Source organism: Arachis ipaensis, chromosome B8 (genome assembly GCF_059453495.1).
Source record: "Arachis ipaensis isolate K30076 ecotype BB chromosome B8, ASM5945349v1, whole genome shotgun sequence".
Classification (NCBI taxonomy): Eukaryota; Viridiplantae; Streptophyta; class Magnoliopsida; order Fabales; family Fabaceae; genus Arachis; species Arachis ipaensis.
In genome coordinates this window covers 125,243,720-125,315,808 of record NC_142443.1, presented here as the reverse complement: position 1 = coordinate 125,315,808, position 72,089 = coordinate 125,243,720, and the positions used below count along the sequence as shown (strand labels likewise).

Genomic DNA, 72,089 nt, shown 5'->3' with positions numbered 1-72,089 from the left:
ATGGGTGTATCTGACTCATATATATGGGTGTATCTTATTGATATCTTTGCGTGTATCTGACTCATATATATGGGTGTTTCTTACTGATATCTTTGGGTGTATCTGACTGATATATATGCGTGTATCTTACTGTTATCAATGGGTGTATCTGACTCATATATATGGGTGTATCTTACTGATATCTTTGGGTGTATTTTTCATTTCAGAGAAAATAGCAGCGAGAAACCAACCTGGAAGAAATGTAAGAACAAATATATGTTTTACATGAAATCAGTTTTATATAATAGATATATATCTGACTATAATTTTATTTTTGTCTTATAGCAAACAAAAGACCTTAAGTGTGCCACACATCTCCTAAGTGATAAATTCAGAAACATGAGTGAGGAGAAGAAGGCGATTGTGAAGGATCTGGGATTCGGTGGCTTGATGCACATCCCACCACTAAGGGTGCATCACCAACTGTTAAGGGAGCTAGCTAACAACTTCAAATTGGGGGAGAACAGACTGAAAACCGGATACGGTTCTTTTAAAATTACCCCAAGAAAAATAGGTCATGCGCTTGGCATCAACGCAACAGGTAACTCGATAAAAATTATAGGTGTATATTAACTGATGGTTGGGGTGTCTTTAAATTGATGCTTGGGTGTATTTGAACCGATTTTGATACTTTGTTGTTTTTCTTTTTGTAGGAGATCTGTTTCCTCAGAAAGTGGATTATAAGAAACTTTCTGAGGATGACAAAGTAATTTTTAGAAGATTCCAGGGTAAGACCCTCAAAAGTCTTACAGATGAGATGATGGATATTGGCGTTGGTAACGAAGAGGATCGCCTAATGTTCAAGAGGATTTTCATCCTCTATATACAGATGGCGTTTCTTTTGCCAACGACAATAAACAAAATCTCGCCTGTACACCTGGCCCCAATTTTTGAGATGGACAGCATAACGGAGCGAAACTGGGAAGGGCATGTTTTGACCTTTATCGTCAAGGGTATAACCGACTACAAGGAGAAAAAGAAGAAGGCAATTGATGGCTGCCTCTTTACCCTGATGATAATATACTTTCATCTTTCTAAAAATAAAGGCAAGAAGAGGGCTGAAAGACCGCCAAAACTCTGGATTGCCAACTGGAGTAAGGAGCAGTTGGTCGAAAGAATGAATGCAGAAACAGAGGAAATTTTGGTAAGTTGAACATAATATGTTGGGTGTATATTTATTTATCTGAACGCTGCTAAATAAATTATCTGATGTTTCAGGGGATTGTAAAGATGGTGCAAACAAGAGAGAAAATGAAAAAACAGAGAAAACAGAGAAAAAACAACAAATCAAAAAAACAAAAAAAAGAAAGGCAAGTTCAACATCGTCTTCGGAGGAAGAAACAACTGATAGTGACAGTTCTACCTCTGAGTCTGAGACTCAAGAAGACTCGGAGGATTCAGCAAGAAAACAACCCAGCAAAAAGGGAAAAAAGTAAGTACCATACTTGGGTGTATTTTCTTTCTCCGGTTGGGTGTATTTTGTGGAACCATTTGGGTGTATTTTGTTTATCAAGTTGGTTGTATGTTGTTTATTAACTTGGGTGTATTTCGTTTGTTGTGTTGGGTGTATATTGTCCATTCAGTTGGTTGTATCTTGTGCATTCATCTGGGTGTATTTTATATCTTTAGTATGTTCTAAATAGTGATTGTTTGCCTTCCAGAATGGACTCCAAAAAAAGGAAGAAGAGTCAAGAGGATTCAGATTCTTATTCAGAATCCGAATCAACTGATGAGTAATGTTCTGAAATTATTACTCCTTTCTTTTGGCTTCATTATCAAGATTTTGTGTATTAACTGAAGTGTCTCTTATTAACTTATAGAAGCGAAGAATCATCACCGGTGGAGAAGCAAAGAAAAAAGAAAAAGACACAAAGAACACCAAAAAAGTAAGCACTTCTTTGGACAATATTCTATGATAAAATTAATTTTTTATTTTTGATTCATACTTGTTTTTTCCACCCAGAACACAATCCAAAAAGAAAAAGGTTGTTGCTGAGCATTCATCTCCTGAAGAAGATCAATCCAAAAAAGTAAGCACTTCTTTGGACAATATTCTATGATAAAATTAATTTTTTATTTTTGATTCATACTTGTTTTTTCCACCCAGAACACAATCCAAAAAGAAAAAGGTTGTTGCTGAGCATTCATCTCCTGAAGAAGATCAATCCTATGATGGGTACAGTAATACGTAAGCTATATTACCGTCATCATCATAATTATTTTAGTTAACATCTTCTTTTATGAATGTAGTGAGAGATATGAAATATCAAGTGAAGATCTAGATGAATTCTTAAGGGAAAACGTTGAAAATTCTGGTGGACAGAGGTATGTTTTGATGGGGTGTATATTTCAGATTTTAGTGTGTTTTCTTTGCTAATAATTGTTTCTTGTTTCACAGGGAGAAGGAACCTGACATGCGATCGACAGAAGGTCGCTATGTCTCTTCTGAAACATAAGATGCTTTATTTAATAAAATCTTTTTATCATGATTTACGTGTATCATATTTTGTTTGAAATAACATGAAATCTGTTTAGAATACCGGACGTGAACTTGGAAAGTGATGATCCTTCCTCTCAAAGACACACAGAACAAAGTAGTGTAAACAAGCCTGCAGAGAGCACGTAATTTCTCTTTCAAAGAACCGTTAATTTTCTTCTTTTATTACCTTCTGCTTCTAATTTTGTATATATTTTTTTTAGAAAAAAAGCCCTTTATTATTTTATTCAAGAAAAAAAAGGCAGGAAAAAAAAGCAACAACTGCAAGTATGTAAGTTCTCAAAAAACAAAGCCTGTCTTCCTTTTGAATTGTTCGGGTGTATTTTTTGACTTTCTTTGGGTGTATTTTAGGTTGAGTCTAGTTCAAGAGTCAGCGAGTGAGCCGGCTGATTCGAATATAATGGTTGTGAGGGAAGAAACACCGTCAGACGCGCTTGCAATGTGAGTTTTTCAAGAATATCTTGCACCTTATAACCTTATTATTTTGAAAGGCATTGTTAACCTTTCATTTTTCTACTTGTTTAGAGCTCCGATTCAAGTTTTTGTGCCAGTGTCCCAAACAACCACTGTGCCGGAATTTGAAGAAACACCTGAGATAGATTTTGAACCAACCCCTGTGCTACAAATTGAAGGAACTACAAAAACGTAAGAAATAGTATTGGGTGTATATTTGTTTTGAGTGTGGGTGTATATTGGGTTACAGTTCGTGTGTATATTGGGTTACAGTTTGGGTGTATATTATTCCTGAATAGTTTTTTTTCGTCATGATTAATTTGATGTGCCGTGCAGCACTCCTGAACCCCCCAACAACTTGAAGAAAGCACAGCCACACTTCCCCCAGCTTCATCTAAAAGGTAAGTTCATTAGAGTAAAATCAATGTATGGGTGTATATTGGGTTACAGTTTGGGTGTATATTGTTCCTGTATAGTTTTTTTTATGTCATGATTAATTTTTTGTGCCGTGCAGCACTCGTGAAGCCCCCCAAAAACTTGAAGAAAGCACACCCACGCTTCCCCCAGCTCCATCTAAAAGGTAAGTTCATCAGACTAAAATCAATCTTTACTTATAATCCGTATATTCTTACTCTTATAATACGTTATACATGATCACGCAGTTATCCAGCCCCAGAAGACGCTGCTACGCTGTTGATGATGGCACGGACAGCATCGTACGTTCCTAAAATAGATCCGATGCCATCATTCAGCCTTGGCTTCACTGATTCCAGCCAAGAAGAAACAACAACGCAGGAGGGAGCGTCAACGCAGGAGGCAGACAGGGAAAAAACTCCAGAAACTGCAATTTTACTGGAACAATTAGAGGATTTGGTACAAAAAATAGCAAGCAGTGCGGCGAAAGAAGAAAGTAAAAGTCCACAAATTCAAAAGGAGACTGGCGGAGAAAGTTCTGGGAAGTTTGAAACTTCTGCGGGAATATATCAGATTACGGATGATATGAAAGAGAAGTGCTACATCTGGGCGACGCGAGTGAAGACATACGCAGATGACAGTACTAACGAGTTTGACAACCTGTGCACTCTGATTGTCCAAGACAATTACATTTTGAATAGAATGTACCTTGCATCGCTCCAGGCAGAAAGTTATATAGAATCTGAGGTAATATTAGAATAACATTAATGTTTTAACAACAAAGTTAACTGCAATGTTTATTAATGTAAATTGATTTCGACATATATTTCTAGATTGTATCTGCCATGTGCCTCATCCTCAACCAGAAAGATGATAAAAGGTTTCAAGAACAAATATACTGTCTCCCCCTTGATATTGTGGTAAGTGTTATTTCTACGAATTTTGGCTGTATTTTCTGTATTCCTTAGGGTGTATATTCTCTGATCAACGGGTTTGTTTTTGTATTCATTTGGGTGTATTTTTTACGTTCAATTGGGTGTGTTTAAGGTATTCACTTGGGTGTATTTTCAGTATTTCATTTGTTGTTTCACAATTGTTGCAGAGCATGGCCGTTTCGAAGCACCCAAACGGAGAATTCATATCACCTAAAACCAATAAAGAATTCAGCGTGAAAGACTACCCAAGTTTTATTCCCTTCATAGACGCAAAAAAATTAACTTCGCATCGGTATGTAAGTTTTCATTTGCTAAATTTGTTAGTACCATTCTTTACTTATATGCCAAATAAAATAACACACTGTTGAAATGTGGCAATCCTTCAGATTTTTGCACCTGTTTGCTACTCGGGCCATTGGTGGTTATGGGTGATTGATACAAAAAAACGGAGATATTATATACTTGACCCGCTACACAAGAAAGCTCCAACCGAGGAGAGAAAGCAGGTTAATAAATTCACTGTAAGTTAGCTCTGTGTTCTTTACTTTAATAGATAGGTGTATTTCAATTCAATATAAGGTGTATGTATGTTTTGCTTTGGGTGTAAGTATGTTCTCCTTTGGGTGTATTTCATTCGGGTGTATTACTGATTTGTTTTGTTGTTTAAGGGATATGTAATTTCAAGAATGAGAGCATATGCCGGTGTGGAACCTCTGAAAAAAAAGGAGGAGTTGGAAATTAATCCAACATACGTTAAAATCTCAGGCCAAAAATCAAGGTATAAATTTCTGACTCTGAACATTAAACTTTTCTAAATGAGATTTGTAATTTATTTTCTTCGTTTTCAGCTATGACTGCGCTATCTACGTTATGAAGTGGCTTGAGTTAATTGAGCCGGAAAACATTAAAAGGGGGAAGTATGAATGGGATAATTGGCCACAGGTAACTGTCTTTAAAACTATATAACTCTGCATTACCTTACTGAATTAATATTGTTGTTTAAACAGAATATACTTTTTAATTGTAGGAGGAGGTGGACCACTACAGAGTAGAATATGCCTCGCGGATACTATTCAGTGAATTGAATAAAGAGAGAGATCAAGCAATTAGAGCGAGTAATGCAATAAGACTGTCGAAGCCATCGTCAATATTATTGAGTCCATTTTGTCAGATTAAGTCTACTGATGTAGAAACTGAGTAATCTAACTGCTAGCTAGGTTGTAAATTGAACAAATGCTGTAAAAATTTGCCATTTATAAATAACTTCTATTCAATGAAATTTTTTTCCATAGTTAAACTGTCTGTGCTGTATTCAAAAGCTCTGTATTACAGGTGATAAAATATGAAGGAAAACATCAAGGCGGATCTAAAACACAAATTATAAACTTTTACACCCAACCAAAGTTTAATATACACCCAAGATTGCTTAATATAAACTGTCTGTGCTGTTAAACTGTCTGTGCTTAATATAAATGTATGAATTACAGGTACTATAATATGAAGAAAAACATCAAATCAAATATACACCCATACCCTGGGATTTTTTAAACCCAAAAGAACAGTGCTTTTACACCCATATTCTGTAACTATACAGCAAAAGAGTTATCCCCTGCTGCTGGTACCCTGAACTGATAATTCATAACATGTCCTTGATATTGGCTGGAATTTGAATGCGCCACTGATGCGGCATCAAACAAGTTTATCTGAATATAAGAAACTCACATATTAGCTAAACTATTAACGAGAAAAATAAACTCAATCACCACAAATTTAAAGAACATTACTTTTACCTCGCTTAAAACTTTCGTTTTCTTCTTCTTTGTGGCATTTGCAATCTGTTTGTACAACTTTGAACCTAGCCTATTTTTTGGACGTCCTCTTGTTCGAATCCTTGGCGGGCTTTGAAGCTCGTTAACGGATTCCAAGTTGGCGTCTTCGTGGGATAAAGAAGATGTCCCCTTCCTTTTGGCTTTTAATGATTCCATCTCAGCCATGACGTTATTGTACGCACGGTGCAGAATTGCAGTCAGCTCCTCCGATTCGGATGCAAATTCGCAAATATTTTGCGAACGAAAAACCAATTGGTCAAACCTCTTGCTTCTTGGCTCCAAAAGTGGCTCGTCGTGGCTGCTCTTGATGTGTGTGTGTCGTCTCTTTACCTTCTTGCTCCATCGTTCCAGTATATATCTCGGTGACACTTGGCTTACTCGTTCAAAGCTTAACACGCTTAGTGCGTGACGGCACAGTATCCCTCTCGACTCAAATAATAAGCATTGGCATTTTACCTCGGCTGCGACTGAGTCGTAAGTAACCACAAACTTGTTGAATATTGAGCTCGAAACTTGTTTTCCGACTTCGTATACTGAATAGCCTAGAGCGGAATTCGTTAATATGGTGATGCAATTCGCCTTTCCTCTGAATTGCGCTTGGACTTCCCTAAACTTTTGATGAGTGTACAGAGCTTCAATGGAGGATTTGGTTGCACACGGTATGACCGTGTGAAAATCTGCAGCATCTGATTCTCTCTCTGCTTGCTCTCGGCTTCCGAGGCAATTATCATATTGTTTGACGAACTGAATAAGCGAGCTGTTCCGGGTGATAAACTTGTTAAAAAATGAATGCATGCTCTCACTCCTTTGTGTGCTTCTTATCCCTGCCCAAAAGTGGTGATCCAGATAGATAGGAACCCATATATGACGGTCTTCATACAGATCTGCAGAATACACCCAAACACAGACTATAAATACACCCGAAAAATCATGCAATTTACACCTCTGCTGCAGATTTTAAACAAACATTACCTGAAAGCCACTTGTTGTCCGCAAGACCAAAATTCAGCAGAAAATCATTCCAATTCCTATCGAATGAGTCTTTGCTATGAGAGTTCCAAACAACTTGGCTCATTTCTTGTTCAATATCTGCATGTCCCTTGTACCCATTTAATTTGCTTGGAATCTTCTTCATGATGTGCCAAATACACCAACGGTGAATTGTTGTTGGCATACAGGCCTCTAAAGCCCTTTTCATTGATGCGCATTGATCGGTGAGAAACCCTTTCGGAGCGTTTCCTCCCATGCAACGAAGCCAACATTGAAATAACCATTTGAATGATTCAATTTCTTCGTTTTTCATCAAAGAGCATCCGAGAAGTGTTGACTGACCGTGGTGATTCACCCCGACAAAAGAACCACAGACCAAATTATACCTGAAACAAATTACCATAGTGCAGAATGCAAAATCATTAGGTACACCCCAACAAATGCTTCGTATACACCCAAAAAAATAGTCAATATACACCTATACTGCGGATTCATAAAAATACATTAATTTAGCATCATAAACAGGGGCAGTTTGTTACCTATTTGTATTGTAGGTAGTGTCGAATGAAATAACGTCTCCGAAATACTCAAAGGCAGCTCTGCTTCTTACATCGGCCCAAAAAGCCAGCTTAATCGATTGATCCTCCTCGAGTTCGAGCTCAAAAAAGGAATTCTGATTCTTCTCTTTCATTCTTAACAAATATTTACCGAATTCCTTTGCATCTTCTTGTTCGGAAACATTCCGCACTTCCCTGGTAATGTAATTTCTCACGTCCTTTTCGATAAAATTTAACTCGCGGTGACCCCCGGCAGCCGCAACAAATGATTGGTAGGTTTTGCTTGGTCTGATACCGGCCTCCTCGTTATTCTCTATTGTACGACGAATGGACATGCTTAGTTCCCTGTGCTGTTTGAGCATCTCTGCTTTACTTAGACAGCAGGGGTGTGAATGATCCAGCACAACCTTTGAAATGATCCAAGCACCGACATCCTTCAATGTGTGTATATAAATTCTTGCAGGACAGTTTAAACCGGCTGTCGGATTGGTCTTCTCGGTCGGAGATATTTTAGATTTCCATTTTTCCTCTCTGCTACATGTAATCAATTGATTCTTAATCTCGTTTCCCTTTCTATTTGTGCTCTGAACTCTTGTAGAGAAACCTGCAGCCTTGGCGTAGTTCCTGTAAAATTTTCCAGCATCTTCAAGGGTGGTAAAGGTCATTCCAACCTTCGGAACAAGCTGGTCATCAACAACCGAGAGAGGCTGCAGAATACACCATGTCAAAAACTGTAAATACACCCATAGATATGATTCAAATACACCCATAGATATGATTCAAATACACCCAATCATGTGATACACCCGAACTACAACAACTCAACTAAAATGACAATAAAAGCCATAAACTGTAAATACATAGGCTGCAGAATACACCATGTCAAAAACTAAAAACACACACAATCATGTCTGATATAATACACCTGAACAACAACAACTCAATTAAAATAACAGAAAAAGCAGTAAAGTGTAAATACACCCACACTTCTAGCAAAAATACACCCAAAAAAGATCTAATCTACACCCGAGCGTCTGCTATAAATTCCAGATAATTAATCAAAACTAATACATTACATTCAATCCACAGATTTATCTTCATGCATTATTTTGACAGTCAACGTTCACGAATTATTCACCTACACATTGCTATACAAATTACTGCAACAAAATTCATAGTAATCATATGTAAATCAAACCTCAGAAACTTCGTTAGATTCAAATTTATAGTCCACTTCGCCTGGATTCAACTGACAATCTGAGGTTGAATCATCCATTATCTTCAAAATGAGTTCAAAATTTGATTTCAGAAAACGAAAAATCAAATAGAAAACGAAGCTGGAGTTGCACAGAGAGAGGAAGTAACGTAAATGACAAAGAACATACCAATGAGAAAGGAGAGGAAAAGAACGATCGAGAAGAAGGAGGGAAGACGCGCGAGAAGAAGAACGAGCAAATCTGAAAATAAGGAGAACGAAGAAGGAAACAAATCTTTTAAATTTGGTAGTTATATATACGCGGGATCTTATATAGCGCGTGTATTAGACGTATGTGTAGCAGCGCGTTTTTTGGGTTTATTCCTTAATGAACTTGTAAAGCATACAAGCCCTAATGGCTTGTATGCGGAGCTTTTCTGTTTTTAAATACACTTAGAAAAATATCTTTCACTCTTATTAACGATAAACATATCTTTAAAATATTTTAGAAGATAATAAAAATATCCAACATTAAATATATATTCTCAAAAAATATTTTAGAGATTAAAGTTTGATGTAATTTTTTACAAATATAGTTAAAAAAAATGAGACTTTTTTATTCTTATAATTTGGTGATTTTACACTTAATAAAATTTTTCTTGGAATTTATTTTTGTTAATGGCCAAAAGAAAATGAAAATGAATTCTAGAAGTCGAATATTATCTGGTTTTTTTTATATATATTCTAAATATTTTTTTAAAATAATTCTAAAATTGTAATATTATTCACTTTTAGTTACAGTTACTGTTACCGCTAAAATCTTAAGACTTTTTTAATTATACTCACTCTTTTAAAAATAACAACCTATCTTTTTTCTAAAATTTCAAATTATTTTTACTAACAATTATTATTATTGTACATAATATAAATATACTAAAATTAATTACTATAAAATAAAATATTTTATTAAATTCAAAATATTTATACACAATTTTTTTTTGAAAAATAATAAAATATAATACAAATTTAAACAACATAAATACTATAAGTCTATGTTACATCAATGATTAACACATAATTAATGATAAAAAAATATAAATATTTTATATCATTATTAGTACTAAAAATACAGATCTTATAAATACTACTATTATCCTTGCATTACAGAAAACAAACATATGCATAATGAGAAGCAGGTACAGGTATAGTATTATTAGACTCTTCTTTAGCTTTGTTAGCCATGGAGAGAGACAAATTCAGCAACCTGCTGCAACTCCATTTAAAAAATTCAATTCTTTAACATTGTGAAATTACTAATTCTTTATATGTAATAAATGTATAACTAAAAGCGAACCACAATATTATATAGTTATTATATATTATACTTTATTACGTAATATTATTATTGTTTTTGTATTATATGAGCATCTTTGATTCTTGTTACATAAAAAAATTGTAACCGTAATGTTTAAACTTTAAACTAATATACCCAATTACTTATCTTAAATATTTGGTTTTGTGAAAATTAATTTATTTTAGAATATTAAGATTATAATGATATATATTTTGTGTAGATATTGATCGGTTTAAAAGAAGATTTTAAATTTGGCCAAATACATATACATACTAATGGCAACCATATTTTTGGTAACCCTTAAGTTTTAAATTAATACCTATTATTCATATGGACAATTAATTCAAAAGAAGTTTATTACTTGACCAAATAATCATTATTAAACTTAATGTTTATTTTCTGTTTACTTATGCAATCACCAATCAATTTAAAAGAAGGTCCATGTTTAATCAAATGATAAAAAATATATACGACAATAAATAAATATAATTCTTAATTTTTTTTATGTAAATAATAAGTCAATACATGGATAAATTTATTAATTATCTAACAGGATTTATGGATAATATTTAGTAAACCGCATTGAGTCAATTCTCGCATAAGTACGTAGTTCATGCATTAGAATTTAGACTATGAAATCTTGCATTACAATTTAAAAAATATGTGATCGACTAATCAGTTATATATCTATGTTTTTTTAAATGGTACAATACAAATGCTCAAAACAAAGATTAAATTTAGCTAGAGAACAGAAAATAATGCGAAAGGAAATTCAACATCCCCATGGACAAAATAGGGTTTCTTGTAAGACAAGTGTTGGTGACCGAAAAAAAAAAAGAAAAATTTATTGTCGGAGACTATACTAACTTTGAAAAAGAGAAAAAAAAATTATATTAAGTGTACATCAAAATCAATCACTCAATTATTAATTTAAAATATGTATTAAAAATAATTAAATAATATATATATATATATATATATTAATTTGAGTGTATAATTAGTATTTAAAAGAAAAAAAGTATAGCTGCGTGCTATAGTCGTCGTTGAGTTTAGGGGTGTGCATGGCCCGACCTGACCCGAAGACCCGGTCCGGTCCCGAATACTTTAGGGACTAATTTGATGTGATTTCATCGGGTCTAGGGGCGGGTATGAGTCTCAAAAGTAGACCCGATTATTATTTCGGGTCGGGTTTGGACCATAGCTCGGGTCACCCGAAATCGGCCCGGTGGCTCGGTCATCATACACAATTAATATTTTGTGTTATTAGTGATAGATGATGGCTATTATTATGTGAAATTTAAGTATTGTAAACCTTAATATTTTGTGTTATTAGTCATTATATATAAGACTATAAGTTAATATTTTATGTTTAAAATGCATAAGACTTTAGACTAATGCATAATCTTGTGTTATTTGTATTGATTTAAATATTTGGTGTTATTAGGCAATATTAGTATTGATTATGGTTATACTTTAATTTTAGAGAAGAGTTAGTTCTTATTATATTTTTTTAAGTGAATTTTACCATGTCAAATAATGGTTGGAGTTTTGAAAATTTGGATATTTTTACATGCTAACTTACAAGAAGGTATCAAGGTAATATAATGTTAACAACCCAGTTTTTATCCGGTATAATCATGGCCCAAAAGTATATAAATTTCATCGGGTCTAGGATCGGGTTCAGATCTAACAAATAAATCCGGTATATATTTCAGGTCGGATCTAGATCACATCAAACCCGGTTTTACCCTGCACACCCCTAGTTGAGTTAGTAAAAGACTAAAAGTTGGAGGAAAGAAGAAACAATAATTTAGTACTAGCGTATACTATATACGCCGTTGGAAGAAAGAAAACTTTTAGAAATAAAAGATAATATCCGGGGGATAGCAACTTGTTAGAAAATTACTTATTACTTAATGATTTGATGCTCTAATTGCAACTTCAATTTCAAATAACACTAATAATTAGCTGATTGCATTTCTAATGGCTTTCGGGCATTTGGTGTCAATTCCCAGATCAGCTTCTTCCATCGCCACTGTTGGTACACATCTTCTTCCTTCTTCTTCTCCTTCTCTTTTGAATTAATTATGATAATAATGCTATTATTTTCCATTTAATGAGTGAATTGTCTTCTTTTGTACACAAGAATGGTTACAAAGCAATATAATACATCATGCACTGAAGAATGTTTGGGAGATGATAATTACCTTAGTCCGTAACCAATGATTTTAGGGTTTCGATTTTGATTATGAAATAAAAATTGTTAAAAGGCTTCTACCAATTTGATAAGATTTCAAGTTTTCAACTTAGTTTCACGTAGAGCAACATTTATATGTGACGCGACAAATAATGTTTTTTTTTTAATATAAAATAAAATTATATGACTAATAAAATTTATTATCTTTTATCAATATTGACTAATGATAAATATAGAAGATTTAATTTTAAATCATAAATTTTAAATTCTAATAGTATAAAATTAGATAAATTTTATTCAACTCTCTCTAAAATAACATGTAACTTATTCTCTATGATGTGTCAATTTCTAATTAGATATTATCTTAATATGATTAAAAAGTATTTACAAATTTAATTAGTTAATATTATTAATATTATTATTATTATTATTAATATTAATAAACGGTTACTAACCATTTAGTACCATTTGACTAAAGGGACACAATCTTTCTATACGAAGCACGGATACTCCATTGAGTTGTCGGGTCCGCGTGTCGGACATATTTTGGACAGATACTCGTCGACATTCGTCCGACATGCGTGTCTACCGTGTCCAGCTGTGTCTTAATAAAAAATAAAAAATCTTCTCCGGACACACTTGGACACATCTAAATACCATCAGGTGTCAACGTATTCAGCCTTATTTTTAACATGTATTCTTGAAATGAGTTTAGAAATAATATAATTATTATTTATTAAAACAAAAAATATTTTAGATACTTTTATATAGTTAAAAGAAGATATTAAAAACAGTTAAACAATTATTTTAAATTTTAATACCAATAAAATATCAAAATTTATTGTAATTTATCTAAAACACAATTTATATTTTATATATATGCCGTGTCCCATGTCTTATAAGATTTTAAAATTCGTGTGTCCGCGTGTCCTGTGTCGTGTCGTATCCCGTATCTATGTGACATGTCAGTGTCCATGCATCATAGTGAACCTTTTATGAACAGTGTATGTTCAAAATATTGTATCTATTGGCAATCGAAAAGATACGATTGTATGTAACAAATTATAATTAATAGTGCAATATGTAAATTCTTAGGTTTCATTATATCTCGAGAGAGTATTGTCATCAACCCTATAGCAACTAAGTGTGAGAATAAATATCTCTCTAAAAAAAACGATCTAATCGTGTTTTGAAACCATCTTTATATACCTAATAATGATAACTAATTATACTTGTGACTTGAGTTACTTCAATTTAATTGGAGTTAATATCTTAACCATAATAGGATATTTTGTAATTAAGTTATTATTTAAAATAGATAATTATATAATTTTTTAAAATATAAATAACTTAATCCTATTTTCTTCAAAGAAGAAAAAATTGAAAAACTTCTTTCTCCAAACTACGTACTCTTTAATAGGGGTGTTCGCAGTGCGGTTTGGTTCGGTTTTTAAGAGAAATGTCATCCGATCCGATCGTTTAATTAAACTGCGGTTCGGTTTGATTCGATTTTTTTGTTAAGGCCATCCGAACCAAACCAAACCAATTAAAATCGGTTTCGTTTGGTTCGGTTTATTCGATTTTTTCAATCAATTAAAAAAAAATACAATACTATTATAAATTACCAAAGTTGCAAGAACAAATTAGAAAGAACATAACCAAACTAATTCATTGAATGGCATTACTGTAACAACACAAATACACAATCCACATCATTGACGAAACTTAACTTTCTTTTCAAGTTAATCATTCTCTAAGTACATAAATTCTTTTCTGGAGTCCTACTCTTAGTCTGCACAAAGATGTGGTACACAAGTATCCATATTTGCTCAACACACTTTCTATTTTTGAATTATTGCACATCACCACAAACAGTAAAATGTTTGCCATCGGGAACATTTATATCAACAAGAGAAGGCAAAGCTTTCAACATTTCTCTGGTTTGCAATACAATCTGGAATGCATAACTAATACAAGAACCAAGACAAAACAAGCAAAGTTAGTAAGTGATAACACTTAAAGAAATTCAAAGTTATTAATGAACTCCTATGCTTAAGTACCATTTGTGTAAGTACTTTTGATTCTTGAAATCATCCATCATTTTCTTCACAAAATCCAAAGTAACAACATCCCCCTCTATTCTTGCTCCTGAATATTGTAGCTCCACATCTAGCATCAAAACAAACTCCAAGTTCTCTTATATCCTGCCAAAGACCAATACCAGATAATGAACAACAAATACTAGGAATTAACAACAATGAACAAATAATTAAAAAAACAGAAGCAGAAACACAACAAAATAAAATTACCAGCATTCAGCAACAATGAACAATGAACAACAATCAGCAATAATGAACAAATAATGAACAACAATGAACAACAATCAGCAACAATGAACAAATAGATTGAGCAGAAATTGAATACAAATAAATCACAAAATCAACTCAAAACAAGCAAAAATAAATTAAACCCAGTAGCTCAAAATCACAAAATCAGAATTATTAATAAATTAAATCACAAAATCAACTCAAAACAAACAACTAAAATTAACAAAATCAGTAAACAAGCACAGTAACTCATCAGTATTATTAACAATTTCAAAACAAGCAAAATAAGTGCAGAAAACCAAAAATCAATTCAGAATCACATAATCACAGAATCAGAGAATCACAGAATTTGAACTAAGCAAAACAAGCAAATTTGAACCTAGCAACTCAGAAGCACAGAATCAGAGTTATTAAGAAGAAAATAACAAAACCCTAAACAAATCCAGCAACTCAGAATCACAGAAATTATAATTAACAAAATCAAACCCTAACCATTTCATAATTATAAACCTAATATGTCTAATTAGCTTTAGATGCATAGAAGGAGAGAAAATCAAACCTGAAGTCAAGTGGATGGGAAGGAGGAAGAGCACTGGAAGAGGGCCAACCGGTGCCTACTGTGTTGTGGGTGCCTGGGTGGCCAGAAACACTGCTACGCCTGGGTCAGTGGGTGCTCTGCCGGGTCAGTGGGTGTTCTGCTAGAGTGCTACGCCTGGGTGCGAGGGTGGTGCTGGTGCTGGGTCTTCGTGGTGCTCTGTCCACGAAGAGGTTCGACGGCGTTGGGAGGAAGGGTCTCTCGCGGCGCTGGGAGGTGCTGCAACGTGAGTTCGCCGCCGGCCTCGAGACTCAAGAATGGGGTTTCACTTTCGAGGGGGAACGGTGCAGACTGTGAGGGCCTGAGGGGAGAGCGCGATGAGGAGATCGGCAGGTTTCACTTCCGATTGGGGTAAGGGGGAACGATCACTCTGAATGGGGTTAGGTCACGCTGGGAGACTGGGAGTGGGAGGCGTGGGGTTAGGTCACGCAGCTGAATGGGGAATTGGGGGTGGGGGTGTGGTTATTTTAGGGTTTTTAACTTCACCGGTTCGGTTCAGTTCGGTTGAGGTTTTTATGGTTAGAACCAAAAACCGAACCGAACCGCAAAAAAACTGCCAAATATGTTTTTTTCGGTTTTTTCGATTTTCGATTTGTCCGGTTTTCAGTTTTTTCGATTCGGTTGATCGGTATAATTCGGTCCGGATCGGTTTTAAACACCCCTGCTCTTTAATGGCTTTCACTCCTCTCTATTTTTAAAATAGTATCCAAAATGGTTCACGCCATTAAGTAATTAACTTGAATACACTTTGGGAGGTGAACCCATAAAATCTCATTTTTACATAATTTTCTTTTATCTCTTTTAACAATGATATATCATTCTTTATATTAATTTCATCTAGTAAAATTAAAATTTTAGCATGAATAATTAAATTCATTTAAAAAATAAAAAATTTACAGAATTTCTAATTTCGTAAAAATATCTTACAATTTGATAAAAATACCTTTAAAAAAGACAAAAAAAAAAAACTGTTATTATAATAAATGATATATATTAATAATTAAGAGTTTAAATTATCTTCTTAATTTTGTCATGAAAATTATAGTAAATATTATTATAGGTTGATGTATTTTAACATTAATCAAACAGGGTATTCTTTTCTTCAACTTTAGTTTCATAATTAATAAGTATTTACCTGAACATCAGTGGGAGAATACTCTATCTTTGGCATCTTAGTAGCTAGAGAGAAGCAAGAGATTGCAAGAAGTTTGTTGGTCTATGACTTTAGTTGCTATATGTCCATAAATACATAGTCTAGTGCTAGTTAAAATATTGTTCATATAACATAAGAGTAGTCATTTAACTACTAAGTGAGGTCAATGCCATTGTTTTTGAATAGAAAAAGATATATAGTATTAAGTAGTAATTAAATAATTTAGTGTGTGGTTACCAATATGGGTTGGTTGGCGAGATAGCGATCTAGATAGTTGGTAGCAAGGTAAGGCAGAACTGGATCAAAGGTGCAGGACAACTGAAACAGAACATAACCAATCAATTTTTTTAAAGAAAAAAGAGTAATAAAATGATGAATTAGTGATTGGTTACCTGTGATATGAAAGAAATGAGATGTGTTTTAAGAGAGATATCAAAATCAGTGGCCTTGAGAGTGTGGAAGTAATTGGAGGGAGGGATGTGTTCAGATTCAATGTAGAAGAGGGTGGAGAGTGGAGACAGCTTCAAAGGGAAGGTTATGGTAGTTCTCATCAAAGGTATATCATGTATGATGCAGGGGGCTTGTTTCTCTGTTTGGTTGTCTCTGTGTGATTGGTAAATAAAACTACAAATTAAAGTTGTCTCAAAATTATAACTATTGGTAAATTTTTCTCTCTTCATATTTGCTTGTTAACAATGGTGAAATTGTCAGGCGGAAGTTGCTGGAAGAGTAAGAAATTCGCCACATATTACTATGCAAGTATGGCGCTCTCTCTCTCTCTCCTTTCCTTGTCCTACTAGGGCATGTGTCCAAAGTTTTACTTGGACATTTGTCTTTTTATTAATTTTTTCTTTTCAGAAAATAGTCTTACATTCCAACTTTAGAAATAGTAAAATTAATTACTGACGTCAACATTATATATAAATATAATATATATAATTTAATTTAATATATATTTTATTTTTATAATAAATTTTTATAATTAATTTTAATATAAATCTAACATTAAATATTTTAATAAAATAAAAATTAGACTCTAAAAAATAGTTATAAAAACCGAACCGGATCAGCCGATTCGATCGGAAAATTGGTGAACCGAACTCTAATCCGGTTTTGTTTATTTTTTGGACCGTCTAAAGAAAAAATCGGTGTGAACCGATAAGAACCGATTAAAATCGACAAAAATCGGCCTAACCGAATCGGTCTGCTTGAAACAAATTTTAAAATGTGCACCAAGAACTTTTGAGCAAAAGCAACCTCCACTTGTCACTCAACCATTACTCTTATCATCACTATATGTGACAAATATTAATTATATAGTATACATAAATATCTAATTTAATTTAATTTTTGTTTTTTCTACTTTTTAAATTAATTATATTTTAATTATATACCATTATTAATATAAATATAAATTTCACTAAAAATTTATTAATTTACTTAATCTATTTCAATGTTAGTATTGTGATTAAGGTTATTCGTTTTGATATTAGTGTTAAAATCTACTGATATTATAGTTAAATGATAAGCTTTGTGAATTAATTATTTTTTTATTGTGTCAAATTAAGATACTATTGTAGTATTACTGATAAATTTTATGATTTTTTTATATTAGTTATTTTTAGAAGTTGAGACTTATTCTTCATAAAATGTTAGTGAAGATATATATTTCAAATTTTAATTTTAAGTTTTTAACTATTTTATATTTTATATTTACGTAAGACCGATTTTATCAGTTCAACCAGAAATTTATCGGTTAAACTAATAAACCAATAAACTAATAATTTGACCGGTCCGATCACCGATTCAATCCTGACAACTATGCTAAAAAAGATCATCCAGACATACATGCGTATCTATCCATATATTAATGGGAAAGTATGAGGAGCCAATCATTGTACAATGGAGGTTTAGGGTGTATTAGAGATATAACCATTAATGTTACATTTTTCCATTAGTTGAAGCTTTTGGAATAAGTAGTATCATGACATGGTATTAGAGTGCTAGATCCGAAAGGTCAAGAGTTCGATCCTTGGTGAACCGCAAAATCAATTTAAGCTTTTGGGAAGATGTTTATTATCCCTAGTACTCAGATGGTTATTCTAGATAGTACGGAAGATGTTCATTTTGTAACTCAATAACTCATTATTGTACACATTGTACAAATAGTCCATTATCTCCCTAGCGAAATCCTATATTAATTAATCCTTGTTTTTATTCGACATATATAATAATTAATGTAAAATTAGTCAAATTAGTATGAATTTTGATTTTTCAACTTACAGTCTTGTGTATCTGTTCAAATATATCAGATATGCATTTTTAAATAATTAATTGAATTTTTTAAATAAGTAAATTAAATCTTATATTTATATTGATATATATATATTTTAAAAATTAGAATAAAATTTACTTTTTATTTTTAGTATTTTTTAAAAAATAATACTTAATTTATTTAATTTTATCTTAAATATTTTTGATAAAATTTAACTCTATCTCTATTCTTAATTTTTTGTTTAATTAACTCGTTTTTCCAATTTTACCCTTAGCATATACATATCATTATCATGTTAGTCATCATTCTCTCTGCGTCTCCTTCATGAGTGTCATTTCGTTGCATCATGCACCCTCAGCACTGCTACCCAACTGCACCACCAACACCCCCACTTCTTATCCAAACCTAAGTGTAAACATGGAATTTTATTTTTTATTAAAACAAAATCCGGCTATTAATGTAAGTAGGTCACTGCTTGCAATATGATGTGGGATAAAAATATGCTTACAATTTTAACCTTTTAACAATTGTTTTGTCATAGAAAGTTAAAATGATAATATCATTATTACAATAGTTGATTAGTATAGAATGAAGTTGCACAAGATGTCATATATATCTCACTGAGTAATCTTACGTGTATATTAAAATTAGCCATCAGTATAAAATACATATTAGAATATAAATACATATTAAAAATAAATTAAACCATACATATATTTATATACAAATACATTAGTGACTGATTTTAGTGTATAAATAATATTTTTGATATCTCACTAGTGCACTATAGTTGAAACAACTACCTATTATTAATTCTCTCAGTAGATGAATAGTTAATTAGTGTCTCAATTCTTAAGGCCAGTGCTAATACAAAAATTAATTTGACTTGCCAGGTTCCTATGAAACAAGAGCTTTATGGCAGAGTAACAGGAATGTCACAAAAGAGCAGAGTATCAAGGCATCTTTGCAGCACAACATTTCAAAGCTCCATTATAAGGGCATTGAAGGAGGATCTACAACTCATCATAAAATTGACAAAACATACTTAATAAATGCAACATCTTCTGCACAATCACATGAATCTGAACCACAAGCTCAAGAAAAATCACAAAATGACTCTCTAGAGTCTATTAAAAGTGCAATGCTTGTTTTTCTCAAGTTTAGCAGACTTTATGCATTTTTTAGCTTGATGGTTAGTCTCATTCTTAATTTATATTCTTTTAGCCTTTAATTTTGTTCCTAATATTTAACACGTTTTATTTATCCTAAATATTTTATTTCATCATATTTTAGTCATTTGATCAAAATTATAATTTTTTTTCTCTATTGTTATCTTCTTTTTCTTTCTTATTATTTTATCATTTTACTTTTAAATTATTACAACCGTCACTATGATTAATGCAATTACGTTTTTGTCACTATTTGAAAAAAAATTATAATGAAAAAAATAGTTTTTTTTTAGTAAAAAAATGTTAATTTTGATCAAAGATTAAAATAGAAAAAAATAAAATATTTGGGAATAAAAATAAAGCGTTTTAAATATTAGAAATGAAATTCAGATTTAACTCAAAACTTAAGAACTAAATCAGTATTTTATTCTTCTCTGTATCATTAATACTTATGGTGTGTCTGGTTAAGATAGTGTTGTATAATATTTATATAAATTGATTTTATTTTTATCTTTATTTTTACCTACCAATCAAACACACCCTAAATAAAAATTTGTCATCATCATCATTGATTTTGTTTATTTTGAACAGATACCAGCAGGACTTTCTTCATCACTTCTTGCTGTGGATAATTTTTCAGAAATATCTCCAATATTACTTGTAAAAGGAATCTTGCAGGTGGGCTCTAATTAACAACAAAGATAATTTATTTAATATGAATTTTAAAATTATAATTATATTTTAACTAATTTCATAATAGATATTATTAAATCAGTAAAAGAACAAAAGAAATAAATTTAATAGTACATTACATGCATCTTTTTATTATAGAAAAGTGCTATCGGTTATTAATATAATGATAATAGGTTTATAAAAAAAGTGATTTTTTTGGTGACCAATGTAATTGGAAAAATTTAGGGGATCAAAATTTTTATTAAAATTTGGTCAGTACTTAACCAGTAAAATAAAAGTGAATAATCTCACATTATTAGATATAATCTCATACTATTAAAAATATTAATAATAACTAATTAATAACTATAAATTACAAAATCTGCTCACCATACTATTTTTCTAGCCATTACAGCATTAACCATCAAAGAACCCACCTTATAAAAATTTCAAAACGTATTTAAAGCTAAGAGATGAATATTTTACCCGATAAATAACATAAATTTGAATTTATATGGTAGTAACAAATTTCAAGTATGTTTGTATTTCTTGCTTTTAGGATTATTAGAAACTTCAAATTAATTATTTTTGAAACCAATTTATTTGTTAGTCTTGTATAAATTGATTTATTTCAAATTACTACCCTTTGTATAATTTAAAAATCACAATAATTTCTAGGCATTATTTATCTATTTCTCCGTGGTAAAAAATGTATTGTTATGTGTTATTCTATTAAAATTTTTTTTTGTGAACTAAACAAAAAAAAAACAAAATAAACAAAACAAAGGAACTTCTTAAATAGAGGGACATTCCCATTTAAAATTACTCTTAAACTCCTCCCAAGATGAAGGAAGCTACACATGAGAAAGTTATAACTTCATCGCCATCTTTGCCATAGTGTCTGTCACCGTGTTTGCATCTCTCATAATCAAACGAAAGTCAACACGCGAATTTCAATGCATGATATCTCTTATTTTGAGCACCAATGGACCAATAAACCCAAAATCATCTTGGTGATTAGTAACAAGATTAAACGCTTCCACACAATCCGTCTCACAAATAACATTTCGTTTACCCACATCTCAGGCTAAGAGATATCCTCTCCAAATAGCAAACGATTCCCCTTGAAGAATACTATTACTTTCAATCATTCCCAAACACCCCCTTTGCCAACTCCCATTACAATTTCTAATAACACAAGCAAAACTAATACTATCACCCGAACCAAGATAACTAGCATCACAATTAATCTGAAAGTACCAATGGATGGGGATTCCAAAAACCATTCAGAGTAGAGAGAAGGGACATACATTGTAATTCAAAAATATTCCTAAACTCCTTTTCTGAAGTTAATGCCAGACAAGTCACTTTTTTTGGAGGCAAAGTTTCATGAGGATTAAAGATGTCATTATTTCTTACTCGCCATATCCACCAAAGTCCCAAAAAGAACATGAACGGATGCTCTCTACTATGATACAAGAACTAGTTCTTCAAATCCAAAGGATGACAAGAAATATCCAACCTATGCCAAACAAGCTGAGCTTTTGGACAATCTCGAATACAATGTAAAACCGATTCCTGGCTAGAAAGACATCTTGGGCACCTATCCGATGATGACATCCCTCTTCTGAAGCGAAAACTTGCAGTAAGAAGAGCCTTCTTAAGACACAACCAAGCCAAAAACTTGTGCTTTTCCGGAACAAGCTGGTGCCAAAGCCAAAGCCAATTCTCCCGCTCCTCCCAACCAAACAGGTGCTTACACAACAACCATTGCGTGAGTCATAGACTTTGGCAGCAGACACAAACTAATACTAACCCACTTCCAGACCTGCTTGCATATCTGGATTGTAAGAGAGAATATTACTTTTCAGATTTTGAGATAAAGGAGAATAAAGAGTATCTAAATGCCACCTACTAACTGACCAAATATTCTGTATCTGAAGATTCGAATCAGAAATGTGAACATAATCCATCTCATTAGATAACTGTCCTTCTCTCCTCCAACTAGAAAACCAAAAATTCTTGTTCAAATCCCCAATACACCAAGCAAACCCATCTTTCAACACTTCCCAAGTCTTGCAAAGACTCCTCCAAATGGGAGAGTCCTTGTTCTTAGGACAACTAAAATAGTCATATAGAGATGATCGGTATTTGCCGTCCAATAATTGGACCTATAACTTGTTTGGCTGCTGGAAAAAAGTCCAAACTAGCTTCCCAAGAAGAGCAATATTCACACAATAAGGATCTCTAATCCCTAAACCTCCATATTTTTTTGGAGTAACCAATACCTTCCAACTAATAAGATTCAATCCTCTTCCATCAACTTGTCATTTTCCTAGACTCCAATTTACTAATGATTCCTTTGGAAAAAATAGAGACCTGCATCTGGTACATGGGAATATCAGCTGCAACAGAATTAACCAAGTAGAGTCTACCAACCCGATTGAGTAAACTCCCTTTCCAACTTGCTAGTCTACTCCGAATCTTATTCAAGACACCATTGAAAGCTGAACGGGTCATCCTAAAATGGCTAAAGGTAACTCCAAGATACTTGCCCAAGTCTTGGACAAATCTGATAGAGGATACCCCAGTGAAAACCTCATTCCTTGTTGCAGAGACATTCTTGGAGCAAAACGCTTTAGACTTCTCCACATTAATCTTCATCCCAGATGCTTTGCAAAAAGTCTCTAAAGCCAACATCACATTTTGCACTTGTCTCTTTGTAGCTTTACAGAATAGAAGCAAGTCATTCGCAAACATTAAGTGGGATATTCTTGGTCCTCTTCTAGAAATAGCAACCGGCTCCCACAAGCCCAAATTAACCTAATGACTAATAAAATATGACAATCGCTCCATACGCAACACAAAAAGATAGGGTGACATAGGGTCTCCTTGTCTAAGACCCCGGCTAGGAGTAAGGCCATTCAGACGATTCCCATTTCAAAGAATAGATAAGGAGGAAGTAGTGACACAATTCATAATCAAATTAATTGTAGGAATAGGAAAACCAAAGCTCTTAAGGGTATGAGCCAAAAACCTCCAGTCAACTCTATCATAAGCTTTCTCTAGATCAATCTTAAAGGCCAGTGTGCCTTTCTTTGATTTACTCTTCTTCATAAAGTGGAGGACTTCTTGAGCAATAATGATGTTGTCAGGAGTTCCTCGTCCTGGAATAAATCCTCCTTGAAGTGGGCTAACAATCTCTGCAAGATGAGGACAGAGCCTATTAACAAAAACCTTCGTGATGATCTTGTAAAATACATTGCAGAGACTAATCGGCCTGAAATCTTTCATAGATATCAGTGATTCAACCTTTGGAATAAGAACCGGTAAAGTCTCCATCATTCTCGGATCAAGAGTAACACCGGAGAATGCCTGCTTAACCATCTTCCAAACATCAAGACCAATGATCTCCCAATATTCTTTGAAGAAGAAAGCTTGAAACCCATAAGGACCCAGAGCTTTAAAAGAGTTCATGTAAAAAAACAAATGTTCTGACTTCCTCCACAGTAACTGATGTCACAAGATTATTGCAAACTTCCTCATTTAGAGAAGGAAGAGGCACATCACCAAGGCAACCCAAATCAACATCATCCAAATGACAAAATAAATTTTTATAGAAAGACTTTGCTTCTTGACTCAGAACCTCTGTATTAGTTTTCCACACTCCATCCTTGAGAAAAAGGCCATGAATCTTATTATGCTTCCTTTGCACAAGAGTTTGAATATGAAAGAATCTTGTATTCCTATCCCCGAACCTTACCCACTGCTCTCTGGACTTTTGAAACCATAGGAGCTCTTCTTGCACTAGAGTATTATTATAATCATCAAGCAACGGTTGCTCTTTCTGATGCAAATAAATGCTATCCACCACTTCCAAACACTTTTGTAAATAATTAATCTGCTGCTCTAATTCACATTTCTTAACAAAAATGTTACCAAATACCTTCGAGTTAAACTCTAGTGAATTCTTCTGTACTTTCGAAAGCTTGCCATGAATCCCTCTATTACCAGACCACCATGACTGATTCACAATATCCCTATACCCGGGATGAGTAGCCTAAGCAGCAACAAATCGGAAAGGTCGATTCCCTTTAGGTTGATGACGACCTTTACAACGCACCAGAATAGGGCAATGATCAGACTGAAGCCTATTTAAAACTTCTGCATAAGCCTCTGAAAAGATAGATAACCAACTACTATTTATACAGACTCGGTCAAGCTTTTTTTGCCATGTCAACATAATTTTTCACCCTTCTGTACCAAGAAAACCGTCTCCCAATAGTCTTCAGATCAAACAAACCACTATCCCCTAATGAAGTAGCAAACATGTCTGCTCTTTGATGAGAAAATTGACAACCCTTAGATTCATGAGAAAATATGACTTCATTAAAATCACCAAGAACAATCCATGGTCCTTGAAAAGTCATGGATTGTGCAACAAGATAATCCCAAAGGAGAACTGTTTTATTACATTGAGGACTACCATAAATACCACTACACCTCCAAATTAAATTATCAGATTGAACCTCAACAGTAACACCTTGATCAAAAGCATCAATAAACTTACAACAAACACCTTTCATAGAGGATAGAAACCAAATACCCCCTTATGCCTCTCTGCTTCTACTATACCAATAGAGTGATACCCCAATCTTTCCCAAAACAATTTTAAATGCTGAAAAGGCGAATGAGTTTCAACCACAATAAATAAAACAGGTCTAAATTTCCTAACAAGTTCCTTACAATGCACTCGAGCTAACTTATTAGAAGCACCCATAATATTCCAAACAATCGCATTTAAACTATCCATAAATAATAGGGACAGAATAAATAAGAACATAAACTCTAAATAGAATCACCAACCTCAATAGGTGGTTTGTCCTACGGTACTGGCACACTCTGATCCTCAATAATTGCCACCCTAGGACCCCTAATGCTGCACCTGCCATGCTTTCATCTACTAAGGTTTTCTCTGTTGCACCACCATTTTTATCAATTGGCAAGTTCTACAGGGAGGAAGGCCGCAGACGCTTCCATAGAGAAATTCCACGACGTGCAGGAGTTTTGCGCGATGGAAATGGCACAATTTCATGTTTTTCTCGCTTTCCCATCCTAATGCCAATTGATTTGCCTCAATCACTATGCAAATTGGGCCTTGGAACCCTTCTCAAACCATACTTGTGCTGCTTTCCATCTTGGTGCTTTAAACCTGATGGCTGGCCCATTGTGATTTTTTTTCTTACGCAGCACTTGTTGCCAGCCCTCTCCATCATCCATGCATGCTTCATTAACATGACCATCAGGCACATGAGGAGCCAATAATCCCGTAACCGCATCCTTTCCTTTAGCAACTCCTAATTTCTCACCCAAATTACGAGAATTCTCACCCAAATCGCGAGCTTTCGATACAGCCTCTTTTTGAATCTCATGATTGTTGTATGGCACTAGTGTCGAGGCTTCATTATATTTTCCATCACCAAAAGAATCACCATTTCCTTCCAAGGACTCCTTCTCCATGCACAACGATTTATCATGCCCATACCGTGCACAAGTAGAACAAATCAGTTGTAACCTCTCGTACTCCACTTCATGAGTCATACACTCAACTATAATATGTTTGGTTACAGGCAACCCAAGATTAATTTGAACACAAGCTCGAGCATATTTTTCTCTTTCTGCAAGCTTAGTGACCAAGTCTACTTTCACCGGAACTCCTATTGCAGGAGTAATTCGCACTGGTAGCACCAAATTGGAAGTCCCGAGACTCGAATCCATACTAGCGTTGATCCGAAGGATTTTTCGCATGGCCTAAAATCCACGTCCCAAGGCTTTACTGCAACATAGTGACCGTCTATCAATCATAGGCCACCAAGAATGACTTTCTCACGATCCGCAGCAATATCAAATTTAACAAAAAAATACCCAAACCCCACATCCAACAAATCAAACCCTCCTTTGATGCGTCATACTATCCGAAGCTTATGCATAAGAGCCGTGTAGCCATAATGCTTATCCAGCACCTTGATCACGATGGCTTCCTTATAAGGTTCAGCTAGACAGCTCTTTGCCTCCTTAGTAGAACTGACACTTGGTGGACGAGAATCACCCTGCTTACCTGTCACCATCGCGATACCATCATCAGATAAAGACCCTACTAATGCAAAGGCTTTAGACTTTTCTGCACCAATGACCTTATCTCTAAAAGAGACCTTGGATGGCTTTTCTAAACCCTCTCGAAAAGAACCCTCCTTAACACCGAATACACACCCTTCCACGCTCTCCCCCTTATCTCTTCCGATAGCATGACCATCTTCCTCACCGTATTTCACCCTCAACGGCTCACCCCCGCTCTCTCCTTCTCTCATTCTCCTTGAGTACGGAATACGTACTTTTTCTCTACTAGAATTTTTTTTAATTATGTTAAGTTTTGAGATAACATCTAGTCTTTTTCCAAGCGTTTACGGTTAATTTTTATTTTGTTTCTAATATTTTATTGTTATTCTTAATGTTTAAAGAGATTTTGTATCATATCCTTCTATCAACATTTGTAATAACATTTGGTCTTGTATGATATTTTGTTTGAAGTAATTCCTAATCCCTATTTGTTTTTCATGTCGTGCCTAATTTTTTTTTTCTATTTTATAACGTGTAGTTTTACTTTTCTAAAAGAATTTAATTAGAAAGTCAATTTTTTTAGAAAATATCAGTTAACTTTTTTGAAATTATATTTTTTTATTTTAAATTTTAAATTCTAATTTTAAATTTTAAACTTTAATTTTTAAATTTTAAATCTTAAATTTTTCTACAAATAAAATTAAAATATTAATTTTCGTTAACTAATAGTAACCAACCAAAAGGTGGTTTCTATATTTATTTTTTTAAAATAGTTTAATAATCTCAATTTTTTCCTCATGTTTCAGTATATTGTACCTTTCTTCTTCGCGTTTCAATTTGTTACGGGAGTGAATCAAGTATCTGACATTGAAATAGACAAGCTATGTACTTATTACTAAAAGTCAACTATAAGTTTAAATTTTCATTGCTTGAATAGAGGTGAAACTCAAGTATGTTACTTTTACATACACATTTTGAGGTAACTATGAAATATTCGCTGAGTTGTCGTATTTGTATGTCGGATATATTTTGGATATGATACTTATTAATACTCGTCTGACACACGTATTTATTGTGTCCAACCGTATCTTAATAAAAAATAAAAAATTCTTCTTCGGACATGCTTGGACACACCTAAATACCATCACGTGTCAGCGTGTCCAGTCTTATTCTTAATATATATTTTTGAAATAAATTTAGATATAGTATATATTATTATTTATTAAAAAAAATATCTTAAATACTTAATATAATTAAGATTTAATTACCCTATTGGTCCTATAGTTTCGCGAAAATTTTAATTAGGACCCTATACTTCTTTTCTTTTTAATTGAGTCCTTGCACCAATTTTTTTTAATTGAGTCCCTACACTTTTTTTTCTTTTATTTGAGTCCCTGCACCAATTTTTTTTTTTAGTTGGGTTCCTATACAATTAAGACAATTATTATCAAGAGGGACCTAATTGAAAAAAAAATTGGCATAGGGACCAAATTAAAAGGAAAAAAGTATAGGGACCTAATTGAAAATTTTACGAAACTATAGGGACCAACAGAGTAATTAAACTTATAATTAAAATAAGACATTAAAAATAATTAAAAATTTTTTATATTTTAATATCAATAAAATATCAAAATATCATTACGATTTATCTAAAAAATACTTGAAGGTTGTAGAAGGCTTAGAGAATGGGGTTGAATCTATGACCTTCTTTTACTTTAATTAAATAACCCTTTAAAACAAACTTTCAATCTGAATCTGTTTGAACTCAGCAGTGGAAAATTTATGAGATAATTTCATTTGTCTCATGAATATCAGAAAACAGAACAGAGCAGAGAAGAGAGAAGTTGACACCATCGTGTATCCTGGTTCGGTTGCCTTGTGCAATGCAACTTACATCCAATCTTTACCACAACAGTGGTAGAATTTTCACTATAGTTAAAGTATTATATACACCAATTCCATAGAATTGACACAATCATTTCACTCTCAAGTTCTAACCTAACTTGACTTGGTTATGCTAATACCTAACTCTTCACTCTTAGTGCTCACCCAACTAAGAAATGAGTACCTCACAGGTACAAGATACAAGACATAGAATTAACCTAAAGAAATCTGAAATCACTTTAGACTTTTCACTCAAGTGTATCACTCTGCCTCTTTTCACTTTTAGGCTTTTACTTGAGCTCTCTCATTCTGCCTTTTACCTCAAAAAATTACAGAAAGATAAACATTGAAAAGAAAATTACAATCTGTAAAACATGAAGGAGATTAATGCTTCAACAGCCTCTTTGCTATGTGATAAACCAGATTTGCTTGCCTCTGATTTAGTTCCTCATTCTGGCGGAATGCTCCTTTGACTAGGAAGCACTCTCCAAGTTGATGAACTTCTTCAGAGAACTCTTCTCAGAACATAAACCTCAAAACACTGGTTATCTCTCCTTGGCTTCAGAATGATGAACAATCTTCTTTTGTATCTCCTTGCATGTTGTTGAGTTGCTCTCTCCTAGGTCCACTCCTTGGGCTGTGTGCTACCAACTTACCACATCACTTTTTCCAGTTAATCTTCAAATTAGGAACTTTGGTTCTGACCTTCTTCCTTGACCGAAAGCCATAGGATAGCAGAGAAAAAATATTTTCAATGGTAAATCCAGATCTGAGCCATTGAAACACTATTTGGTCCCTAAGATACAAATTTGACCATAGATTTGCAGCAGAGTTTATCAGAGATCACCTTTCCCATGTATCCCAAATCGAATTGGCAGAAAATTGGAGATGAAGAAAATAAAATGCATGTAAAAGGAAATGAATCACCTTTAACTTCTGACTTATCTTAATATGGTTTGATGTGGGTGATTAGATCTCAACATTTTTGCTTAACCCTTCTCTTTCTTTCTTCTTTGATGAATACTTAGGAACGAAGCTCTCTCTCTTTCTTCTCTGAGTTCTGACCGAAGAGGAAAAAGTGAGTGTTGCCTTTGGGGAGTGTATTTTGGAGGGATCAGCTTTGAGTGATCAATTCGGGTTTGGGTTGGTTAGGATTCATTCAGTCCGTTTGATTTCTTTGGCCCATCTAATTTTATTGCTTTGTTTCTTTTGGGTTGTTATTGTTTTGTAGCCCACCAGCTTTGGTTTTATTTTCCATCCATTTAAGTTGCTGCTTTGTTTTTCTTTGGCCTGCAACACTTAAACAAAATCAATTAAAAACTAATTGGATGTTTAACCCACCAAAAAATAATGTTTGTCATCATCAATTAGTTTAGTTAATTTCTTAACTCAACAATATTTTATATTTTACATGTATGCGTGTCCCCGTATCTTATAAAATTTTAAAATTTATGTGTCGACAGGTCCATATCCGTGCATCATAGTGAGCTAATTAGTTGTGTGTTTTTTTCTTTAATCTCTAATAAGCATTTGTTCAATATATATAAGTATAAAGTTACATTCATCAATTGTCGTAGAGGTGTTTGTAGTGTAACATGATTAAAATCTCAACTGAACTAAACTATTTTAAATAATTTAAAAATTATATTAAATTACTTTATCACATATATAGTAAATTGATTTTAAACCCGTTTATAGTATAGATAGTGCATTAATTCACAATAATTTATATAAATAAAATCAATTTTAAATTTAAAAATTAGTTTAAAATAATTTATATAAAAGAATAAAGCTCTACATCCAAGTTATAACCCTAACCAAGTCCAATCAAGTATTTCAAATTCATGCGCGTATATTTTACTGTCGTTCTTCTTCTTCTTCTGCTTTCAAATTCTTCTTCTGCTTTTAAATTTGTGCACACGCATTTTTCTTCTTCCCTCCTTCTTCTTCTTCTTCCCTAATATTGCGTCTTCTTCTTTTCCTTTTTGTTATCTTTCTTTCGTTATCGTCATCACCAACAACACCACCACTTCATCCTCCTCCTTCTCCTTCTCCTTTTCTCATTTGAATTTCTTCTTCTCCTTTCTTTTCATCATCATCATCATCATCATCATCATCATCATCATCATCATCATCATCATCATCTACATATCGTCGTTATTCTTATGTTTAGTACTTGGTAACTATTTTTGCTCACTCTTTTAATGAATGTTAGGATATAAAGCCTTTTTTTTACTGCAATATTTTGCTAACATCTTTATTGGTTCTGATTTTTTTTTGTGCCATCATTAAATAATTTCGGTTTATTTCTTAGTTTATTTGAAGTTCATTTGGATCTAGAAATGAATTCGATGTGTTTTTGTTGATGATTGAGTCTTTTTTACTGCTTGTTCAAATCTAAACTAATTTCAATTCATTTGTAAATTAATTGAGGTTCACTTGTTGCTGTTGTTAAGTATTGACCAAATTTTTTATTTCTTAAAAAATTTCGGTTAATCTTTTAGTTTAATTGAGGTTCATTTGGTTTCATTTCGCTTAAATTTGCTGAACTTGTTCATGTATGCTTGTTTAGTTAGTTACGGCTCTGATATTTGTCAGTTGTATACATTCAATATATTTTTGTTGGTGATTGAGTCTTTTTGACTGCTTGTTCAAATTTAAACTAATTTCGGTTCATTTGTGAATTAACTGAGTTTCACTTGATGCTGCTGTTAAGTATTGACTAAATTTTTTATTCCTTAAGAAATTTTGGTTCATTTCTTAGTTTAATTTATGTTCATTTGGTTTCATTTCACTTAAATTTACTGAACTTGTTCATGTGTGCTTGTTTAATTAGTCATAACTCTAATATTTGTCAACTATATACATTCAATGTGTTTTGTTGATATTCGTTTCCTGACTTAGAGAATAGTTTGTGCTGCTAGTAACATTGTTGAAAACCAATATAGGATCCTTACCACCAAAATGATAAAGAAGACCATCTCAAAAAAGAGAAGCTATTCCAACCTTTGGGACAAATTGTTCATCGACAACCCACACAACTAGAAAATGGATTAATACAGACAGATTTACAGACAGATTTAGTCTTTATTACAGACGGATTTTTGGTTACCGACGAAATTACCGACGGATTTTGTCCCTCTGTAAAAGCCCCGTCAGAAATTATTTACCGACGGATTTTTTTTCGTCGGAAAATTACAGACGGATTTTTACAAGTTACCGACGGATTTTCCCTCTGTAAATTTTCTATCCATTTCCCAAAGATGACGAACTTTCCAACGGATTTTTCGTCTGTAATTACAGACGGATTTTCCGATAGATTTTCCGTCTGTAATTACAGACGAATTTTCAGACGGATTTTCCGTCTGTAATTATAGACAGATTTTCTGACGGATTTTCCATCTGTAATTACAGACGAATTTTCCGACAGATTTTCCGTCTGTAATTTGAACTTTGGAAAATCATCCCACGTTTTGATTACAGACAGAAAATCCGTCTGTAAGGTAAAATAGAATTTTTTTTATTTTTCTAATTGCAAAATAAACTTGTTTTCATACAAAATAAATATAAATTTAATACAAACTTTTATCTAATTTGTATTCGAATATTTATAATATTACAAAAAATAAACAAATTCATCGTATTATAAAACTAAAAGAAAATTATTATAAATAAACAAGTCAATATAATTCAAAACATAAACAAAGTGTATTATCAACTATAATCCTCAGCATATTGTTCAACCATACTAAATTTTACACAATTTTACATATATTACAGAAAGATTAACTGAATTCTTTCTTAAAAAATGGACATGAATCAGCATCCATCAGCCATATGTGCATGAATTCTTCTTGAACCTGATATGGACATGAATCAGCATCCATCATTAATTCATTTCTTTCCATCCTCTATATATCATTTTTAATCAAAACAAATAAATCAAAGTTCTTACAAGTTCAAGAAGGAGATTTCCGTTCATCTGCTCCAAGCTTCTCACCTGTATATTGTAAAATTTAATTAACACCAACAATAATCATTCATCAAAGAAATAACTAAAGCAATATTATTATTATGTGATTGACCACAATTACTGCTCACCTTTTTCCTACAGGTTTCAGTTCGAATTCTGATCACATGGAACTGTGAAAAACAACCGAAGAATTTAAAATTATATGCCATATTAATCTAAATCCTACAGGATAAGAAATCTTTAGATATGAAACACGGATTATGCAGCTGAATCACCAATATATAACTTATATATTGTTTTTAAAAAAATGAGATAAATCAAAATAGTGTATTGTTGTTTAATTTGCTTTTAAACTTGAATTTTGACTCTTTCTAAACGCAAGTTCTGTGTGAAGAGCATTTTTCTTGGTCAAAGTGATTCTGGCAACCAAAAACAAACAAGCAAGCTTAGATCTTGCAAATAATTATAGATTTCTTCTTAGCAAATATTAATGAGACATACTTAAACTATATAATTGCAAGTTTCTTTTCTTTTCTTCCCCTAATTTGATTACTCCGTTTCCACTTTCCAATTTCTTTTTCTCTTTATGATAAATTTTAACCTCATTTAACTTCGTTTGCTCACGTCAAATAAGTGCTGATTAAAAAACTAAAGAGCTCTTAGTCTACTATGAATGCTGCTATTTTTATATCCGAATAAATAATGTCACTACTGCTTGATCACATAAATTGTTCATCTGGTAACTACTTGATTAGATTATTTCTTTGGTGATAAAGTAAGAAAGAACATCCAGAAGGTATTAGGCCAAAAAGGGTATGCAAATGAAGCACTTAAAAACCTGATCTACCATGACTGGATGCCATTCAACTTAATTTTCGATAGATGCTTTTTGTTATAAATCTAAAGAACCAATAGGAAATGGTGGCCAACCTATCTATCTTCCAAAAAATGATAATAAAATAATGAAACCAAAGAACCATGACCAAAGGAAAGCTTTTTGACTTAAAAAATAAGAAAGCAACATGGAAAAGATAATGCTCGGTGACTTTAATTTAAGCACATATTCTCCAATTCACAAAAACAATCATGCCTAATATACTCACTGCAATCACGTTAGATTTAATTAATCAGAACATGGAAAAACAAGATGAATATTACATACTCTGGCATGAATTAACTCCTCAACTCGACCAGTGGCAAACCGGCCAAGAAGGCATGGACCCTGACCGTGCTTTGACATGCTCTCAAAAGTTTGTATTTCATCCTCCCTGTTGAAGAAAACCTCAACACCTTTGCCGTATAATCGGACTTGAACCCTTCTGAGATGGCCATCACTTTTGGCTGGCCAGTTTATCTCAAAAACCTCATTAGTCATTGCTCCCTTCAAAGGTTTGACCTGCAAGAAACTCACATCGATGACATCCCCCAAATCTACAGCCACTGTGGCAAGAATCTCCATAATCTCTTCATGAGATGCGAAGCCTTTCAGCAATTCAACTATTTTTATTACCATCTCTGCTGAACAACCAATCAATACCAAAGATTTGTCTGGATCAAAAACAGAAGAAATCAGAACAGATAACTAACTTCTTTCCATGCATGCACCACAAAGACCATTGAGAAACAGAATTGACGATCTAGTGTGAAATTCGCACTGCTTAATGTAGAAAAATATAGAATTGAGATTTTAACAATTCACCTAATACAAAGAAATTCAGAGCTAAATTCGCTGGTATAAGAACCCCCATGCACCATGAGAAACAGAAATTAGATGTCAGTTTATTTTCACACCAAATATCTCAAAAAGAAGTTACTTTTAACTATATAAAACACCTAATTAGATGTCAGTTTAAAAAATAATTTTACACAAAATTTACAGAATCAAGCTCTTTAATAAGAACCCTGCTAACCCGCCCCGACCTAGCTTAAGTCCCATGAAGAGGGTTGATCCCTTAGCAAATATTTTTTCTGTTCCCTGGATTCATTAACTAAGGAACCAAGATATTTATCACCTTACCAATCCCACATTAGTATTCTCTTATTCTATCAAATCCAATCTTTTACCCAAACCATTCAAGTAGCAAGCATGAACACAACTACTTTTACAAATGTAGCAAAACATGACTGAATATCTGATTATAGTTTCTACATATTAGCAAAGTCATTACCTTCATAGGAGTGACATTATATGTAGAAACACCAGTTATTGGAGTGGAACTTTTGTTTTCAGCCATATAAAATGCGAGGGCACTTTCTCCAGGCTTGACTCTTACCTATTAGAATAATCAAATAATGCTACATTACCAATCTAGCAAGTGTTAACTGTAAATGCAACTAGAACCAGATCAGAAAATACTATATCAGTCTCTATAGAAATTAAATTGTGACAACCAAGCTTTTTTATTTAATATGATAATCAACAGTTCTCTCCAAGCTAGAAGAATGGAACTTTAATAGAATAATATAATATAAGTAAACTTAATGGTTCCAAGAAATTATAAGTAAAAGTTCCTCAATGAATACTTGCACAAGTTATAATTCTATTTCTTGATGGAAATACAGCATACATCCAGTAAGGTGTTAAGTAAAGAAAAACCTCTCTTTGAGTAGGAGTAAACTTCCATGGCATGCCATAAGCAATATCAGCATTGAACTGCACTACAATTTTCCTGATAAAAATATAGTAACTCATCAAACTAGCAGTCTATTACAACCGTATCAAAGTCAACTTCTAAAATGAAGAGCCTAATTGAGGTTTATTGACTAATGCCTTGTAAGCATATCACTTATTGAATCATTATTCACTTGTCCCTTGACAAAACCAAATGTGAAGTCCCAAGGCTGATATAGCAAGTTTAGTGCAATGTACCAAATATATCACAGGGCTTAAGAAATATAGTAGAGTTTATTTCCTTTGGTCTTGGAATTGTTCAATTTCTCTCAGTAGCTTATAGCAATGATTCTCATAGTAACCCCATTTGATCTGTTTAAATTTTTCAACACTCCAAACTTCAATGCTTACCTTGGTATAAATTTTTAATCAAATCAAAGATCATAACTTATAAGTCCTTAAATTACAGCATTTCTAAGCACTTCTAGTGACTGAAATTTATCAGCATCTCTCTGATGAGTGTTTATGTTTCTCAGAATTCGCTTTTTGTCTGCGAGACTCATGCTTCCGTGTCGCATCAATGAATTTAGATTCTATACAATGTACATTGTTATCAAGTGCAAGATGTAAATAGAGATTAATCACAGCACAATATATATCCTACTAAATTTCTAAGCTCTTACATGGTTATCAATCTCTTCTTCCGTGAAGCATTTCTCCTTCTTAGATCTTCTCCTAGGTGCATTGTTCATGAAACACAATTCATCAAGAACCACATACAAGTTACTTAGTATCTTCCCTTTTCGCGCGACGCGGCGTCTCCATTCCATTTTCCAGTAGTATGAGCTTCTCATCCCATACGCAACATAATCCTTTTCTGACTGTTAACAAAAACAGCATAACATCATTATATTATTCTCTGTCTTCTATATCAAAATTGAAGGCTGAAATCAATGCTTACAATTTTCTCTTTGATTTTATCAGTGATTTCACGAATGTCTCGGTTCATTTTCTCCACCATGAGCTCTTGTTTCTTGATTTGAGATATTGAATCAGGCTCTGATGATGGCCAAAGCTTCAGAAAATAAAACTGATGAACTAGTTTTGGGACTTCATCATCCTCTTCATCATCCTCTTATAAACTCTGTTCCTTCATAGCCATCTTTGTTTTCTGGTCCAACCAAGGAGAAACCATTGATGGCATAAGCACCATAGAGAAGACACTATGTGCTCCAATTTGTCTTTCACGGTCCGGATGAGCCATGGCCACAAGCAATTGATGGAACAAGGCATCAGGAAAAGCTAGGAATAAGTCCAGGAAACACCCTATGTCTTTAGATAAATGAATAAAGCTGAATAGGTAGAAATGTTATTTCCAGTCTATGTAGGAATGCTTGCCTTCTTCTGATATGACACATTAGGGACAGAACTGATTAATTTTGCAGTTTGATAGACAGCAGAGATTGTTGTTCTGGCTAGGAGGGTAGAAGTAGAAATATTCTCTAAGAAACACTGCCCTATAGTAAAAGGAATTGAGTAAACTAATATCACAGCATACGAAACTCAAGTTCCTATAGTAAAAGGAATGATGAATGAAAACACAAAAATCAGCACTGAATATTAGTAGCAACAAAGCATAGAATTCAGGGTTAGTTGAAGAACCTGGCATGTTTGAGACAAAGCCACCTCTGTTCTCAATGCTGCCCCGCTCAGTATTAGATTCATGGTCAGTAGTCATCTCTACAGTCTCCCCTCCCCTTGACAGAACTTGCAACATAAAAATAATTAATTAAGAGTGAAATAGCAAGAATAAAGATACATATTACTACTTATGTACACATAAAAGAAAAGCAACAAACATTTGATGTGCATGTTAGGTCAAACCAACAAATAAGCAAACCATTGAACACTTGGTGTGCACAGCGAAATTCATAGAGGGGAGGGAAGAAGAAAAAGAAAAACTCACAAGTGTTTCTCTGAATTCTGTTTGTTCAGCAATCCAGATTAACAATCTAAACATTTCTCAGGTATTCAGAATCAAAACCTAATCTAATCCTATTTTAACAACCTAAAAATCCACTAATCAGAAAACAAATCTAATTAAACTAATTACTAAAATCAAACTAACTAAACGAAATTAATTGAACTCAACAGAAATTAAAAGAATTTTGAAACCAAAACCTGGAAGCAGAAACAATCAAACTAACTAAACAAAATTAATTGAACTCTCTACGGTTCGAACAGGGGGAAAAGAGAGAGGTGGAACCGATTTTGGTCACCACGGAGCTAGGGCTTGCGCAAAGGTAGCCGCAGCATTGACTGGAGGAGATGATGGAGAAGAAGGAGAAGAAGAAGAGGAGAAGAAGGAGAAGGTAGCTGCGGCGGTTAGGGTAGCCGGCGGTGGCACTGTGGGTGAGGAAAGGAGAAGAAGAAGCTGGTCGACGGAGAAGAAGAAGCTGGGTTGAGCTCGTTTGATTTGGTGCTGTAAATGAATAGAGTTTGGGGCTTTCGGCACAATCGATCATAAAACGCAGAATATAACATTTCCGACGAAAAATTTTAAATTACAGACGGATTTTCCGTCTGTAATAATTTAATAAAATGCACCGTTTTGTTTACTTAGTTACAGACGAATTTTCCGTCTGTAACCATTTCTCACTGAAAAAAAATAATTTTTCCGACGGAATTATCGACGGATTCTCTTTTCCGTCTGTAATTTATGCTAATCCATTTTTTTGGTTTTCCGACAAAAAATTCCTCTGAAATTCTGTCTGTATTTCCGTGGGATAAAATCCGTCGGAAATATCCGTCTGTAATAACTAGTTTTCTAGTAGTGCCACTTCGACTAAAAATGAACCAAAATATTATTATAACATCACTATTGTGTAATAACAAATGAACCGAAAATTATGCATTTTATAAATTCAGAAACTCCTACATTCTATCCAAATTCAAATTTATAAGTAACACTAATTTTAGCAAAGAAGAATGAAATTATTCATTATCACTTTATTCAATTGCATTATATTTCATTCCATTCCATTCAATTTGTCTTGAAAGCCATCCCAACCTTTGGGATAAATTGTTCATCGACAACACACCTGGACTCCAAATGAACCAAAATATTATTATAAAAACACCATTGTGTAATAATAAATGAACCGAAAATTATGCATTCTATCCAAATTCAAATTCATAAAATGTGTCACAATTATTATGTAACTTCGGTGCATTTCTGGGTTAATTATGTCGCAATCACTATGTGATTTCGGTGCATTTGGTCTCGTTGTCCTGCACAATTCAAAACTCTTCTTTCTCCTCCTCCTCATCTTCTACTTCGCCTTCTTCTTCTTTTTCATCTTTTTTTCTTTATCTTCTCCTTTTTATTTCATTTTTTCAAAATTATTCTTGATTTACTCTCTTTAGAAGAATAAAACAAAAGAAAAAAGAAAAAAATATCAACAACATACATTACCAAAAGGGGAAGATAAACTCTAGAAAACTCTATAAAAACAAAAACATAGCAACAACATACATTACCAATAGAAGAAGGAGGAGGAGGAGCACGAAGAACAAATACAAAGTGAAGCGGAATTTCGTTTACATTAGTGGGCTCGAACCAGCGCTTTTCAGATTAAGAATCCGGATTTCCAACCTTTCAATAGTCTTAGTGCGCTTTCGATGTGAAGCGCGCGTGTACACGCTACGTATAATAAAAATAGTTTTTGTTGGGTTTAGGTCAACTTGATTAGGCTTTGTTGACAAAAATGATTGGATATGTAGCAACTCTATATATAAAAATAGTTTTCACTAGATAAAAATTAGTTTTAGTCGGTTTATATATAAATAACTGTTTTAACTCATCGGTAATCGACCAATCCAAACAATTAGTGTAAGTTATCCAATCATCCTGGTTGATCTGATTATCCGACGTAGACGACCAAAATATTAGACCGAAAAAATCGACTTGGACAATTGAGTTGGTTGATACAATTGATATGATCAAACTGTGGGACGATTGACACGATTTTCTAAAAGAGAAAGACACTATTTTGTAAAACCAATTTTATTTGATTTGAAACCAAAATCAAATCACAACACTGGTTTTTATAATTTTGTTTTTATGAAAAAACGTGATTTCAATTGAATTTTTTACTTTAGAAAACCTATTTCTTTAAAATGGCTTGGTTCTGTTTTAGTTCACTTTAGTTAGTAGTATTTTTTAGTACTCCGAACGTATAGTCATAAATAATTATTTAACCTTATTGCCTTTTAAGTTGCATATTTTGTTTTCTTATTATTTATTTTTACCTTTGTTATAAATTTTGTGTAGATTAATAAACCAGATCTTCCTTTGGCAACCGGAGAATATTCCTTCACATTTGGAGTTATACTTGTGGCATCGTCTCTACTTACGGTATCTTATATATAGATCATCACTTTCAACAACTTCTTGTTATTTCTCATAAATCATATATATATATTCGTTGTTAGTACATTAAAAAATGATTCAGAGATTCAATAAAAGAATCTTTCAAAAAGATATTATTACGGAGAAAAAGGCTTATTCTTTATGCTTTTGTGCAGAGTCTTGGACTTGCATGGATGGTAGGATCAAAGCCATTAATTTGGAGTATTATTATTGCTGCAGGGCTAATGGCTGCATATTCAATTAACGTGAGTTTCTTTAAAAGTTAATATATATATATATATATATATATATATATATATATATATATATATATATATATATATATATATATATATATATATATATATATATATATATAATGTATTTAACTAATAAATATTATGCTTATAACGATTTCTAAGGAATATATCATTTTTATTAAAGAATTAAAAATTAAATTTTTTATTATATTTATTGAATAAAAGTTTTTACCAAATTTTAATTTAATTTTGTTATCATGATATATTTTGTGTTACAAGAAAATCTTTGGCCTCCCGAAAAAATTTTCTCAAGCTTCCTCAGTGGTCAAATCCAAAATGGATTAAAACAAAAATAAAAATTAAAGATAATAATTTGTAGCATGGACAATGGTGTGATCCTGATTAGAGAAATTTCCTTGACAATAGAGAGAAACACCAGCAATATCCCTTGTGAGGCATTTAGATGCAACTAGCACGGTCAAATTACTTTGATGCCCCCTATAAACCCTTGAAAATATACATTTTCACTATGTTATTGATCTCCTTTCTTATTTTAGTCGAAGTTGTATCCAACCCATAATTGAGAAACAATGTTAATTTTTTTTTTCGGATCATGTTAGAGAATATTAAAATATTTGTCTATTAATTAAATTAATATTAATTGATATTTTTTAATAATAAAATATTAAGTATTTATTATTTAATTATTTCTACAAATAAATAATACCTTGATTTACGTCAAAAAACTATCATGTAACACAAATAATATTTTAATATCTAGTTTATTCTTAAGATATTATCATGAATTCTACTAGAGTCAATGATGTAACATCCTAATATTCAAATCCTTATACTCGAGTCATAAGTCAATGATAATAAGGTGGTACGACTCTCAAGGTGGATTTTTAATACATAATTATAAGTATAATTGAAAGGAATATTAATCAAGAAGCCTGAAAAGAGTAAAAATAAAATCGCGAAGTCGTATCACTCACGCATCGACAACTAAAAGATAAAGCGTGAAGTCGAAAACGATATAGAGATAAAGGTATGAAGGAGAGTAAGAGAAGGACAGTATATAGATATATAACATAAGTAAATAGCCACTAGTCGCGACCTGCGAAGTTTAGGCCGGCTAGGGTACAATATGAAAATAGTTGACAACAGTATCTCCTAATCTCTCCCAAAAGAAACATAAGAGCCTCTATAGGCAAGTTCAAAAGAGTTCAATACATAATATAAGCTTTTCCAAATAAAGGTGGAGAGATTCTAAGCAAAATATAAAGTAGAGAATATAAAGATCTTTGCCATCTCTCAAATGAACCACAGCTCATTTTTGAGCACCTGGACCTGTATCTGAAAAACAAGAGATATATACGAAATGAGAACCCCCGACCCATGGATTCCCAGTACGGTAAAAATGCCAAATAAATACAATGCATTGTAATAAAAACTCACTAAGCATCCTAAACTTCCTTTCACCAAATATTCATCCTATGTTCTCGCTAATCCATCAATAGGCAACTGTCATAAAGAAATGCTAAATCTAATTCCTCTTCCTCATGCTTCCCAACTTATAACTCTCCAACAAATCAGAATTAAAATCATAAGCCAAACCACCATCAGTTATTTTATCTCAGCAATTCTATATCAATACTTCATCTCCTCACCTAGAGCAAGTGAAATCACCTCACTGCGTCTACCCAGGGAACTCAAAATATCTCATTCTCTACCTGGAGCAAGTGAAATCAATTCACTGCGTGTACCCAGGAAACTCAAATTATCTCATTCAATAATCATTATTTTAAATTAATCATATCATTATTCCATTTCAAAAAGAACAACCTTCAGCGTCAACCGACACCAGTATGAGGGACCTCTCAATTGTACAAACACAATCAATACAAACAAGTAATACACAATTAAGGTACAAGTAGAACAGATAGCATATAGTCAGGTAACATAGCATATATGATATAGAAATCCAAACAAATAGGCAAACCCAAACAATTCAAACATATGCAAATGATGTATGTCTGCCCTATGGCTGATGAGTCTCATCTATCGGTTATAAAGCCAACCCGACAAGTCCTGGTAGCTAATGATTGGACTGTCCCTCGGTCGTACATCCCCAACTCGAGTTATTCACAATCATAATCATAATCACACAACACCCAAACTGGTGTTTATCCACGGGGGCGAGCTCATCTGCAACTTTCACAGTGTCCAACCACACTTACGACATAGGATTAGCAGAATCTCAGATCTCAACTTGGAGCAAGTAGAGCCAACCCACTACATCTACCCAAGAAAATCCGAGACTCAGATGGTTTCAATCTCAATTCATACTCGACTGGGAGCAAGTGGGGGCTAACCACTGCATCTACCCCAGGAGTCTCAAAAGCAAACCCAGAACAAGTGGAATCACTCCACTGCATCTACTCAGGCAGGTATGTGTCACCATGTCCCGGAGCAAGTGGATCAATGCCATTTCATCTACTCAAGCAAGTATATCTCACCACATCCCGGAGCAAGTGGATCAATGCCACTGCATCTACCCAAGCAGGTATATCTCACCACATCCCAAAACAAGTGGATTAATGCCACTGCATCTACCATGGCAGGTATATCTCACCACATCCCGGAGCAAGTGGGGCGAAACCACAACCTTTGCGTCCACCCATGGAGCCTCTATACTAACCAACTTGGAGCAAGTGGGGCGCAACCACAACCCTTGTATCTACTTAGGAGGTACGTTATCATATGCCCAGGAGGAACCAAGGAGGGGATCCTAACCTCCCACCATCTCGCTGGGAGCGATTTTACAATACCAGGAAGAACAGGAAAGGGATCATCACCTTCCTTCATTTCTCTGGGGTCGCACTTTCGAGAAAGAGAGCTCAAGATAAAACAATCATTCAAAGTCATATTTTCACTTCCAGCCATAAATCGATATTTATCATAGCCATCCGGCTCATAACATAACCCATAACCAGCCAATAATTATTATTAAATACAGCCTTTTGGCTCACGGGATACACCGCACTTCCATTATCACCCTCAGTAACTCATACAATCATCATTACTCATCATTCATCATTGATTCTCACTTTACTTCATCCACAAGTTACCACATATCCTAACTTCTTTTCATTACTAGGCATACTATAAAGATTTAGGACTTAAAGAATGAAAATGGAGGCTTAGAAGTCTGAATTTTGGCTTTAAAAACTCAAAAATCAACTTTTGCTGAAAATAGGGTCACGCGTGCGCATCGCCCATGCGCACGTGTGGAAAGCGAAAAAAAGAAGTGATGCGTGAGCGTCGCCCATGCACATGCATGAGAAGCAGAAAGGTAGCGCGACGTGTGGGCGTCAGTGACGCGTACGCGTGGGTGCATTTTGTGCTCCTCACACAAACCCAGCACAGTACCAGTGCAACTCTTTGGATTTTTTGCTGGGCACTTGCATCAATACAGCGACGCGTATGCGTCGGCCAGGCGCACGCGTGAGAGGGTAAAAATCGTAAGTGACGCGTGCGCGTCAACCATGCGTGCACGTCGGAGTACGTTTTACCAAAAAATTTTACTAAGTTAAAAAGCTGCAGGATTACATTTTTAAACCCCAAACTTCCGACACACATAACTTCTTCTACAAAAATTCTTTTTCAACCATTTCTGGACCGTTGGAAAGATCATTGAATGAACTTTCATAGAAATCCAATTTTGAAGAATTCCTAACTCTGAGGACCGAGTTACGGACCGCCGAAGTTGGTCAAAAATCAGTTTTTACCCAAAAACAGAAATTACCAATTTTTTCAAAGTTCACAAGCCAAATTCATTCTCACTCATCCAAATAGCCACAACCCAACCACATCCACATAATCACACTCAACCAAAATCAAACCTACCTCATCTACACAATTTTACCCAAAACTATCAAATTCCACACCTCAATTCCTCAAACCATATTATTCAATGACGAAACCAATTATTCACACATTCAATATCTAAAATCCATCAAATCTCTTATATCATCACATAAAACACACATCAACTTACCTTCTTTACCTCTTTTCGGCCTCCGACCCAAGATTCACGGCCTCCGACCCAAATTTTTAATTTAAATGCATGTTCCACAAACCAATATTCATTATCCAATTCATCAAATCCTCAACACACCAAACATACAAATTCACACAATTCTCAATCAAATCATTAATTTACATTACATATCAATTATGCATATTAGTACCAATCATTTACACAATCCAAACTTAATCCTAGGAGCATCTAGCCTAGGAATTCTCATCACACCACACGGTACTTAAATGAAACTTAAACTGTATCTCTTGTAGCCAAAATAATTGAGCTTCTTCTTGAGAGTCTCCACCAACTTTTAGTTTCAAGCCTCACCAAGGACCTCACAAGCAATATCAAACTTCCAATTGTGTACCAAAATCACCCAATACTCTAACATAATCAAATTTCACACTTATAATCAACCTAGGGTTCATGAAATTGATAAATCACAAGGGTTAGATGATTGCTTACCTTAACCCATAAAATTAGTTGATGGAATTCACCAATGGCTCATACTAGAGCACTCCTAAACAACTAAAATCACAAGATTTCCTCAAAACCCAAACCAAATTTGAATTTAAAGAGAAAAATAAAAACTGGACAGAGGACAGTAGAATACTCACCACAAAACTTAGATAGAATTGTAGAGGATGAGAAGAGCGATGCGTAGCCACAAACGGCTCGTCAATCAGAATTCCAGAGAGAAAGTTATGATGATTTGAAGTTTGATGAAGTTAGGATTTTCTCTCTTCTTCCTCTCTTCTCCATTTCATCTCCCCTGCCCTCTTGCTTTAGAGTAAATGAGCTGAAATGCTCATAACTAATATTTATATATGTTGGGTCTTGGGCCCACTTGGACCCAGTTTACTTGGTTTAGTCCGTTGGCCCAATTTTGGGCCGAAACCTTTAAGATTAGAGTTTTAAATCGTATTTTAAATATTTATATCTTCTCAAATTATAAATTCTTATTTCTTAAAATTATTCACTTCTAATTAATTTTCTCAGCCACAGTACCGGACAGATCGCAGCCGGTACAGCCGGTCAAATTTCCAATGTGTATTTTTATTCAGAAAACTATGTTTTTCGACTCGGAAAAATCCACTGAATTCAAATATCATATTTAAATTATCAAATTTCAATTGCTAAATTTTCTAATCATATTTACTCTTATTTAATTTATTATTTAATTAATTACAGTTTGACCGAATTTTACAAATGACAAATTTCTTTCATATATATAATATTATAATATTTTTTTATCATAATTTTATGTATTTCTTTTTCTAAAAAGAATCTTATATATGCCATCTCTCTCTCTCGCGTTGACTTTACTATGGTCTGCACCGACATTTTGTGTGTTAATTTGTGTTTGTAAATTGTAACTATTTATATATATACTTTTCAGTTGCCTTTATTAAGATGGAAGAGATCTACAATTCTCACAGTACTATCTAATGCAATGTCTATGTTGGCATCATTTCATATAGGACCTTTTCTACATATGAAGGTATTCTCTTACAAAACATAATTTTTTGAGATATATTATTTTGTATGGTCACGTATTAGCCTTTATATACATAAAAATAACAATCAATGTTATGCAAAAAAAAAAAAAAATTTGATAGCAAAACACTAATTAAGCTTAGGAGAAGTCTGCTGCCACAAGTTTATTTATTACTCAAGCGTAAACTATCAAAATGATATTTGTAAGTTTATTGAAAAAAATTTCTAAAAAATATAAATGACATATAAATTTTAAAAAAATTTAAAAAATAATAAAAATAATTAGATATTAAATATATATATATATATATATATATATATATATATATATTATCAAAAAAATTTTAGAGAGTAAATTTTGATTCAATTTTTTTACAAATATTATTAAACAAATGAGATTTTTCATCTTAAAATTTGTGATTTTACTGTAAACTAATTTTTTTCGACTTTTCTCAATGGCTAAAAGTTTTTAAAATAATGAAAAAGTTTAGAGATACTTTGATTTTTTATATGGACATTAAACAGTTATCTAAATATTTTTATAAAAATTCTAATAATTAAACATGTACAGGTAATTTGCTACATATAAAAGTTATTTGTAACTTATTAGAAATATAATATTTTTATCATATTTTTAAATTATTTGAGAGATTATTTGTTATTTGTATTTTTGAAGTTACTTTTGTTAATAATATGAATTTTCAAGTATCATTTGATAGTTTACCACTTTACCCATAAGGTATTTTGGAGGATTATTATTATTATTATTTGTGTGGTCATATATAGGAGGACTGTTCTTTAGGCCTTTTTGTGTTTTTGTTGGGAGAATAAATAGTTAAATTAGTACTTGAAAGATCATTTATATTTAAAATTGGTCTCCAAAAATTTTTTTTTAATCAAATTCATCTTTTAAATATTTTATATTAATCATGTTAGTTCTTTCGTCATTTTGTTTGTTGATGGTGTCAAAATTTGCTAATGTAACACATTAAGTGATACTCCAACACATATTCTTAGGAGTCTTAATTGACTATTAACATAATAAATTTATAAAATTAGATCAAATAAAAATCTAATTATGGGGAGAACTTGAGGCATTAAAATCTCTCAATTTGGGATTAATTTTATCTAATTTCATAAACTAATACTGTTAATAGTCAATTAAGACTTCTAATAGATCTGTGGAGGAAATTAGGGAGGCAGTGTGGGATTGTGAATCCTCTAAAGCCCCGGGTAGTGATGGGTACAATATGAACTTCATCAAACGATGCTGGGAGGATATGGGTCAGGAGTTCACTGCAGCAGTGATGGACTTTTTCCAAACTACTAAGTTACCAAATGATGCAAATGTAACGTGGGTGACGCTAGCTCCGAAGTTTGTGGGTGCTAAAGAGATCAAGGACTTCAGACCTATTAGTATGGTGGGATGTGTGTATAAGGTGATCTCCAAGGTCTTAGTGCGGCGTATGCGAACAGTAATGCCGGACTTGGTAGGAGAGACACAGAGTGCTTTTGTTAAGGGAAGGAAGATACATGACGGCGCCCTCATTGCGTGTGAGACGGTTCAATGGCTCAAGACGAGGAGAAAGCAGGCGGTAATCATAAAACTCGACTTTTAGAAAGCATACGATAGAGTTAGATGGAGCTTTGTGGATCTTGTGCTTCAGAAGATGGGGTTCGGATAAAGGTGGAGGAATTGGGTGAAAGAGTGTGTCAGCACGGCTTCCATGTCTGTCATGGTGAATGGTTCACCTTCCAAGACGTTTAAGATGGAGCGGGGCTTAAGACAAGGGGATCCACTCTCTCCTTTGCTGTTTGTGCTCGTGGTCGATGTATTGCATAGAATGTTAGGGGAAGCTATCAGGAATAGGCGCATTGCTCCAGTTCTGGTCGGGAGAGATCATATTGAATTGTCTCATCTACAGTCGCAGATGATACTATCTTGTTTTGCCCTCCGGAGATAGAAACAATTGTAAACTATAAGAGGCTGCTGCGCTGCTTTGAGCTGATGTCTGGATTGAGCATCAATTTTGATAAGTCGAATTTGATCCCAGTTAATTGTGAGCAAGAGTGGGTAGAGCATGTGTGTGGTCTTCTGGGGTGTAAACAAGCGGCGCTACCTATTAGGTACCTTGGTATCTCCTTGGGGGCGAACCCTCGACTGGTAAAGACTTGGAAGCCGATCATAGATAAGGTGGAAGAGAAGCTTAGCTTGTGGAAAGCAAAGGTTTTGAATAAAGTAGGTAAACTAGTTCTCATCAAATCGGTCTTGAATAGCTTACCGGTTTATTACCTCAGTCTATACAAGATGCCAAAGGCGGTGGCTAACAAGCTCATTGCACTTCAGAGGAGTTTTTTGTGGTGTAGAGAGGATGGCAACTATGGTATGCCTCTTGTGAAGTGGGAAGTGGTCCAGGCCCCAAAAAAAGCGGGAGGTTTGAGGGTAGGAGATGCAGTACTCAGGAACTCAGCGCTGTTGTTCAAATGGTGGTGGCGCTTCTCAAAGGAGGATTGCCCGCTGTGGAAGAAGGTTGTGTGTTCATGTAATAATCTGACTCCAAATGCTATGCTAGCTAGTCAGTCTCTTCCAGTGAAAGGGGGTCCATGGAAAGACATCTGTCAGTTGAATATCTCAGCACAACAGGTGAAAGAAAAACTTATTAGTGGTCTGGCAATGGAAGTAGGGAATGGAAGACGGACAAGGTACTAGGAAGATAATTGGGTGCAAGGTGGTCCTCTTAAAGTGAGTTTTTCAAGGCTATTCTCTATTTCAAACCAGCAAGGATCAGTGATAGGGGACTGTGGGTTCTGGGATGGGATAGGGTGGATCTGGAACTTCCATTGGAGGAGAGAGTTGTTCCAATGGGAGTTGCAATTAGTTAATCAACTTCATGAGAGGTTAAGGCCAGTGCAACTTGCAGCTGGCAGAGAGGATAAGATTGTGTGAAAATTTGATAATAAAGGAATTTTTTCTACTAACTCTTTTCTGCAGGTGTTGCAATCGGAGACCCTCTCAGAAGAGATAACGAGCTATAGCTTCACCAGATCAATCTGGGAGGGTTGGTACCTTCGAGAATTGAGCTTTTTGGCTGGTTCGTTCTGATTGGCAGGGTAAACACTAAAGAAAGGTTGAGCAGACTAGGCGTGCTTCATCAAAATGATAGTTTGTGTGTCCTATCTAAAAGGGAAACGGAATCTGTTCATCATTTGTTTCTTGTATGTGAGCTGACATGGAAGGTATGGTGCGTTTGGCTCAGATACTTTGATAGACCGTGGGTGGTCCCAGGAACCATAAAAGAACTGTTTGAGAGTTGGATAGGCATATGTAACAGAAAGCAGGAGGAGCTTGTGTTATTGGTTAGTTTTTTTGCAGTGATTTGGAATATCTGGATGGAGAGAAATGACAGGATATTCAACAACAGAGAAGCAGGTGTTGAGGACATCCAAGGAAGGACGTTTTTGAGCTATAAGGAGTGGTCTGGTACTGATCTTTTTGGTTGTTGATGGCTCTGCTGGAGATGACCGGAGGTTCATTCATGTGTGTTCTATTTTATTTATTTGTTTTTTTATGCTCCACTATAACGTGTTGAGCTTTCTTTATTTCAAAAAAAAAAAAAAATAGATATATATTGGGGTGTCACTTAACGTGTCATATTAGTAAATTTTGACACCATCAACAAAAAAAGTGACAAAAAGACTAACATGACTAGTTTAAAATCTTTAAAGGATGAATTTAATTAAAAAAATCTTTGAAGGACCAATTTAAAGAACGAATAATTTTTTAAAAACTAATTTGACCATTTACTCTTTGTTGGAGCCTCAAACTTCATCTTTAAATCCAGCTAAAATGAAATAACGTAACAGAAAAAGGTTCCTCCGGACATTAAAAAAAGAGGTTCCACGACCAAACAAAAACAGGGTTCCTATCTATGAAATATAAACAAATTTTATGACAAAAATTTTTTTTGGATGTGTTTACAATTACTTTAATAAATTAGTTCAATTTTGATACAATAATGTAAAAAAATTATACTATTATGCAGTTGAGTTAATGTGTTTAATTAAATATTTAAGTAGTAGGTTTAAACCGTAATTATTTTTATAACCATATTATATATATTAGAAATATATTAAAATTAACTACTAAAATTATCTATTAATATAAAATATACATTAAAATATAAAATACATATTAAAAATGAGTTAAATATATATATATTTATACACAAATATATAGTGACTGATTTAGTAACTAATATTTAATATGCAAGTAACATTTTTATTATTTTTATTAATGTGATAACATTATTCGATATTTTGTGTAATTATACTAATAATACATAAAAATGAAATCTTTAATACATTATTCAATTGCTCCTTTAAATATGAATTCATACTTCGAAGTTGCTATCACATATTAAATATTGGAATACATAATTATTAAATAGACAACATCTTTAACCAAAATTGTAGGTTGTGTTAATAGTTCATGACATAAACTTTAGTGGCTTTTAATATGGGTTCTAAAGACTACTTCATTTAGTTTTGATTAATGCAATTTTTATGAAGTCTAATGCAATTTTTTGTTTCAAATACATGCGATGCCCAGACCTTTGTGTTGAAAAAGGCAGCTACATTTTCAAGATCTATGCTTGTTGGTTGTTTCGTCATAGGTTGTCTCTACACAGTAATATCAATAGCAAAGGTAAAATTTTCTACAACAGAAATATTAGACCTATAAATATTTTTATACTCCAACAAAGTCAGATTATACGTATGTCTACATATACACTTTTGTTTTTCTACTTTTTTTTTTTTTCTTTTTCGTATGCATCTTTCGTCTACGTTTCTTTTTTTTTTTCGTGCTTTCTTCTTTTTTCTCGTTATGTTTTTCTTTTTTTCTCTTTCTCAAAAAATTCAAGAACAAAAAAAGGATAAATAACCGTACTGAGGGACGGACCTAGAGGGGCGAGTAGTGGCCTCGACCCCCAAAAATTTTAGAAACTATATTTATATATGAGATATGTATTTAAAAAAATAAAAAATATTATATAATTTAATATTTTATATGTATTATTTTTATTATATGATAGATTTATGGCTTAATTGTTTAATTCACTAATATTTTTCACTTAACTGATTTAATATCATACCATCAAGTCTTTGTAACTTTCAAATTAGTTTTTATATAATAATTTTTATATTTATTTAAAAAAATCATTTATTTATTTTATATTAACATATTTAAAATTTATATTATTATATTAATAATAACTTACGTAGTTATATTTTGGTAATCACATGATGTACTTTAGATATTCTTTTTTTATAAAAAATACTTATTTTTATTTTAAATTTACGTTGTTAAAAAAAAAACTTTTATAAAAATATCTTATATCTTTATTCAATAAAGGTATTGTGTCTTCCAAATAATTAATAATTTATCATTTATTTTCAAATTTTTTAAAGAATTAATTTTAATTAATAAGATATGTGATAATTTTTAACTAAACACGCTATAAATTATTGGTACTTTATAATTTTATAATGTACTATTGATATTGTTATATTTCTTTTATGTAACTATCATATTAAAAATAAAATTATGAAAAAAAATTTATAATTATATATATATTGATAAATCTTTTGAAAAACTAACTCTAATAATTATATGTTAATTATTTTTATAGAATAAAAATAATTTATCTAAAATTCGGCCCCTTCATATTAAATTTTCTGGATCCATCCCTGACCGTACTTGAACTTAAAAAAAAAGGTAAAAACTTGGAGGTTCTTAATAAAATCAAGGTTGTTAATTAAGTTTGTTAATTCTATATTATTATCCAAATAACTGTATTTAAACATAAAATACAGAAAATAGCAAATAAACAAAACATACAAAAAAAATAAACAAAGAGCGAATATAAAATATAACAAGAAAATCACACGCACGTACAGAACGCACATTAGAGAATATATACGGCAAATAAGTATGGTGCATGTCTAGTCCTAATGCAGATCATGAGCTCACGAGTCGATTTCTACTCGCTCCCGACGTAATCTAGCATTCTTAGTCGGATATGGTTTTTCCAAAACACAACATATTAATCCTCTGTAGGTAAATTTTGGCGTACAGAAACGGTGCCCTGTAAGTGAACTTCGTCTTATAGGAATAACAACTCTTTGTAGATGAAATTCGACCTACAAGAGCAATAACCTAAGGTACACAAATGGTATCCACTATAGATGAACTTTAGCCTACAGGACTTCTAGGACTAAGAAAAAAAAGTAGCACACAGTTTGCGAGCGTCTCCATTCCTGTGTTCGGCCCAAGGCCAAGTCAACACTTATATATCAGTTTTTCTTTTCTATCAATCCTTTTCAATTCCTTTCTCTGTTCCTTTTACCATAATTGTTTCCTTTCAATTATCAGTTTTCAATCGCTATAACTCCTCTTAGTTTCTCTTTTTCTTTTATTTCTTTCTCTCAATTGCATCCTTCGATATCCATTTTTTCGTCTTTTATTCTCATGTGTCATTATTCTTTCTCTATTTTATTTCTTTTATAATCATAATCAATCTTAGTCTCTTTCACTTGCCTCACTTAGGTCTTTTAGGACGTAGCCGTTTCTGGTAATATTATTTCTCTTTTTTCTTGTATTAATGTTTTTTTTGATATTTTTTATCTTTTTTTAGTACTATAACCAATTATAAACCTCTTCTTGTTCTCGTAAGTGTTTTATGAAGTCTCTAGAGTTTAGGTTGCTAAATTATCTTTCTATATCATTTATTATAATTACCGTTATTTTCTTAAATTTTACGACACTCGTCACTTCAATCTTTACTTAAATTCTTTTTACATCTTTTAATTTCTAAATATTACACTTACATCTTACGTTTAATCTCAAAATTTTAATTAATTATAATTTGATTCATAAGCTTTACTTAATTATACTTTAACTATCTAATTTTTTATTAATTACACGAACTCTTTCATTCGCATTTAAATTAGTTACGTTTTAATTCTATAACTTTAATAAAATATATTCTTATACATAAGATATATTTGTAATGATTATTATATATTTGTATATGTAACAATATTTGTATATGTAACAATAATCTTAAAAAACATTAACTTTAATACTTTTTTATTGGATGTGTTTATACACAAGATTTAACACTTTGGGTGAGAAATAGGATTTAGGGGATGTTGAAGGAGACAAGGCAGCAGGCTTGAAAACTTTGGCAATACGCTTGGGTGTTAAGCAAGTAATTTATTTTTCTTTCCTGCATTTTCTAAATATGAGGTTTTGGCATATTATATATCCAGATGTATTCATTATTTATCTTTTTCTAGGTATTCTGGCTATGTATATCACTTATTCAAATGGCTTATGGAATTGCTATTACAATGGGAGCATTATTATCTCCTGTTTTATGGAGCAAAATTGTTACGGTAATGTCATATTTTATTTGCATATATAGATTATTATAATTAATTATTAGTGTGTACTGTGTAGTAATAAAAAATGTACCTCAGTTTATAGTTTGCCTCTCTCTTCACAAATTTTTACATGGAAAAACTAATGAAATTTCACCATGTATATTAATCTATTCCAAAAGTTTCAATGATAATGATATCAATTCGAAGAACTATTTGGAGTTTACACCATTTTTATAGAAAATAAGGCATTTTATTCTAATTCTTTTATTCAATTTATTAATATCTTAAATTTGTTGTAATTTTTAATTTGTTAGGTTGTGACACATGTCATTATGGTTTTATACGTTTGGAATTACGCTGTCAATTCAGTAGATTTATCAAGCAAAGATTCCTTGCACTCCTTTGATATGTTTATGTTTAAGGTAAGCAATAACTTAGAGCTTGTTTCGAATGCTAAGAATTAAAATTTATTAGGTGTTAAATTTTTTTTCTTATTTTAGAACAACTAAAAAAGAATAATTTAATTTTTTTTTTTAGAATTTTAATTCTTATTTTTAGTAAATGAGACAAAAAAGAGTCTGATTTTCAAATCTAGTCACACACTCTTTAAATTTGAATTCTATTCTATTAATATATTATAATCATTTAAAATCATAGAATTGAGTTTTAAATAAAAATAATTTTTTTTAAAATTAAAATTCTTTTTTCATATTAAATGATTTCCAAACAAATTCTTAGTAAAACAATACGAAGTATTATTTTCTGGGCAAATGCACTTTGCTTGTTATTGAATTTCGTACGATAAGTTGATTATGTAAATGGAGTAGCTCCATTTTTTTCCATGTTAAAAAAAATTAAAGATTAATAGAAGGAAGTCGAGCTCATGATGCTTATCGATACACAATTAATTAGGAATCAGCATGATGAACATGTTAGTTAGATAGTTTTGGAGTTTGTTAGGAGAATACCAGCATGGCACTAGTTAGTTAGAGATTAATTTAAGTCTTGTAGATATTTGTAGTCACAAGACACTGTATATATAAACCTATATGTAACTAGTTAGAGAAGTGAGATTCATCATTATAGAAATGTGAATACAAGAGAGTTTCTCTCTCTGCGTTCATAGCTCTCTGCTTATTCTTTGTGCATGAGTTCTCCCTTTGCAAGCTCCTGAACACAACCTTTTATCATGGTGCGGTGAGTGTGGAAGAAGCTAGAATTCGAAATGCAGTAACTGAAGAAGAAGTCGAATGATGAATCCATTGTTGCGATTAAATTGTTCATCCAAGTTCTTGCTCGAAACAATCTTCATTTTCTTATCTTGATCTACTCCTTCAATTTTTCTTTACTTACCTCCATTCTTCTCCTTCACGTTTGAACTATTCGATAGAGTTGATGAGAGTTACTCCATTTCTCATCTAATCGTCACAATGATAGAGATTTGGAGGCTCCGATCACGAGATCAAATGTGAAAGATCCTAGATCTATCTCAAAAACCTCTTGAAGAATCCCGTAAAACACAGATCTTGAGACTGTGTAATGGCCGACTCAGAAGGCAATGCAACTCGAACAAGGAAGATCAACAATTCTCAGCTTCATATCTTCAAAAACTGGCAAAATTGATGAATCTTCAGCTGGCACTGATACATAATCAAATGGCTCAAGCAGGGAAGATGAGCTCGAACCTGCTACAAGATGTTTCGAGTCCATTTTATCTCCAGCCTAGTGACAATCCAGATATACCTCTCACAATGAATCCATTAACAATTCTAAACTATCACTCTTGGTCGAAGTCAGTTTTGTTGTCCTTGAAATCGAAGAACAAGTTAAGTTTTATTGACGGTTCCCTCCCAAAACTGGACAGATCTAACAATTCATTTCAGGCTTGGGATAGGTGCAATAATCTGGTCTTGTCTTAGCTGCATGCATCTATCAGTAGTAAAATTTTGCACAGTGTTCTATCATGCAATGTAGCGTGTTATCTCTGGAAAGATCTTAAGCACCGATTTTATCAGGGAGATTTGTTTAGTATTGCAGAATTGGAAGAGAAAATGTTTGCTATTAAACAAGGTGATTCCTCCATCACATCTTATTTTACAAGACTCAAAGGCTTATGGGAGGAATTGGATGAATTTCAACCAATTATAAAATGTGAATGTGATGATTCATTCTCATGCGGCATTAAGCTTATGAAAAAGTATAGGTCTCAGACTCATATTGTTCGATTATTGAGAGGATTGAATGATGATTACTTAACGGCCAAATCTCAGATCATACTCATTAAGCCACTCCCTGATGTGAATGATGTTTATTCATTACTGTTGCAGCAAGAGCGCCAGCTAACATGCTCGAGCCACAATAATGGGAAGCTGCTAATAAACGCTGCCATGAACTTCAACAACTCCTCCAACAATCGTTTTGGTGGAAGTAGGCAAGATGACTCACGTGGCAGGGGCAGAGGGCGCTCCAACTGGGGGAGAGGCACTAATGGACGTGGTCAATTGAGGAAGTGCTCTCACTGTGAGAGGACTGGACAATTTAGTTGACACATGCTACCATAAGCATGGGTTTTCTCCTCACTGCAAGTATAGTTTTGACTTAAAAACCATCAATAATGTGAACACTGATGAAGATTTGCAAAAGATCAGTGAGCCTCATTTGGAAGATAGTGAGAGCTTAGACTACTTGTTTACGAAAGAATAAAAACAAGCTTTAATTGAGTTATTCCACAACCATGGTGGCAAGCCTGCTCAAAACATCAATCTGGCTACTAAAGTCCATGCCCCATCTAAAGGTATATACAAAATTCTATCTATCTCCAAACATAAATTGAAGTGCACAGATTGGATTCTCGACACAGGTACCACGGCACATGTGGCTTGTTCTTTAAACTTGTTCACTAGTTTTCAAAGAGTAAATCCAATCACACTTCAATTGCTAGATGGATCAAGAATTGTCACTGCCATTAGCGGGACAATTAATTTTTCAATCGAATTTCAACTTTAAAACATTCTATATGTTCCATCTTTTACTTTCAACCTCATCTCCATTTCAAAAGCTACTACATCCTTTTTATGCCAATTTACATTTAATGATTTGAATGGTGAGATCTAAGACAAGATGAGCTTAAGGATAATTGGCACTGCTGAACTAACTTTAGGCTTGTATATCTTGGATTCTGCCTACATGCATACACTGCACTCACTCTCACAGTAATCTCAATTAGTCAATAAAGAATATTGTGTCAATAATGTTGTAAATAAGTTAGATTTGGCAGCCCTATAGCATAGTAGACTAGGACATATTACTAATAATAGAATAGAAGCTATGCAAAAGCACTATGATTTTCTTCAGAGCCAAATGAAACATGTCCTTTGTGAACCCTATCATTTTGCTAAGCAAAAGCGTCTTTCTTTCCTTCTTAGCAAAACAAAATCCACTTCTTGTTTTGATATCATCCACATGGACATTTGGGGACCATTAGCTGTTACTTCTAGTCAAGGCCATAAATATTTCTTATCCATTGTGGATGACAAGGCAGATTCACCTGGGAATATTTCATGAAGAGAAAAGCTGAAGTAACGTATTTAGTTTCCATTTTTGTACAATTAATTGATACACAATTTCAAAAACGAATAAAATGCATAAGAAGTGATAATGGCAAAGAGTTCCTACTACACACTTTTTATGAATCAAAAGGAATTATTCATCAAACTACTTGTGCGGAAAATCCACAACAAAATGGAGTCGTGGGGCGCAAGCATCAAGATATGTTGAATATGGCTAGAGCGCTTGTTTTTCAAAGCCATTTGCCTCATCATCTTTGGACTTTTGCTATATCTCATGCCATACATATCTTGAACCGTGTTTTTTCTAGCTCTATAAATGCATCAAGCCCCTTTCAAGAAATGTTCCACTCTTTACCTGACATCTCTTATTTTTGAACATTTGGGTGTTTGGCCTTTGCTTCCACCCTAAGTGCTCACATAAAGAAATTAGAAAAGAGAGCAAGAAAGGCTATTTTTTTGGGTTTCAAAATGAATACTAAAGGTTTTTTATTGATGGATCTATACTCAAAAGAGGTATTTCTTTTAAGAGATGTCATCTTCTATGAGGACATTTTTCCTTTTCACCAATCCAACGCTTTTAATGATTCACATGGTGCATCTATTTTGGATACCTTGCCATTCTATCATAATGATTTAGCACATCATACATATGCACAATCCTCATCTATTATGCCTCAAATGTTGCCAGTTCCTTTACACATACCCTTAAGCACACAAGCACATCACCCTACTCATGCATCCTTAGATTAGCAGGCGTCACCCTTGCATTCTCCACACTTGCATGCAGAGCATAACATGCCAGCATTGGCTTCAAGCCCCCCATCTAACTCACCATCACATGATCATGTAGCTTTAGAACAACCTCATATAGACCAACATCTTAGGCGCTCAAATAGGATTAGAAAACCACCTGTACGTTTAGCAGATTTTCAATGTATGCAGGTTCTATGTGAATTAGATTCTTCTTCTGGTGCCTCATCATCCTCATTTTCACAGCATCCTATCTCTCAATTCATTTCATATGAACATCTCTCTCTGTCTCACAAAGCCCTTTCTACCGCCATCGACAACCTCATTGAACCTCAAAATTTTGAGCAAGCTATTCAGCATGATTGTTGGCGCCAGTCAATTAGGAATGAACTTTTGGCCCTCGAAACTAACAAAACCCGGGTAATTACCACTCTTCCAAAGGGTAAGCGTGCCGTTGGGTGCAAGTGGGTCTTCAAGACCAAACTCAAGCCAGACGGCTCGGTAGAATACCACAAGGCTAGATTGGTGGCCAAGGGCTATACTCAATTAGCTAGATTTGACTACTTTGATACATTTTTTCCTGTAGTGAAAATGTCCACATTTTGAGTTCTGCTGGCTCTCGCAACTCAGAAGGGTTGGTTTCTTCACTAACTCAATGTGAACACGACATTTCTATATGGGGATCTTTCTGAGACTGTTTACATAAAGCTTCCCCCCGGTCTCTCCGCACCTCCAAACAGTGTGTACAAACTTGAGCATTCTCTCTATGGTCTTAAGTAGGCCAGTCGACAGTGGAATCATAATTTGTGCTCAGTATTGAAGGCACACCCAATCGCGAGCTGATCACTCTCTATTCACCAGAAGTAGCTCCACTGCCTTCATTGCCCTTTTGGTGTATGTTGATGATCTTGTTCTAGCTGGAAATGACATGAAAGAAATTGAAAGAGTGAAAGCCCTATTGGATGCCAAGTTTAAAATCAAGGATCTGGGAGATTCTCAAATACTTCCTTGGGTTTGAAGTTGCAAGGAGTAGCCAGGACATCCTTCTCTACCAACGTAAGTATGCAATTGATCTCTTTGATGAGTTTGGCCTTCTGAATACCAAGCCTACCTCCACCCCGATGAATTACACTGCTCCCCTGTCAAAGTATGTTGGTTTACCCTTGTCTGACTTGACTCCCTATCGCAGGCTTATAGGGAGGCTGTTTTACTTGACGAATACTCGTCCAGATATTAGCTTCGTTGTTAACAAGCTCAGCCAATATCTGGACTGTGCCACGAACGTGCATTGCAAGGCTGGGTTGCACATCTTGAAGTATATCAAAGGTGCTCCAACAAGAGGAATTTTGTTCTCCACCACCTCTGACTTATGCCTTACTGGCTAATCTAATTCTGATTGGGGACCATGCCCTGATACAAGGCATTCGGTATCTGGATTTTGTTTCTTCTTGGGTTCCTCTATTGTCTCATGGAAGAGTTAGAAACAGCTTACAGTGGCGCGTTCTTCTGCGGAGGCAGAATATCGCGCATTGGCGCTGGCGACATGCTAAGGGAGATGGCTCATGTACATTCTCAGAGATTTGCAAGTCCCCTTACGTAGGCCGACTACCTTGTTCTGTGACAATCAATCAGCGATTCATATTGCTTCGAACCCAGTTTTTCACGAGCGTACCAAGCACATCAAAATCAACTGCCACACCATTCGAGATCGAGTGCATGGTGGTTCTTTGAAGTTGTTACCAATCCCTTCCTCTGAACAGGTCGCCGATATTCTCACCAAGAGCTTGGCACCAGGGCCATTAGCAAAGATTCATTGCAAGCTTGGAATGCATGACATCCATATTCCAAGCTTGAGGGAGGCTGATAGAAGGAAGTCGAGCTCATGATGGTTATCGATACACAGTTAGTTAGGAATCAACATGATAAACATGTTAGTTAGATAGTTTTGAAGTTTGTTAGGAGAATGCCAACATGACACTAGTTAGCTAGAGATTAATTTAAGCCTTGTAGATATTTGTAGTCACAAGACACTGTATATATAAATCTATATGTAACTAATTAGAGAAGTGAGATTCATCATTATAGAAATGTGAATACAAGAGAGCAACTTTTCTCTCCACGTTCGTAGCTCTCTGCTTCTTCTCTGTGTATGAGTTCTCCCTTTGCAAGCTCCTGAACGCAACCTTTTATCAAAGATCATTTGTGTTTAATCCAATAAAACCAAAAGTTAGTCTTAAAATTAACTTCTTAAAATATATATATATATATATATATATATATATATATATAATTTTATTATTTCAATTCAACTACTCTAGCTGAATTTCGGTTAAATTTCTAAATTTTTTAACCGTTATACTGATTTGATTTTCGGAACTTTGCATATTTGTTCCTTGACTTAATTATTTCAATTCTTTCTTAATTAAGCGATGCTGTATTGATAAAACTATTATGCTTGTGAAGACTAGAGTTATGAGATTTATCGTTTTCATATTTTTTTGTTGCAGCTTGTAACTGTGGAAAGTGTCCTTGTAATATTTGTTCGTTGAAGAACAAGTGAGATTGTGGATTTAATAAATAGTGCAGCATTTTCCATACGTTTCAACTAGATGAATCTTCGTGCAAGTTTATTATATATTTTTGTTCAAGTAAATTGCTGTTTTCATAAGATAGATAATAGGTATTTCCCTGTTGCTCCTACAGGCAGAAATAAAAATGTATTGGTATAATAAATATATGACTTAATGAGAAACTGACATGTGAATTATATAATTCATATCAAAATATTTTTTATTTTTATTTTAAAAATACATAATATGTTCTTTAATATTAAAATACATTTCAAATTAATAAAAAACAAGACTAAAATATTCTTTTAATTAATTTTTGGAAAAGGGTTAAGGAATTTTTTAATATTTTTAAAAAATAATATTTTAAGATTAGTATTAAAAAGAATAAAATATCCCTTTATGTTTAAAATTATTTAATTATATTCTAAATTAATATTTGAATGTGATTTTAAAAAGAATAAAATATCTATAGAATCAATTTAAAAACACTACTCAAAAAAAACTTTTTTCTGCATTAATTGGATAATAATTTGTGAGAGGCTTATGTGTGGTGAAGAAAGATGAGGAGAGTGAAGGCCTTTTTATAATGAGAAGATCTACAATAAATATGAGTTTTAGTAATGTCAAATTTTACAACATCTTAAAGTCGTTTTTTTAGATAATTTTAGATAACGGTTTTTTACAGTGTTATATTTGAATTCAATTTTTCATTATTTTATAACAACAAATTAAAATTATTTTATTTGACTATTTTAAAGAACGGTTTTATAAGTGTTATCATGATTTATTTTTAAGCAACTATTTTTTAATGTTATTTAAATAATTGTACAAAAAAAAATGCATAAAAAACATTACCAAAATGCTACTACACTTTAAAACTGTTCTATTAGATGGTCTTAGACAACAATTTTTACAATGTTGCTGTTGAAGTTCAAATTTTTATTACGTTATAGCAACAAAATAAAACTATTCTCTTTAATTATTTTAAAGAACAATTTTATAACCATTACAACAATTTTTTATCAAACAATAATTTTTTAATATTATTTAAATTATTATACAAATTAAAAGATACATATAAAAATAGTTATAAATAATCATACAAATTTAAACATTTTTCTCTATAAATACTAAATTTGTAGAACACTAAAAAATTATTGTTATAAATATATCACAAATGTTATTTATAGAAGAAATAAATTTAAAATAAATTTATAACAAATGTTATATATTTTTGGTTTAATTCCTGCTCTAAAATTTAATATAATATTTTTTTAACACTTCAAAAAAAATTTCAGCAACTTTCCTTCAGAACAAAATACAGAGATGATCTTTCTCCCTCCCTCTACTAACACTACAAGCAAATGGAGTATTTGTAACAAATATTTTGTGTCAAATGTGAAATTATTACAAAAAATTGATTTTTTGTAACAAGAATTAGTGATTGTTATAGAATAACAATATTTTGTAACAACCTAACTTTTTTGTTACAAATTATATTAGATTTTGTAATGAGCCAGTGTTTTGTTACAAAATTTTATAATATTTTGTAACAAAAGATGAAATTGCTGCAAAAATTCAAAATATTTTGTAATAAAATATCCTTTTGTTTCAAAAACTCCAATTATTTTGTAACAAAAAATCAGTTTGTCACGAAATTAAATATTGTTTGTAACAAGTTATTTGTTTGTCATAAAATACAAGTATTTTTTGTAACTATAAAAATTATTTCAAAAATTTTAAAAAAATATTTTTTAACCCCCTTCCCTAAAAACGACGTCATTTTGACGCTTAAAAAAAACCTAACTAGTAACTAATCTTAGGTTCATCGAAGAAGCGAAGCATTCCCTCCCTTCTTATCCCTCGAGCTCGAAGTGAAGAAGTGAAGAACCCTCTCTAACTCAGCCTCTATAGAGGCAGATTCTCTCACACTCACAATTTTCGGCAACTCTGCCTCGTGTCACTGCTCCTCTGTGTCTCCGTCGTTGCATCGTCGCCTGCATTTGTGAGTCGCCTGCCTGCGTCGTCGTGTCTCTGTGGCTCTGTGCTCTCTCGTCATCGTGCCATTGTCTGTCACTGCTCGCCATTTTCTGCTATGCTCTTCTCTGCTCTTTTTCTCTGCGCTTCTCGCCTTCGTTCGTGGGTCACGATCGTCCATCGCTGCTCGGTGCATCAATAAGCATCAGGTATGTTTGTTTTTAGTTATTTAGCTATTGAGTTATATTTTGTTTAAGTGAGTAATTGATTAATGATGTTGCTGTGAATGGCGGATAGAGGTGAAAAATGTGGTAAGTTTCATTCATTGTTCCTTATTTTTTTCCTATTTTCTCTGTATAGTTATATCTTTTTTCCTTGATCCTTGTAAATTAATCATTATATGTTTTAGGGTGCTGCTACTATAAAATTATTGGAAGTTGGTCATCGCTATTTGAAAAGAGTAATGCATCACAATTGTCCTGTTCTATTATGGTAAAATCTTTTGGGAAGAACTCCATGATTTCATTTTGTTTGGTTTATGAATTGGTTTCGCTTATTATGAATTTTGTTGATTGTTGATTGTTGCTATGATGATGTTGGTTTGTTCTACCATTAGTTACTTTGTTGAATGAATTTTTTTCTTTAATGAGATTTTGTTCTGAGCAATGTTATGAAAAAATAGTTCTGCTTCGTCATCGGTTCCTACTCTGTCATCCGCTGCTGTTCCGTGCTCTCCTCTCTGCTTGCATCCACTGCGCCACCCCCCACCTCATCCGTTGAGGTTCGGTTATGGTGTGTGTTTGGATTAAACTTATTTTCTGTTATAAATCAAAGAGTCATTTAGTTGAACATGTTCTCTTTGTGGAAAAAGTTAAGCATAGAAGTTTTGTTTTAATTCAATTTAGTTTGAAATTAAGCTAAGTTGTTTTATTGAGCATAATGTTAATGTTAATGGTTGTTTCTTAATTGATGGTTGGTTTATTTTGTTAGCATGTAAAGTGGCTGGGAATTCCGAGATGATTCTCTCAATGGATGTCTTAATATTTCACAAAATGAGTGTTTAAATTATGGTAATATTCAGGGACAAAATTTGTTTGATGATTCGACTGAGGACATTCTCGATGGCAGCAGACTTGGAAACAAATTCCGCGGCTTGTCTGAGAGCCAAGTCCTTTGGAGTTTCTCAACAGATAAAGAGATTGCAAACAACGTTTCTAAGATCAAAGTTGTGGTATGCTTTGTGTTACATATTTCTCTTCTATGCTTCTTGTAGTTTGCATTTTGTTTAATGCTAATCAATGTTCTTTTAGTTACTTTAGCAGTTACATGTTGATTGAGAATACTACTTGCTACTTCAAGTTATTAGTCGGTGATGGCTTGGCTAGTGTCAACGTGTATAAATTTTAAACTTTGAAGTTTTTTGAGTGTGCAAACAATGAATTAATTGATTCTGATTTGGATTTAAATTTAGTTTGGTGCATTTTAAGTTGTAAAATGATGCAAAGCAATGAGTGCTACTTTTCTTTATTATGTATATTTTTCTTTAGTCAAACTTCAATGACACAAAAATTTGTCTGTAATAATTTTTAAGTTCCAGCATTGTCATGTTCAAAATGAATTAGTATTTTTCACTGAAGATTATGCCTTGCTATTATATTTTAAAAAATAATGATGATATAATTTGAAGTAGTTATGGCTTAGACTAGTATTATGGTATTTTGCAATGATGATACAATGTGATTGTAGATCTTACATAATACTTTATAAATCAAATTTGATGGTAAATTTTCAATTAGTTTTCATTAGTAATTTGATTCAAATAGTTAAGCTTATTTATTGATACTAAATTAAAAAAATAGTTGAAACTAATTTCAATGCAACGTGAGAAAACTATTGTAATTAAAGAATTATATCATTACAAAAAAAACATTGTCAAAAGTCATAAAAGGCAATGGTGTTAAAACCGTTATCAAAGACGGCTACAAAATGGCAATGGTATTAAAACCGTTGCAAAAAAAATAACAAAGGCAACGCTTTTAAATCGTTGTCTTTGTGAATAACAAAACTACAACAGCTTATAACCATTGCCTATCCAGTTATGGTTTCAAAGCGTTACATCATGAAAGAGAACGGTTCTAAACCGTTGCCTATCCAGTAACGGTTCTAAACCATTCTTTAAAAATGGTTGTCAAAATTATTGTCTATGCTAGTAACTCTGGCAACGATTTTTGGTTGTCGTTGCCTTAGAGAAAAAACGGTTGCCTATGAACATTGATAACAGCCACATATATCACAGGTCAAAAATCGTTACTAAAGTGTTGCCTAAAGTTTTAAGAACGGTTTTCTGATCTATGGCAATGGTTTTCGACCATTGCAAAAACCCTTTTTGTTGTAGAAAAGTTAGATCATATGCCGTCAGCATGACACTTGTTTCTTTTTCATATGTTTTAACTTTTTCACCTCTGTTGTGAATGTCATCTTCAACATCACTACATTATTCATGTGTGAGGAATAAGAAATTTCTTGTTGCTTTCGTTGCTGGCCTTAGCTTGTACCATTTTGCTCAACTTGATAATGGCTAACCTTATCAATTAAAATCATGTTATATCTATATCAAAATTGGCTATGAAAATTTATCATTATATATTTATATATATACATGTATTAGGTAATTCATTTTCAATATGTCTTTTATATTCTAATATGTATTTTATATTAATAACTGATTTTAATGTACAAATAATATTTTTATATTAATTATCAACACTATTTTGTCATAAATTGTTGTATTAGGACTCATGTCTCAATACTATATTTTTTGAATTTTAGACGATACAAGAAAAAACCAAAATGATCGCCCTCAGCACCACGAGATTGAAAATGGAAAAAAAGCAAAGTAAAATATCATATGGCTTTACAAATGCAGAATTTAATTTTTATATAGATTTAAAATTAGTGTAGTATGCTAATATGAGTGACTGAAGCGATTTACAATTATATAAAAATGTTTGCTTATTACAATATGCAAAAATTTAGAAAAAAAAAGTTGGAACAACTGTTTATATACAGCGAAGAAAAGATTTTTTTCACAACCTACGAAAAGAAATAAGAATGAAAAAAAAAACAACTATTTTTCATAATCTGAAAAAAAGGGCTTTTCACAACCTATTAGAAGGCCTTTTACATATCCATGTAATTAACTATGCTGGCCCATCTTGGAAAAATTACCATTCATCAATCCATATAAAAAATTTTCACCTCACAAATGTTAACTGTTTATTAGTTGAAAAAAAAAATCTTTAGCAAAAATATAAAATTAAAATGTGCAAGTGTATAAAGTGTTAGATAATGTACTGAAAATTTTAATCCTTAAGTGAATAGAGAGAATAGCGCCCACCTTTGTGTATTTAGGTTTTACTAGTCTACATGTATAAATTTTGTACAATTAGTGTTACTTGATTATAATGGTTGCTGATTAATTATTTAATAGAAAGTTAGAAGTAGTAGTCCCTTAGTACTCCCTTGCTTTAGTTAGGCAGTTTGTTGAGGTTTGTTATCGTTAGCTTTGTTGAGCTGTACAAAGTTAGTTAGAATAGTATAGCCATATATATAGTTGTCATTAGTATTGTAATTAGTGTGATTCTTCATTAATGCAAGTTTATCACTTACTTTCATCTTAGTTTCTCTAGTGTGTTCTTCTCCACTCACACATCAAATTTTCACATGGTGCGGTGAGCCTGGATGGAGGAACATGGAGACTCTGATTGAAGAAAGAGTGACTTGTTCTCTGATTCGCGCATTATCGATCGCATTCAGAGAATAATGAAGAATCCAGCGTCAATGTTCACGCAGTGTTCATGAACCTTCCTTTTGCTCAATTTTCTCGATCTTTACATTTTTCCCTTTTCTTCGAAATTTTCTAATCTGTTTTCTTTCTTTTTCTCTCTTGAACTCATACCACAAAGTTTGATGAGAGCTCTGTTGTTTCACTGATTTTTCAATAGTGTGGAATAACGAGTTTCCGATCAATGAGGTTGAGAGAGAAAAGTTGTGATTTCGACTCTCAAATTCGAAATTTCTCAGATTTGAAGCCTATGGAGGCGAATTCAAGTATTGGATTAGGAGGAGCCACTCCTACCATGGACATACATCAATTTGCTGCGTTCTTCAATCAAGTAGCACAGATTCAGAGTCACATCAACAAGCAAACCAATTCAAATCAAGATCTGGCAAGCCCTTACTACATTCTTCCATCTGAAAATCCAGGTATACCTATCACCAATGTTACCCTTAATGGTGCAAACTACAGCGCGTGGAGCAAGGCCATGGTCATTGCTCTCACTTCGAAAAACAAATTGGAATTTGTTGACGGCGCCATATTGAAACAAAAAAAAAACCGATCCGAATTTCAAGGCATGGCAGCGATGCAATACATATGTTGTAGCTTGGATAAATCTTTTCCTGAGCCCAGACATCTATCAAAGCGTTCTTTAGAACAACGTAGGTTACGGATTGTGGAATGATCTCAAGCACCTCGATTATCAGGGTGATCGTTTCAGAGTAGCTGAGTTGAATGAAGAGGTATATGCACTTAAGCATGGTGATATGAATGTTACTGCTTACTTTGCCAAACTGAAGAACCTTTGGGAAGAAATTGATAATTTCAGATCTGTTCCCACCTGTGATTGTGTGAAATATGATTGTGGACTAGGGACTGTTCGAATGCACAGAGAGGAAGACAGAGTCACGAAATTCCTCCGTGGCCTTGGTGAATAATACTCCACTGTTAAGTCACAAGTCATGTTGATGGATGAACTGCCTATTGTGAATAAGATCTTGTCCATGATCACTCAGCAAGAAAGGTAACTCTTCAGCTTGGACAATGATTTAGAGGTCAAGAGTTTGGCCAATGTTGCTTCTTGTTCGAGCATCACAGGTTCCTCACAGAGTGGAGGGAAAGGTCAGGGAAAAAGAGGGAAGACTTAGGTTGGAAAAGGACAAGGTAGCCGAAATAAAATGCAATGCACCCACTCTGGAAAATCTGGGCATACTGTGGACAATTGTTACAAAAAGCATGGTTATCCACCTAATTTCAAATCTCGTTTTGACAACAAGAGCCCTGTCCTCAATTGTATGTCAGCCATTGACAACACTGAGGGTGATAATGATGATCTTAGTGATCACCAGATGGTTAGAAGTGAAACCACCATCAATGAATTCACTCCAGAACAATGAGAGGCACTTCTAGCATTGCTCAGCAGGCAAGATGCACACCATGCTCATAGCGTTAGCCAAGTTTCAACCAAAATCACTCCTTCTCCTCATCAAGGTAGAATGGTTCATATTTTCATTTTAATTCTCATATCAAGGCTCTAAACATTTCCACCCAAAAACACAAGCCATGGGTCATAGACACTGGAGCCACGGAACACGGGTCTTATACCCTGGCAGATTTTTAAAAGGTTTAATTACTCTGCTAGTCTCTATAGTTTCGCAAAATTTTCAATTAGGTCCCTATAATTTTTTTTCTTTTAATTGAGTCCTTGCACCAAAATTTTTTTTAATTGGGTCCCTACACCTTTTTTTCTTTTATTTAGGTCCCTGTACCAATTCTTTTTTTTTTTAGTTGGGTCCCTATAAATTAAGCCAATTACTACTAAGAGGGACTTAATTGAAAAAAAATTTGGTGCAGGGACCCAATTAAAAAGAAAAAAAGTATAGGGACCTAATTGAAAATTTTTCGAAACTATAGGGACCAACAGAATAATTAAACCTTTTTAAAATCACTTTAAAATAGATCCCATTATTGTTAGATTACCCAATGGTGCCCTCACTACTAGCTGCATTATGGGAACCATTGTATTTTCTGACAATCTATATCTCACCAATGCTTTGTTCATCATCACCTTTAATTTCAAACTCATATCTGTTTCCAGGTTAACCGCATCCTTGCATTGCAAAATGAGCTTTACTGATAAGAATTGTGAGATACAGGATCTGCACACTTTGAGGATGATTGGTGCAGGTAGCAATGTTGATAGTTTGTATCTTCTGAATAAAGAAATTTAGGCTCTCCCCCACATCACAATGGTTTCTAGTAGCACTAATTCACAACACTTATGGCACAAAAGATTAGGACATCCATCTCATGATAGGCTAGTTGCATTACAAAAATATTTTGATTTCATTGATTGTAAAATAAGTCATGAGCCTTGTCACTCATGTCATCTTGGCAAGCAAAAAAGACTGCCTTTTACTGATAGCTCTACTGTTGTAGCAACTGTCCTTGAGCTAATACATGTTGATATTTGGGGACCTGTCTCAATTCCCACATTCCTTGGTAAACGTTACTTTTTAACAATTGTAGACGATCATTCCAGATTTACCTGGATTCTTTTCATGAAAACTAAAGCAGAAGCTTCTCAATTAGTTAGGAACTTTGTTGCTTTCGTAAAGACTCAATTTCATGCAGTAGTTATAACACCCTACCACACTAAGTTTTACGCTTAAGTCGTAATGTAAACCCCGCTAAAATCGGTAAATAATTAGTCAATAATTTAAATTTTAATTAGGAAAGCTAAAAATACAAAACTAATATCAAAATAGGATAGAGCTCGTCGAAACGAGAATTTTGATATCAATTTCAAAATTTTGGCCGAAAATCGGACCAGAAGGGCCGAACCGGTTGAACCGGGACCCAAACCGGACCCGTGGGTCCAACCGGACCCAAACATTTAAACTAAACAGCAGCTCCTTCTTCCCCATTTGCATGCAACGATACAAACAGATTTGGGGAAGGGAGGAGAAGCTCTCAAACCCTCACCATCTTTGATCCACCGTATCTTCCTCGTTTGAGCTCCGATTGACGAGCCGTTTGCGGCCATGCGTTCGTCTTGAAGTCCTTTTCAATTATATCTGAACAAAGTGGTAAAATTCTCACCAATTCATTCCCAGTTCTCTGTGCCCCTTTTATACACGAAAATTATTGAGGTTTTGAGTGATTTTGATAATTTTGGTGGTTTAGGTGCAAACTAAAATTGGATAATTGTTGGGTTGCACTCAAATCATCAATGGATACGATAAGAACAACCTAAACCCTAGTCAATTTTTGATTTATTGATAAAAAATATGAATTTGGATATATATGTGAATTAGGGGTGAATTGAGTTATATATATATATGCATTGGGTTTGAGTTGGGAGTACTTGGAGGCTTATTGGTGATCAAGACTTGTTTTGGGGCTATTTTAATTAAGCTTGGAGGGGCTGTGATTTATGTTGTGAGGCTGCCTTGGGTGAAACTAAGTGATCGGCCAAGGTATGGTTTAAGTTTCGCACATTTAATATTTACGGTGTTGTGAAAACTTAGGTTAGAGGAACCATAGGATAAGTTGAATTGTTAGTTGTATTTAATGATTAGCCTTGTAATGTTATTAGAATAGATTTGTTGGTGGCTATATATTGTAATTATGAGGTGTGGAAGTTATTAATGGTATGCTCTTGTATTTATTTATGATGGATTATGGTTGGTGTTTGTTAATAAGGATGTAGAGTTGTGTTGTGGTGGTATTGCATATGCTGTAACTAATGCTGTGATGATCAGAATTGCATGGAACCAAGTCCTGGTTAAACCTTGGAATATTTGAAAATGAACCGGAGAATTTGGGATCTTTTTGTTAAATATATGATTTATGGTGAATTTTCAAATTGTAGTTGTGGAATCTGATTTTTACTGCATAATTTTTAGAATAGCAGTAACTTGTTGGCTCTGCTGCGAATGTTTTAAAATGAATTTTGAAATAAAACCAATTTTAAATAAAGCTTTAGTCCTATTGTTTTAACTCGTAAAATTTCAGAATGGTTGGACTTGTGGTTTTAAAGATATGAATTTTTGAAATACGATGCGGTATACAATAAAAGCCAGATTCTGTTTTCTTAGATCAGCAAATTTGAGAGTTTATAACTTCTGATTTTGGATGGATATTCAGGTACAAGCAATTGGAAGTGAAAATAAATTATGCTTAGCAGTTTTAATTTAAATTTCAGGGCTGTCCATGTTTTAATGACTGAGTTATGGGACTTGGAAGAGGACATGTTCATTGGCTTTTAAAATAGAATTCTGCAGAAAGTTACTCAACTTCCAAGTTACATAACTCCTTCATTAAAACCGGTTTTGACCTGAAACAAATAGGAAAAGAAACCTGGATATGTTAAGTTGAACCATATTAATTTTTAAGGCTATTGGATTTAATTTGAATTTTATATGGAATTTTAGATATCGTATGATGCTGCTATTTTTTGGTTTCTAAGCACTGCAGAGCAGTCAGTGTTTCTCCTCTGTTTCTGAGTCTAGTTAAGATAGAAAATTGTGATTTTTTGTTTGTTAGAAAGCTTATTCCGAGATGAACGTCTGGACATAAATTTTTCCCAATTCTGAGTTTATTTGTTATATTAAAAATAGAAAATAAAATAGAGTGTCGAGAATATCTTAGTGATAGTCATGGGTCCGAGAAGTCAAAGATTAATCTTCGTATTATGTGCTTGATTTAATATTAGAGTTGGGTTAATTTTAAGATTATTCGATATTAAAGAGGTTGAGAAGAGTTTGATAAATGGTTTGGGCAGGACCCAGAAAGGGTAAATGTGATGAATTATAAGGGAATGATGTGAAAGCTAAATGAATACATGTTGCTATGGCTATAAAGAACGAATGTAAGGAAATGATGATGAAAAACGTGAAAGGGAAGTTGTTAATAAAAGGAGTTAACATGCCATGGCTTGATGAATGATTAAATAATGAATATGACTATGAAATGGCTTATGAATGATGATATCTGAGATACGAGTTTTTCTGGGTAAAAACTGTGGCTCGCCACCACGTGTTCCAGGTTAAATCTCGATACTCTGTTGACCCTACGTCGTAAGGATTACTGGGCACGTATAAATTCCCGGGTATGGATATCCCCCATTGAGTGTTTATATGATGATTGAATGTGAACTCTATGCATAGACTCTTGGCGATGCGTGACGGGGGACAATCTAAGATTTTCGGACTTGTCAAGTTGGCTGGATAACCGACAGATGGGCCCATCAGCCATAAGACAGGCATGCATCATATGCATTTGTTTGTTTTGATTGCTATGCATTTCCTGGGTTTGCCTAATTGATTTATATCACCTACTACCTGTTATACTTGCTACTTGTACTATCTTCTCATTACTTGTGCGTGAACTTGTTTGGTTGCTTGTTTCTGTTGCATTATGGATGATGGAGGGATGGAGGGAAAGGAGAAATGGTTTGGTGTTAGATTAGGATTGAAATTGAGTAAGTTAGGTAGATTTAGAATACCTACCCCTGTTTATGGCTTCTGTTTAGTAATTAAGTTGGATAATTGAATAACGAAGTTCTAGGATGGCCTATGGCATTCTCAGGACCTTATTTATTATACGCATGGCACTTTTACCATACTGAGAACCTCCGGTTCTCATTCCATATTGTATTGTTGTTTTTCAGATGCAAGTCGAGAGGCTCCTCGCTAGTCGTCTGGATCTTGGGAAGCGAAGTAGTCCTTTGGTGTATTTTGGTTTCTTATTGTATATATGTATTTAGCTTACTCTCCAAGTAACTTATGTATGCTGCTCCTCTTAGAGGTTGAGGGAGAGATAGGAGTTTATTTTGGTATTTTGGTGTATTTTGGGGATACCTATGTGTGTGTGTGTATATATATCCTCTGGCCAGCCTTAGCTTCGCAGGCTGAGTCAGGGGCTAGTTATGCTGTTTCCTTGGCTTTCCTTTATTCTTTTGCTTATCTATATCATGTCCCTATTAGGTTTCTTAGCACGCAAGTAATCCTTTCCTGAGCGTTGCACTTTTTATTTTGCGATTTTATTTTATCCATTTTTCAAGGCTCCTAGTTAAGTATCCTTTTCTCTATTATTATATATGTATATTACTATTTTTAGAGGTCGTAATACCTTACTATCTCAGTCTTATGACTTAAGCATAAGATTAAGTATGGTAGGGTGTTACATTATGGTATCAGAGCAGTTCGTTCCTATAGAGCCTGAGGACGGACTGATGGTGCTTTTGTGCATTCTCTGTGTATGTGTTTATGTGCTATTAGAATATCTAACTGATATGTGTAGCATACATGTTCGTGAGCATGCGTTTGGGACTCTTAAGCACTAAACTTGAGATATTGAGACTGATCACCTTAATATCAATTGTTTGGTGTGAACAGGGAACAAATGTCGACTCGCGGATCCGAGTGAGGTAACTGGTAGGAAA

At 33.3% G+C, this 72,089-nt stretch overlaps 5 protein-coding genes, 1 long non-coding RNA gene and 1 pseudogene across 6 annotated transcripts; 3 read left to right on the top strand and 4 right to left on the bottom strand.

Annotated features, from left to right (window-relative positions):
- Positions 1–7,692: 7,692 nt before the first annotated feature.
- LOC148549754 (protein FAR1-RELATED SEQUENCE 5-like) lies at positions 7,693–8,990 on the bottom strand. The gene is made up of 2 exons (XM_088496496.1): positions 8,913–8,990; positions 7,693–8,397 (listed from the first exon to the last, which is right to left on the bottom strand). Exons 1-2 carry the CDS (start codon positions 8,988–8,990, stop codon positions 7,693–7,695), a joined length of 783 nt encoding a protein of 260 aa, XP_088352622.1.
- Positions 8,991–12,073: 3,083 nt separating this feature from the next.
- LOC148549753 (naringenin 8-dimethylallyltransferase 1, chloroplastic-like) lies at positions 12,074–27,667 on the top strand. Its single transcript, XM_088495773.1, has 4 exons — positions 12,074–12,304; positions 19,704–20,002; positions 20,571–20,657; positions 27,575–27,667. Exons 1-4 carry the CDS (start codon positions 12,247–12,249, stop codon positions 27,665–27,667), a joined length of 537 nt encoding a protein of 178 aa, XP_088351899.1. The 5' UTR covers positions 12,074–12,246.
- On the bottom strand, positions 14,111–15,834 carry LOC107614472 (uncharacterized). The gene is made up of 3 exons (XR_001614460.3): positions 15,347–15,834; positions 14,521–14,664; positions 14,111–14,427 (listed from the first exon to the last, which is right to left on the bottom strand). It is a non-coding gene; the product is annotated as an uncharacterized LOC107614472 (long non-coding RNA).
- Positions 27,668–32,437: 4,770 nt separating the features above from the next.
- Positions 32,438–34,373, bottom strand: LOC107613960 (putative choline kinase 2). Its single transcript, XM_088497491.1, has 5 exons — positions 34,325–34,373; positions 33,788–34,173; positions 32,754–32,795; positions 32,608–32,652; positions 32,438–32,512 (listed from the first exon to the last, which is right to left on the bottom strand). The coding sequence occupies exons 1-5, from the start codon at positions 34,371–34,373 to the stop codon at positions 32,438–32,440; spliced, it is 597 nt and encodes a 198-aa protein (XP_088353617.1).
- Positions 34,374–35,530: 1,157 nt separating this feature from the next.
- Positions 35,531–36,974, bottom strand: LOC148549752 (uncharacterized). Its single transcript, XM_088495772.1, has 5 exons — positions 36,899–36,974; positions 36,198–36,358; positions 35,920–36,117; positions 35,704–35,829; positions 35,531–35,608 (listed from the first exon to the last, which is right to left on the bottom strand). Exons 1-5 carry the CDS (start codon positions 36,972–36,974, stop codon positions 35,531–35,533), a joined length of 639 nt encoding a protein of 212 aa, XP_088351898.1.
- Positions 36,975–37,106: 132 nt separating this feature from the next.
- LOC110266031 (naringenin 8-dimethylallyltransferase 2, chloroplastic-like) lies at positions 37,107–60,030 on the top strand. Its single transcript, XM_088495771.1, has 10 exons — positions 37,107–37,113; positions 37,481–37,644; positions 39,570–39,653; positions 39,824–39,913; positions 45,394–45,495; positions 50,101–50,196; positions 52,691–52,762; positions 52,851–52,949; positions 53,252–53,359; positions 59,764–60,030. The coding sequence occupies exons 1-10, from the start codon at positions 37,107–37,109 to the stop codon at positions 59,803–59,805; spliced, it is 864 nt and encodes a 287-aa protein (XP_088351897.1). The 3' UTR covers positions 59,806–60,030.
- LOC148549751 (uncharacterized) lies at positions 54,368–57,862 on the top strand (annotated as a pseudogene).
- Positions 60,031–72,089: the final 12,059 nt, after the last annotated feature.

What these genes read in the sequence shown, in the direction of transcription:
- LOC148549754 (XM_088496496.1), bottom strand. Translation starts at nt 8,990, where the DNA reads ATGGATGATTCAACCTCAGATTGTCAGTTGAATCCAGGCGAAGTGGAC. An exon ending in AATCTAACGAAGTTTCTGAG is followed by an intron (nt 8,398 to 8,912) that starts GTTTGATTTACA and finishes GTTGATGACCAG; the next exon opens with CTTGTTCCGAAGGTTGGAAT.
- LOC148549753 (XM_088495773.1), top strand. Translation starts at nt 12,247, where the DNA reads ATGGCTTTCGGGCATTTGGTGTCAATTCCCAGATCAGCTTCTTCCATC. An exon ending in TTCTTCCATCGCCACTGTTG is followed by an intron (nt 12,305 to 19,703) that starts GTACACATCTTC and finishes TTGACTTGCCAG; the next exon opens with GTTCCTATGAAACAAGAGCT. An exon ending in TTGTAAAAGGAATCTTGCAG is followed by an intron (nt 20,658 to 27,574) that starts GTGGGCTCTAAT and finishes CTCATGTTTCAG; the next exon opens with TATATTGTACCTTTCTTCTT.
- LOC107613960 (XM_088497491.1), bottom strand. Translation starts at nt 34,373, where the DNA reads ATGGGGGTTCTTATACCAGCGAATTTAGCTCTGAATTTCTTTGTATTA. An exon ending in CTGAAACCTGTAGGAAAAAG is followed by an intron (nt 32,653 to 32,753) that starts GTGAGCAGTAAT and finishes TACAATATACAG; the next exon opens with GTGAGAAGCTTGGAGCAGAT. An exon ending in GAAATCTCCTTCTTGAACTT is followed by an intron (nt 32,513 to 32,607) that starts GTAAGAACTTTG and finishes TGTCCATATCAG; the next exon opens with GTTCAAGAAGAATTCATGCA.
- LOC148549752 (XM_088495772.1), bottom strand. Translation starts at nt 36,974, where the DNA reads ATGACTACTGACCATGAATCTAATACTGAGCGGGGCAGCATTGAGAAC. An exon ending in CTTTGTCTCAAACATGCCAG is followed by an intron (nt 36,359 to 36,898) that starts GTTCTTCAACTA and finishes AGGATGATGAAG; the next exon opens with AGGATGATGAAGTCCCAAAA. An exon ending in AAGAAGAGATTGATAACCAT is followed by an intron (nt 35,830 to 35,919) that starts GTAAGAGCTTAG and finishes TACATTGTATAG; the next exon opens with AATCTAAATTCATTGATGCG.
- LOC110266031 (XM_088495771.1), top strand. An exon ending in TACGCTTGGGTGTTAAGCAA is followed by an intron (nt 52,763 to 52,850) that starts GTAATTTATTTT and finishes ATCTTTTTCTAG; the next exon opens with GTATTCTGGCTATGTATATC. An exon ending in TATGGAGCAAAATTGTTACG is followed by an intron (nt 52,950 to 53,251) that starts GTAATGTCATAT and finishes TTAATTTGTTAG; the next exon opens with GTTGTGACACATGTCATTAT.